Raw genomic sequence first — 72,089 nt, 5'->3', positions numbered from 1 at the left:
AAACTACACTGCATTAGACCTTCAAATTGGGTATGGGGTGTAGAGAGAGGGTGTGTTACACTCTAAGGTGTTCCCCAGGTTTCCTTGCCATTGCTTCGGTCTTCCGACTCTCGTTTAGTAGTTGTAGAAAAGTACACTGCATTAGGCCATACAAAATGGGTATGGGGTGGAGAGAGATGGTGTGTTACACTCCAAGGTGTTCCCCAGGTTGCCTTTCCTGAGCTTCTATCTTCAGGCTCTCATTAAATTGTGGTTAAATGGAACAACTGCATTTGGCGTACTAGTTGGTTTGGGGCCTACTATCGGTGTCTGCCACTCCTTGCTGTTCTCCTCCACTGAACAAAGCTGTGCCGCCTGTTTACTACGGTTGCCAATTTTGAACTGCATTTCGACTACTTACTGATTTGGCCCTACTCTCTGTGTCAGCCTCTCATTCCAGTTGTCCTCCACTGCAATGCCCCCTGGTTATTCCTGTGTTACCAATTTTGAACTGCATTTAGCCCACTTTCTTCTTTGGGCCTATATCTGTGTTTCCACTTCATCGTGCCCATTGCCCAGCCAGTGATAGATGAGTCTGCTGGTACATTGACCCATAACGCAACATTCCCCGTGCACGCTACACAACAACATTGTGACCCTGCTGAAAGTCAGGTTGCTCTTCCCGCATACCATACCACCTTACACGGGGACAAAGAGGAAGGTGCAGATGAAAGTGCAGGTTCCTTCATCAGGTGGGGGGAGGAATACTAGTTGGCGACGTCACTGGCACAGGGCCTCTCATAGTACGCAAAAGTGTTGCTGCCGGTGGGAGGCGCCCCCGCCGTGCAAACACACCGCTGTACTTTGAGGGGCCCTGTGCCAGTGCCAATGCCAACGAGTGGGCCCCCCCTGCTTGCTCAGGTTCACAGCACTTGCAAAGTTGAAATACTTACCTCTCCCTGCTCCACTGCCGTGACGTGGTCCAGATTTCCTGGGCCCACTAATTACTTGAACCAGCCCTACCCCCCACAACTTTAGCCAAATGACCCCCAATTTCAAATGCCTTCCAATTATTATAAGGTAAATTACGCTTGACAAGCTTCATTAAGAAGAATGGATGGTTTTGACATTAAAATGGCCACTCTAGGTGTTTTCCTGGCCCCCACTCACTGCCGACTATGCTGCCCCATTGACTTGCATTGGGTTTCGTGTTTCGGTCGATCCCGACTTTACGTCATAATCGGCCGATTTCACTCGACCCGACTTTGGACATAGTCGGGTTTCGCAAAACCCGGCTCGACTCTAAAAAGGTCAAGGTCGCTCAACTCTACTCAAGAATCCCTACCATCGCTGTTGAATAGATGGTTGGGGAGTTCTTTTCCCCTTTGTGGGAGGACCGTCCAACAGTATTGTTTACCTTCGTGAGTGAAAGACAAAAGATACTGACTGTCAGAGTGCAGTGGTATAGAGAAGAATGCATTTGCCAAATCAATAACGGTGAAACATTTTGATGTCGCTGGGATTTGTGACAGTAAGGTGTGTGGGTTAGGGACAATTAAGGTCATACTCTCTGTAACCTCATTAATAGCTCGTTAGTCATGAACTATTCTGTAAGTGTCAGGGGAACCATTGGGTCCTTTTTTTTTTTCTTAATGGGATACAAAGGGGGTGTTGCAGGGGTCTCTGCACTAGAATCCCTGCCTTAACATACTCTTTAATATTCCTGCTCAGGGCCATTGATTTGACTAGACTTAAGGGGTATTGCCTTAACCAAAGAGGAGTGATTACTTCTCTTGATTTATCATGACAGGGGGAATGGGCAGCCGACCCATATCAGATTTTCGCCTTGCCCAAACGGTGTCTGGTACCTGACTCTTTTCCCTGTCCTCAGACATTCTGTTGTCAGGTGTTACTTTCACTACTCTTGCCATATACACCATTTCTGCAATATTACACAAGTGTTTATATAAGTCACACATTAATGTCCAAATATTTATACCCGTATTTGATTGGGTAGAGTACCCCTTAAAAAAAAAAACTAAATTTGATTCACAAAATGTTACCAAAAGAAAATTATATATATGAATATATATATATATATATATATAATTACGAATGATACTGAGTCATAAAACGGGGGGCACAATGCCATAGGTCACAACAAAGCACAAGCTTATTCTAAGAAAGTAGCAACCCTATATAAATCCATAACTAACAGTTCCGAATACAAAAAGAAGGGATTTGAAAAATGCCAAATATCAATGCCAGTTGCTTGCGATAAGGTATAAGAACTGGAAAAGACAAATAAATAGTGACTATGGTTTGAGCCAATATAATGAATGGCTAAAAAACTATATATCATATGAAGACAACCTAGAAATACACAGTAACTATACCATCTTGTGTAAGGAAACTACTAAAACTGGCAAATGAATGGAATTAAGTGTAACTACAATAGGGCATGATTTACCTGTGGTATAATGTGCACGTGGAAGACCCTGGCGTCCCTCTGCCACAGGTGTTTATATGAAAAGGGGACTTGTGACTGTAATACCCTCAGGAGAGCACTGTATAGTGGTCTAGACAGCACTCAACTCTGCTCCCAGCCAATTCATAGGGGTATTGTCACTAACAATAAGTTTGTAAGCACCTCTTGGCTGTCTCGTGATTCTAGTCTTTTCTTGTTTAGTCATAGGGGCTTCAGTCGCTTGTCCCCCTACCCTCACATATTCCACAGTCTCGTCAGTAATCATGTCTGGCAGTATCAAGTCTTTGTGTACTAGTTCCAGCTGCCCCAGTGTCGGTCAAGAATTCTGTCTATTTCCCTCCCAGCATTGGTATGGTGGTCCTCAAGGCAGGACCAGGTCCGGAGGGGACAATAACAGGGCACAAATTTGTCACTGGGTTGTCAGTTTCCTAGTCTGAATTGGTCTGAGTGTCCATTTTCTCCACAATTCCAGCACTTCACTGTTTCTAAGTCCTTAGGTCCCTTACTACGTCTCTACGGTTTTCCTCGTTTTCCAGCATACATGACACGTCGTCTTATTGTCCTAGTTTCTTCAACTCCTGAGCAACCTTCAGGAGGTCTTTGGATCTACATTTCTCCATTTAGGTCTGGCTGTCTGTACGGCGTCTCGTAAGCCTTTTGTCATACCGTCAATGAATGTATTTACCAATATTTTAACATCGAGTGGGTTTACTGGACTGTACCCCATGTCTGCCCATTTCAGCTGTAACCGTCCAGAGTACATCTCTACTCTCTCTCCTTTAGTCACATCTGTAAAAGTCGTAATTTGCATCCTAGTACGTCACCTGCTTTGGTGCTCACCAACTCTCTAGGTCTGCTCAGGTGCACTTATACGTCCATCATATTGTCTTTGTCTGTAAAATGGGAAAGGTTTGTTCTCAGGGTCAGCCAATCATTTTAGCGTAGCTGGCTAGTCAGAGGGCTTCCAGGGATAATACTCCTGTATCTGTCTTACACTACCTGATATGGTTGGTTCTCTGGTGGTGGGGGTGACTAGATGACCGGTTGGCGGTGACATGACATGCTGGTCTACAGCTCCTTCCCAAAAGGATTACTGTCAGCTTACTCCCTAAAGTTAATGTCCCCACTACCCACAATCCTGTGTCAGCTTCTTATGTCACTACATGTGATCTTGTCTGGAGTGGATTCAGTGTAATTCACTTAGGTTGGGTTACATCACAAATCATACAAGTATTTCTCCAGTCTGGGTTTGTCTGACCGCAATGTTTACAATTCCATCTGTCTTGTCTTGGTCTCTGGTTATACAAAGGTATGACCGTAGCAGTAGTGTGTCGGTCATAGTCGGACTTTTGAGCATCAAAACATTCATAATACACCTTACTACCGTCCTGCTGCACTCTCTCAGATGCCATTTATTCACATGCTATTTTCCTCATTTGTCTGTGCCTTTTTGAACATCCAAACATCCATCCACTCACTGGCATTTTTGCCTGTTTCAATATTGGTCTCACATCTTTCATTGCTTCCTTTCCTTCTCTGTCTTTTACAATCTCTATAGCGGTTCTGGATCCCATTGGGGGCCCTGACTGCACACAGAATAAGTTGCCCATGGCTTCAACTTATCCGCTCAGACACTCACCTCTAAAAATGCCCTTTATTAGTGTGCCTTGCCTTAAACCAGGGTTGCAACACATGACAAGTCAGAGTGAGTGTCAAGGTTTAGCGAGCAGGTTACACCACCTACCACTCGGTAGACCTAAAGGATTCTAGCGAGCAGGTTACACCACCTACCACTCGGTAGATCAGCTGGCTAGCACAGCTCCATGGAACGGCAAGGTTACACCACCAATTTGCCGTAGGCTGACTATAGCAGGTTACACCACATACTACATCAGCCGTGCAGTTGGCTACCTCCTCTATTGATCCTCAATTTGCTATATCAATCACTCAACTTGAAGCAGGTGAATCTTTTACCAATCTTTCAATCACTTACAAGCTTCCTCTAAAACTAGGCACAATTCTTTCTCTTTCAAATTCCAACTTCAATTGTACAACATTCCCTTTTTCTTCAATACCTACAGTACTTATTGCTTTAAACACAAATCTCTCAGCGTGTACTAAATCAAAGACAGAGAAACTTTAGAATGCAGCTATGTGGCCCCCCTTCCTCTGGCCCACAGCACAAAAGGGAGAAATGTCAAGCAAGTCGTGCAGGGGCTCAGCTTACCCCTCCCATCAGCGCTGATAAGAGCTTGGTGAGTCTTACACACACAGAAACAGAATGCAGCAGTTTTCAGACTTAACCTCTACAAAACATTCATTCTCTCGGAATTAAAAACAGTTTCTCTATACAGGCAGATCACTGCACAACTTGAATAAGCTGATTCTGACCGCGTCCGGCCAAAACACATATAGAAACCTATCCAATGTCAAACCATACATAACACGGGTTTCACTGAATCTCAGATGTAAATTAAATGTACATTAAAAATATCCACAACTCATTCGTCCTGGACAATTAACAACAGTTAAATAAGTAATTATACTTATGTGATCACTCATACATACGTGCTCATTCAGGGATTGTTGTTTCTTTTCCTTTCACTTTCAGTTGATTTTTACAAGAAGAAAATCCCTTATCTCAATCACTCCACCTAATTCAGCTCAAACTGCGCTGAATAATGTCTTCTGTCACATACAGAGGACCACACCTAACGGAACCCCTAATCAATCAGGGATTTATGTTTATTCCTTATACTCATTTACTCACCTCTTAGCTCATTCAGAGTTCTCATAGACATACAAGGTTCACACAGCCTGCCTATTTTGCACTTTGGAATTAACACAACTCTATATAACAAAAACTGCAGCAGTGTCCACTGACACTCTGAAAGCACTTTAAGGCCAAACAACAAAAACCACAGCCTTATACAAAATACAGCTTCATATAATGTACTGCCAATCCAAAATGACCAAAATAACAACACTGCACAGAGTCTATCCCAGCTCTGTATTACACACTACACAAACACACAACCAATTAGGATACTGACAAATGATACAGATAACAATTATCATCTTATAACTCTATTATTCAACTCTCATACGGACATAAATAGACAAAACACAAAACTCACTGGTGATGTGGATTCTTTGAACCATGTTCGCAGCCTTTTACCCAGAGGTATGGAGAGATCCAGATGAGAGATTGCAAGTGCAAAACAGATTTGTAAGAATAATATTTCTCACCTTGCTGCAGCTGGTGTTTTGCATGCCAATCTCCCAGAAGCTCCCCCATACGGATTCCGAATAGGCTGGATACACGGCCCCACGTTGGGCGCCAAAACTGTCGTAGCTGTTTTTCATTCTGACCCAAATGTCAGCTGACAGATCACCAGTGAGGGCCAAATTGTGGAGTTACGCCCATCATTTTACAAGCGCGCTTGGAGACAAAAAGACACCTCACACATATCCTGTGAGCAAGTCACTTTTATCTGAAGTAATAGAGCAAGAAGCAATATTTTATACCATTTACACATAATGCATTTCAATGTAACTCATGTAGCCCCCACCATCACCCAGGGTCATACTTTATTTATTTATTTACCATAACCCAGAATATGCTGTACTGACTCTTGAGAACATACATGATAAGAAGTACAGTCTCCTTGAAGAGGAGACCGTCAGACTACTGAGTCAACAGATTCTAGTAATTCTAACACTTAAAGGCAAAAGGCACTTAAAGGCAAGGTAGCTAAAGGCAAACTATTAACCCTTCTATATCACAATCTAGACAGTAAAAACTCCTCTCTCTTTCTCCTCGAATTTCCACTTGCAGATTCAGAATTATATTAAGACTTTGGGCCTCCCCACCCTTCATACTGTTGATATTTGTTGAGAAGACCATGGACAGTGTCAGCTGCAACTTTCTCAAGGAGACACTGGCACATCTAGATTTGGGAAACACGATGCATCAGTGGATATTTTCTTTATACTCCTCCCATGCGGTTAACATACGAGTGACCAGCATTTTATTAGATTTGTTTAACAATTGTAACGGTACCCGCTAGAGATGTCCTCTCTCTCAGGATTTTCATTCTGACTATTGAACCCTTTCTCCGACATATAAGGGCCAATAAAGACATCAATGGTATTCCAGATATACTCTCAACTATCCAATTTTAAGATTAATCTTTTGAAGTTGCAAATGTTGAATGTTAATCTTCCACCTTCTCTAATGATTGACTTTTACTTTCAGATGGTCTTCTCAAACTCTAAATTATCAAGGAATACGCCTCTCAGCTGACCTTCACTCACGTTATTACTGTAACTTCCAGGAGTTTATTTATGCTCTTTATGCGTGGATTGCGACAGATGGTCTAAATCCAGCTTTACTTGATTCGTCAGCTGTCAGATCTTCAAAATGAATATTCTTCTGAGAATCTTATACCTTTTGCAATCCATTCCTATTAGAATCCCTTACAGCTTCTTAAAACCTTCAATCACTTCAATCCTGAACTCATTCATCTGGGATCAAAAGCTAGTTAGGCTCAAATGTTCAATTCTTTACAGACCAAAAGATAGTTGTACAGGTCATTCTGATATAAAGCTCTATAATCTGATGAATCACCTTGTGCGAATAGTTGACTGGTGCAGGAAAGGTCAGAATAAGGTGTAGGTTCAAATAGAGCAAAGCTTTAGCCCTCTCCCATTGCGTACTCTACCTTGGGTTGCCTCCTCAGCCCCCAACTATCTGAAAACTCACCTGACTATTGGTCCCTCTCTAAGCTTTGGCTGTAATGTGACTGTCTTTCAATCAGGAATCCCCAATATTCTGCCTCTTCTCCAGTATTTAGTCATCCTAAGTTAGAATCCAGTAACTCCGAACCTGTTTTTAAGCTATGGATTACTGCAGGAATAGATTGAGCCGAAAACTTTGCTAATGGCCCGCACTGGCCTTCTATCAAACATTTCGATGCCTTAACCGAACCAGCTCCTGTTGGCCGGTGATTTATTTGAAATTAAAACATTTCCTCGATAGGCTCCCACCTAAAACTCGCTTCTTGCAAGTCAAAATGGAATTTTAAAGATCTTGCCTTGGTTCTGGCCCACTTGGGCTTCCTTCACACGTCCACGTGACTCCTGTACAGGAATAAACAGTATTGATGAGATCTGTGGTCTGTGTCCATATGCCATCCGTATGTACATATGTGACATCCATGTGTCTATGTGTATCTGTTTGATGTCCGTGTCCATGTGTCTGTGTGTCACATCCATGTGGCATCCGTTTGCCGTCCTTGTGCCCCTTTGTCATGTACCATACCCTTGTGAAAAGCAGTACAGTTAGCTGTTCCCATGCAACGGGAATATATCTCTCATCATTGTTACCTGGTGTCCCTGTGATCAGTGTGACCAGGCGGCAATGATAGGAGTTATATTGAGCACCTGCTGTATACATTGTGTGTAAAATAAAATTAATTTAAAAAAATGATTTGGGCTTCTGCATAGTTTTGATAACCAGCAGAGCGAAAGCCCACAGTTACGGGCTAATGTTACTAATCTGGGAAAGGGGACAATGTCCAAAATATTGGAAGGCTATTAATAACAGCTCACAGCTGTTTGCTTAGCCTTTACTGGTTACCTTACATCAACACAACAGTAACACCTCTAGGTTCTAAACACATATAAAAGTTCAATTAAATTATATATATATGGTGGGCCATTTATATGGACACGCCTAAATAAAATGGGAATGGTTGGTGATATCAACTTCCTGTTTGTGGCACATTAGTATATGGGAGGGGAAAAGCTTTTCAAAATGGGTTGTGACCATGGCAGCCATTATCATGTTGGACATTTTGGATCCAACTTTATTTTTTCCAATGGGAAGAGGGTCATGTGACACATCAAATTTATTGAGAATTTCACAAGAATAACAATGGTGTGCTTGGTTTTAACATAACTTTATTCTCTCATTAGTTATTCACAAGTTGATGACCACTTATAAAAAGTGTTCAAAGTGCTGCCCATTGTGTTGGATTGTCAATGCAACCCTCTTCTCCCACTCTTGACACACTGATAGCAACAATGCAGTTGAAATGCAAGCACAGGCTGCCAGTATCAGTTGTTTCAGATGCTGCATATCTTGTATCTTCACAGCATAGACAATTGCCTTCAGATGAACTCAAAGATAAAAGTCTAAGGGGGTCAGATCAGGAGACCTTGGTGGCCATTCAACTGGCCCACGATGACCAATCCACTTTCCAGGAAACAGTTCATGTAGGAATCCTCAGACCTGACACCCATAATGTGGTGGTGCACCATCTTGCTGGAAAAACTCAGGGAACGTGTCATCTTCAGTGCATAAAGAGGGCAACGCATTATCATGATGGTTATCATGGGCCCCTTTTCTTTCTCACATTGTCTCTTTAGCACTAGTGCACTTTGAGTGCTGCATTGAGTGTTATTGTTAAGTTCTGACACCTATGCACTCTACCTGTCCCCACTAGGAGGTGTTTCCCCCCCATGAATTTTGATCATATATAAGTATATAATTTCCTGGATGATATTATTCATTATTTATTTTTTTGGCTGTTTTATATACACTTCACTTGTTAATTGATTTTTATGGATTTTTAATTCATATTATTCCCCCTATATTCTCTGGGGCTATCTTTGAATATTTCTGTACTCACATTTAGCTTTATTAATTCCAATTTTTTTGATTATTCCCCTTTTCTTGGGTCTGCCACTTGCAATATTGGTTTTATATAGTGAAGAGTGAGCACTAAAATGCTCCGGTGCTTGTTGCTCGGGTTGAACAATTTGTAATACTCGGGTACTTGGACAGAACAACGAGCCCAATGTAAGTCTATGGGAGACAGGAACATTTTTACTGCATTCCCCCTCGGCTGTCCTTTTAAGGTCTAAAAATGTCTGAAAATGATAGAAATACTGCTCAAATGATACAGAAACATCATGGCAAATGTCCCTGGAAGAATTTCTGACTCCTAGGTCACAGCTGTAAACAATCTTGTCAGAGTTTCGCGCCATTTACACAGGTGCTCCAAAAAACATACAAAACCGAAACCCAAATGGATTTTGCTGGGAAATGTTAAGGAACATCCTTTCCAGGGTAATGACTTGTATATAAGGCAACATAATTAGCCCCCTCAAAAAATGTTCCTCCACCACTTGGGCTATGTTCACACACAGAGTTTTTGATGCGTTTTTTAACTTTAGCATTTCTTTCAACCAATACAAATGCATTCATTGGGTAATGTCATTGTAACATTTAACAACCCTAGCTGGCTATGTGTTGTGTGACACATAAGCAGAAACATCTTGTTTCATTTATGAAGGAGGGACTCTTAAAGTCACAAAGCCTATATTAGAGGGGCATGAGGCAGCTTTAATCTTCTTAAAGGGCCATTAAACAGTGGGTCTCCTATACTGTTATTGCCTATGCAGTGAGTGGCTTGGCTGCGAATTAAGATGCACCCCAATCCCCTTTCACGAGACATACAGGACGGCCTCCTGAAAAAATGCTGCATTGAATGCAAGGCCTAGCCCGACTTCCGGGGCCAAGGTTGTCCCAGTCCAGCGGCAAGCCCAAGAGCGCTCAGATGCCTAAACCCCGGCCCAAGCACTTTCCTGTGTTGGAAAAGGACGAGGACTTGGACACTTTTCTGAGGGCCTTAGAAAAGGCCTGCAGACAGTACCGGCTGCCTGAGAACCTATGGGCCCGATATTTGACCTGAGGGCTCAAAGGTAAAGCTCTGGAGGCATTTGCTTCTCTCCCGCCTGAACAAGATGGAAACTATGAGGCCATCAAGCAGGCCCTGATAAAGTAGTACCAGTTAACTCCTGAGGTTTACCATAAAAATTTCTGGAACCTCCAACGTGGTCCACACTACAGTTATAGCGATGTGGTGCATTGACTCAGGACTCACTTTAACCAGTGGATCCAAGGACTGTCAGTGACCACCTTTGAGCAGCTGGGAGACCTGATGATCAAAGACCAATTTCTATATCTGTGCCCAGCTGAGCTGCAACAGTTCATGATGGACCAAGAGCCCTAATGTTAGGGGTCGAGTTCCTGCCTCTGCACAGGGGGAATCTCGGGCCATCTCCGCTGCGGTCTCCCATTCTTCTCCTGCCGCAGTGGAGCCTGCTCAGCGGAGACGGCGATCCCAGCGTCTCGCTCAGTCTGACTCTGTGCTAATAGTTACTGCTGCATTTCCTGCTTCTGCCATTGAAGTCAGTACTGGGCAGTGGCGAGCAGACGCTTCTGGGACTAAGTCCTGCTTTTCACGTTCTGAGCATGCCCAGTGTAAGATCTCTCAGTGGAGATCGAGGGTCACATGATCAGATACTGCAGCTAAAGTCATTGGTCCTTCTTGGAAGGTCTTTTAAGTGCTAGGTCTAAGTCCTGCTTTGCACACACTGAGCATGCCCAGGGCAAGATCTCTCAGTTGAGATTTAGGGTCACATGCTCAGGTATGGCAGTCTCTCATTGGTCCTTCTTGGAAGGTCTTTTACTTGCTGCAGCTATATTAGGCTTGCATGGCCGCACGGCCATGCGCTAGTATCAAATGTATTTTGGCTTATGCCAGTGGATACTATACCACTCAGTTCTTATGTGGTGTGAAGCTGACCACATTCACCTCAGGGAAACTTGAGGGAAAGCCCACCTGGATCCTTGCCAGTCACTGCAAAAAGATCTTTTCACCAGCAGAATGACTGTTGTCCTAATCACCTTGCTGGCAGTGGTAGGATGTTTGCACCTTACAGAGACCCTGAATAAACAAACTTATTCAACATCTTGCTTTTCTTATAAAAGACGCGGAAGGACAAAAACTGCTGAACTGTTGGATCTGTGCACACAGCCCAGAATCTGCAAGGACTATGCTGTACTTAGCCTTACCCCAGGACCCAAGGAAGGTATTAACACCACACTGCATGCACAGTGAGACTTGGACTCAGATTTTCGTGGTTCCTTAAGGCTCTTAATGAGACTAATACAATATAGAGACTCCTTTTTTTCCAGCCAATTGGCTTAGCGGCCTAGCGGGATGGATTATTTTCGGTGTTTTACAGACTTGTATGCAAATTTTGTTGCTTTACTTATTCTTTTATGTAGCCGTAAAAGCGCTAATATATATATTACCTAAGCTATGGAATAATGTAGGTGTAGAAAAAAATCTAAGGCTGAACCTTCTGTAGTGTATCATAGGCCCCGTATGGCCACTGCTGATGGGGAAGTTGAGTGTCCACACTGAGGGTGGATGGGCGAAGCAGGTAGGAAGTCCCCTTGTGGGTACTAGACCCATGAGACAGTAGCTCCTTTGTGGACATCAGCTGACCCCGTAGCAGAGGTTATACCATTTACAAAAGGGGGAAATTGATATAGAAGGGTTAATAGTTTGCCTTTAGCTACCTTGCCTTTAACCCCTTTACCCCCAAGGGTGGTTTGCACGTTAATGACCGGGCCAATTTTTACAATTCTGACCACTGTCCCTTTATGAGGTTATAACTCTGGAACGCTTCAATGGATCCTGGTGATTCTGACATTGTTTTCTCGTGACATATTGTACTTCATGACAATGGTAAAAATTATTTGATAGTACCTGCGTTTATTTGTGAAAAAAACGGAAATTTGGCGAAAATTATGAAAATTTCGCAATTTTCCAACTTTGAATTTTTATGCAATTAAATCACAGAGATATGTCACACAAAATACTTAATAAGTAACATTTCCCACATGTCTACTTTACATCAGCACAATTTTGGAACCAAAATTTTTTTTTGTAAGGGAGTTATAAGGGTTAAAAGTTGACCAGCAATTTCTCATTTCTACAACACCATTTTATTTTAGGGACCACATCTCATTTGAAGTCATTTTGAGGGGTCTATATGATAGAAAATACCCAAGTGTGACACCATTCTAAAAACTACACCCCTCAAGGTGCTCAAAACCATATTCAAGAAGTTTATTAACCCTTCTGGTGCTTCACAGGAATTTTTTGAATGTTTAAATAAAAATGAACATTTAACTTTTTTTCACAAAAAATGTAATTCAGCTCCAATTTGTTTTATTTTACCAAGGGTAACAGGAGAAAATGGACCCCAAACATTGTTGTACAATTTGTCCTGAGTATGCCAATACCCCACATGTGGGGGTAAACCACTGTTTGGGCGCATGGCAGAGCTCGGAAGCGAAGGAGTGCCATTTGACTTTTCAATGCAAAATTGACTGGAATTGAGATGGGACGCCATGTTTCGTTTGGAGAGCCCCTGATGTGGCTAAACATTGAAACCCCCCACAAGTGACACCATTTTGGAAAGTAGACCCCCTAAGGAACTTATCTAGAGGTGTGGTGAGCACTTTGACCCAACAAGTGCTTCACAGAAGTTTATAATGTAGAACCGTAAAAATAAAAAATCATATTTTTTCACAAAAATTATGTTTTCGCCCCCAATTTTTTATTTTACCAAGGGTAAGAGAAGAAATTGGACCCCAAAAGTTGTTGTACAATTTGTCCTGAGTACGCTGATAGCCCATATGTGGGGGTAAACCACTGTTTGGGCGGATGGGAGAGCTCGGAAGGGAAGGAGCGCCGTTTGACTTTTCAATGCAAAATTGACAGGAATTGAGATGGGACGTCATGTTGCGTTTGAAGAGCCACTGATGTGCCTAAACATTGAAACCCCCCACAAGTGACACCATTTTGGAAAGTAGACCCCCTAAGGAACTTATCTAGAGGTGTGGTGAGCACTTTGACCCACCAAGTGCTTCACAGAAGTTTATAATGCAGAGCCGTAAAAATAAAACAAAATTTTTTTCCCACAAAAATTATTTTTTTAGCCCCCAGTTTTGTATTTTCCTGAGGGTAACAGGAGAAATTGGACCCCAAAATTTGTTGCCCAATTTGTCCTGAGTGCGATGATACACCATATGTGGGGGGAACCACTGTTTGGGCACATGGGAGGGCTCAGAAGGGAAGGAGTGCCATTTGAATGCAGACTTAGATGGAATGGTCTGCAGGCGTCACATTACGTTTGCAGAGCCCCTAATGTACCTAAACAGTAGAAACCCCCCACAAGTGACACCATTTTGGAAAGTAGACCCCCTTAGGAACTTATCTAGATGTGTGCTGAGCGCTTTGACCCACCAAGGGCTTCACAGAAGTTTATAATGGAGAGCCGTAAAAATAAAACAAAAATTTTTTCCCACAAAAATTATTTTTTAGCCCCCAGTTTTGTATTTTCCCGAGGGTAAAAGGAGAAATTCGACCCCACAATTTGTTGTCCAATTTGTCCTGAGTGCGCTGATACCCCATATGTGGGGGGGAACCACTGTTTGGGCGCATGGGAGGGCTCGGAAGGGAAGGAGCTCCATTTGGAATGAGGACTTAGATGGAATGGTCTGCAGGTGTCACATTGCATTTGCAGAGCCCCTAATGTACCTAAACAGTAGAAACCTCCCACAAGTGACACCATTTTGGAAACTAGACCCCCTAAGGAACTCATCTAGATGTGTTGTGATAGCTTTGAACCCCCAAGTGTTTCACTACAGTTTGTAACGCAGAGCCGTGAAAATTAAAAAAAAAAATCTTTCCCCCCAAAATTATTTTTTAGCCCCCAGTTTTGTATTTTCCCGAGGGTAAGAGGAGAAATTCGACCCCAAAAGTTGTTGTCCAATTTGTCCTGAGTACGCTGATACCCCGTATGTTGGGGGAAACCAACGTTTGAGCGCATGGCAGAGCTCGGAAGGGAAGGAGCGCCATTTGGAATGCAGACTTAGATGGAATGGTCTGCAGACGTCACATTGCGTTTGCAGAACCCCTAATGTACCTAAACAGTAGAAACCCCCCACAAGTGACCCCATATTGGAAACTAGACCCCCCAGGGAACTAATCTAGATGTGTTGTGAGAACTTTGAACCCCCAAGTGTTTCACTACAGTTTATAACGCAGAGCCGTGAAAATAAAAAATCTTTTTTTTTCCCACAAAAAATATGTTTTAGCCCCGAGTTTTGTATTTTCCCAAGGGTAGCAGGAGAAATTGGACCCCAAAAGTTGTTGTCCTATTTGTCCTGAGTACGCTGATACCCCATATGTTGGGGTAAACCCCTGTTTGGGCACACGGGAGAGCTCGGAAGGGAAGAAGCACTGTTTTACTTTTTCAACGCAGAATTGGCTGGAATTGAGATCGGACGCCATGTCGCGTTTGGAGAGCCCCTGATGTGCCTAAACAGTGGAAACCCCCCAATTATAACTGAAACCCTAATCCAAACACATCCCTAACCCTAATCCCAACAGTAACCCTAACCACACCTCTAACCCTCACACACCCCTAACCCTAATCCCAACCCTATTCCCAACCGTAAATGTAATCTAAACCCTAACTGTAACTTTAGCCCCAACCCAAACTGTAGCCCTAGCCCTAACCCTAGCCCTAACCCTAATCCTAACCCTAGCCCTAACCCTAACCCTAGCCCTAACCCTAGCCCTAACCCTAACCCTAACCCTAGCCCTAACCCTAGCCCTAACCCTAGCCCTAGCCCTAGCCCTAACCCTAGCCCTAACCCTAGCCCTAACTCTAACCCTAGCCCTAATGGGAAAATGGAAATAAATACATTTTTTTAATTTTTCCCTAACTAAGGGGGTGATGAAGGGGGGTTTGATTTACTTTTATAGCGGGTTTTTTAGCGGATTTTTATGATTGGCAGCCGTCACACACTGAAAGACGCTTTTTATTGCAAAAAATATTTTTTGCGTTACCACATTTTCAGAGCTATAATTTTTCTATATTCTGGTCCACAGAGTCATGTGAGGTCTTGGTTTTTGCGGGACGAGTTGATGTTTTTATTGGTAACATTTTTGGGCACGTGACATTTTTTGATCGCTTTTTATTCCGATTTTTGTGAGGCAGAATGACCAAAAACCAGCTATTCATGAATTTCTTTTGGGGGAGGCGTTTATACCGTTCCGCGTTTGGTAAAATTGATGAAGCAGTTTTATTCTTCGGGTCAGTACGATTACAGCGACACCTCATTTATATCATTTTTTTATGTTTTGGCGCTTTCATACGATAAAAACTATTTTATAGAAAAAATAATTATTTTTGCATCGCTTTATTCTCAGGACTATAACTTTTTTATTTTTTTGCTGATGATGCTGTATGGCGGCTCGTTTTTTGCGGGACAAGATGACGTTTTCAGCGGTACCATGGTTAGTTATATCTGTCTTTTTGATCGCGTATTATTCCACTTTTTGTTCGGCGGTATGATAATAAAGCGTTGTTTTTTGCCTCGTTTTTTTTTTTTTTTTCTTACGGTGTTTACTGAAGGGGTTAACTAGTGGGCCAGTTTTATAGGTCGGGCCGTTACGGACGCGGCGATACTAAATATGTGTACTTTTATTGTTTTTTTTTTATTATTTAGATAAAGAAATGTATTTATGGGAATAATATTTTTATTTTTTTTTCATTATTTTGGAATATTTTTTTTTATTTTTTTTTACACATTTGAAATTTTTTTTTTTTACTTTTTTACTTTGTCCCAGGGGGGGACATCACAGATCAGTGATCTGACAGTTTGCACAGCACTCTGTCAGATCACTGATCTGATAGGAGTGCAGGCTGCTTCACAGTGCCTGCTCTGAGCAGGTTCTGTGAAGCCACCTCCCTCCCTGCAGGACCCGGATCCGCGGCCATCTTGGATCCGGGGCTGGAGGGAGCAGGGAGGGAGGTGAGACCCTCGCAGCAACGCGATCACATCGCGTTGCTGCGGGGGGCTCAGGGAAGCCCGCAGGGAGCCCCCTCCCTGCGCGGTGCTTCCCTGTACCGCCGGCACATCGCGATCATCTTTGATCGCGGTGTGCCGGGGGTTAATGTGCCGGGGGCGGTCCGTGACTGCTCCTGGCACATAGTGCCGGATGTCAGCTGCGATAAACAGCTGACACCCGGCCGCGATCGGCGGCGCTCCCCCCGTGAGCGCTGCCGATCGCATATGACGTACTATTGCGTCCTTGGGAAGTAAAGCCCACCCCACATGGACGCAATAGTACGTCTAATGGCAGAAAGGGGTTAAGTGCCTTTTGCCTTTAAGTGTTAGAATTACTAGAATCTGTTGACTCAGTAGTCTGACGGTCTCCTCTTCAAGGAGACTGTACTTCTTATCATGTATGTTCTCAAGAGTCAGTACAGCATATTCTGGGTTATGGTAAATAAAGTATGACCCTGGGTGATGGTGGGGGCTACATGAGTTACATTGAAATGCATTATGTGTAAATGGTATAAAATATTGCTTCTTGCTCTATTACTTCAGATAAAAGTGACTTGCTCACAGGATATGTGTGAGGTGTCTTTTTGTCTCCAAGCGCGCTTGTAAAATGACGGGCGTAACTCCACAATTTGGCCCTCACTGGTGATCTGTCAGCTGACATTTGGGTCAGAATGAAAAACAGCTACGACAATTGTAAAGAGAATCATAGTAATCTTAAAGGGCAGTGGTAATTTCTGTAGACACATGAATACGAGAAGTAGAGGGAGAAGTAACAATCTCAGACACATAAGTTTAGATCTTTGAAGTCGCAGCCCTCTCACTAATGATTCATTACGTTTATTGCCCTGCTCACAGTAATGTCACCTACATCTGGCAATACATCCCTTTGCTTTTTTTATTGAAAAGAGCAAGTAGTGCTTTGCAAACTTTAAACACAGAATTTTTCAAGACATCTGAACAGCTATGTTTGTGGCGAGTTTCAAGGTCTCTTAATTGTGATAAAACAGATGAAGTCTCCATCTCTCACTCTCTTCATCCTTGCCCCATGTTTCATAAAGACACCTCTGATCACACACTAAGGTGCCTTCCTTGAATCTCCCAAGATACCACTGGGTCATCTAATAGGGAGGTATTGCTTTTCCGCTGCCATTGGTGGGAGATCGAGGAGGAAGAGAGGCGGAAAGTATGATAAGGGTGTGATCTGAGAAAGATATAGAGTCCATGCCTGCATGCTGTAAGCAGGAGAGATCTTTGTGTTTAATAAAAAAAATAGTCAGGTCGAGAGTAAGAATTATGAGCCATGGAGTAAAAAGAAAAATCTTTATCTCTCGGGAACAGCAAACACCAGGAATTAAGCAACTGGTGGTCATGTAATATCTGTCTGAATTTACGCAGGGCAGCAGAGAATAGGGATGATGAACCAGACAGACAATGTGTCAAGGGAATCATCAATGTCATGTTGAAATCACCTCCCAGAACCTGAGTACCACTGGAGAATTCGTATACACATTCCAGAAAAACAGCTAGAGTACACCACATTTGACAGGTATAGTGAGGCAAAGGTAAACAGTTGGGAAGCAATCAGGTCCTTAACTAACAGCATTCTACATGCTCCATAAACCCCCAAAGCAATGAACAGGAGATCAAGATTCTGGTGGCATGTAATTTTGTACCTGGAGAGTAACTGTGACATACTGAAGGAAACAAATGAATCGCGAGGTTAAAGGGTTTATCTTAGCAGAGATGAGTCACTGTAAGAAGGCCACTTGTACATGTGCTTTCCTCAAGAGACTCATCAAAATAGATCTCTTCCCAGGACTATGCAGATCACTTTAATCAAACATAGTTTCAAATCTGTCTGAGTTAATTGAGACATGCTTAAGACCTATGGAGTGGGCAATGGGGAGAGAGAGAAAATATAGGAAAAGCACTAAAGAATTAAGAGGGGAAAGACACGGGGGAAAGGTATGGAGTGGAGGGAAGACAATGAAACACAGTGAAAGGGAGCAAAAGAATAAGAAATTAAAAATGAGGAGTTATTGTATAAGAAATGAAGGTTTAGGACAGAGCAAAAGGAGATAGGGGAAAATCAAGCTGTATAAAAACACTTTGCCTAAACATATGTTCCAAAGGAAAAACTGCCTAGCAAACCAACAGGGAGATGAGGGGAGCACAGAAAACCATGGGGTGGGGCTGCGCATACTACAAGCACATATTTCACAGCAATATTAAGTTCCAACCAAATGTCCCCCTTATTAATGGATAGAAGGGGGAGGTACTATCTTTAGTTACATAGGAGAGAAAGCCAGGTGAAAAGCAATAGCGTAAAATTCTCTATAAACATTCAATGTGAATATTTTTCCGCCCAATGATGACAAAAGTAAGAAAATAATATGTTTGCAAGCTTTCAGAGCACAGTGGCTCCTTCTTAAGGCAGATTACAAATAGATTAATAAGAAAAAAGCACAACATTTAATGAATACTACAGAAGGATATTTGTTCAGGCGGTGGTATGTGTGATGCCTCTTAAAGATAAGCCAAGGAAATCAAATTAGGCATTTTCTTAAGGCCCCGTCACACATAGCGAGATCGCTAGCGAGATCGCTGCTGAGTCACAAGTTTTGTGACGCAACAGCGATCTCAGTAGCGATCTCGCTATGTGTGACACGTAGCAGCGATCAGGCCCCTGCTGTGAGATCGCTGGTCGTGTCGGAATGGCCTGGGCCATTTTTTGATCGTTGAGGTCCCGCTGACATCGCTGAATCGGCGTGTGTGACGCCGATTCAGCGATGTCTTCGCTGGTAACCAGGGTAAACATCGGGTTACTAAGCGCAGGGCCGCGCTTAGTAACCCGATGTTTACCCTGGTTACCATCGTTAAAGTAAAAAAAACAAACGCTACATACTTACCTACCGCTGTCTGTCCCCGGCGCTGGGCTTCTCTGCTCTGGCTGTGAGCGCCGGGCAGCCGGAAAGCAGAGCGGTGACGTCTCCGCTCTGCTTTCCGGCCGCTGTGCTCACAGCCAGAGCAGAGAAGCCCAGCGCCGGGGACAGACAGCGGTAGGTAAGTATGTAGCGTTTGTTTTTTTTACTTTAACGATGGTAACCAGGGTAAACATCGGTTTACTAAGCGTGGCCCTGCGCTTAGTAACCCGATGTTTACCCTGGTTACCCGGGGACCTCGGGATCGTTGGTCGCTGGAGAGCTGTCTGTGTGACAGCTCTCCAGCGACCAAACAGCGACGCTGCAGCGATCCGGATCGTTGTCGGTATCGCTGCAGCGTCGCTAAGTGTGACGGTACCTTTACAAATGGAGAGGCAGTGGGAATGATGTTCTTAGTTATCTGGAGTCCATCTGGTGGAGGTGTGAATTGTATCCATGTAGTGACTCATAAATCCAGGTGTTATATTGAGTCCTCGTCACAAAGATTTGAACATCTTCATTAGTTTGAATTCCCAAATTTTTCTTTCCCTGTTATCCTTAAAATGGCCTTTTTGTATTAAGACTTTTAAATCTGTCATACTGTGTCCAGGTTCAGAGAAATGTTTTTCCATAGGTGTGGTCAAAATTGTAAAAATTGACCTGGTCATTAACGTCATTAATGTGCAAACCACCCTCGGGGTAAAGGGATTAACCCCTTCATGACCCAGCCTATTTTGACCTTAAAGACCTTGCCATTTTTTGCAATTCTGACCAGTGTCCCTTTATGAGGTAATAACTCAGGAACGCTTCAACGGATCCTAGCGGTTCCGAGATTGTTTTTTCGTGACATATTGGGCTTCATGTTAGTGGTAAATTGAGGTCGATAATTTTTGCGTTTATGTGTGAAAAAATTGGAAATTTGGTGAAAATTTTGAAAATTTCGCAATTTTCAAATTTTGAATTTTTATTCTGTTAAACCAGAGAGATATGTGACACAAAATAGTTAATAAATAACATTTCCCACATGTCTACTTTACATCAGCACAATTTTGGAAACAAAATTTTTTTTTGCTAGGAAGTTATAAGGGTTAAAATTTGACCAGCGATTTCTAATTTTTACAACGAAATTTACAAAACCATTTTTTTTAGGGACCACCTCACATTTGAAGTCAGTTTGAAGGGTCTATATGGCTGAAAATACCCAAAAGTGACACCATTCTAAAAACTGCACCCCTCAAGGTGCTCAAAACCACATTCAAGAAGTTTATTAACCCTTCAGGTGCTTCACAGCAGCAGAAGCAACATGGAAGGAAAAAATGAACATTTAACTTTTTAGTCACAAAAATGATCTTTCAGCAACATTTTTTTTATTTTCCCAATGGTAAAAAGAGAAACTGAACCACGAAAGTTGTTGTCCAATTTGTCCTGAGTACGCTGATACCTCACATGTGGGGGTAAACCACTGTTTGGACGCACGGCAGGGCTTGGAAGGGAAAGAGCGCCATTTGACTTTTTTAATGAAAAATTGGCTGCACTCTTTAGCGGACACCATGTCACATTTGGAGAGCCCCCATGTGCCTAAAAATTGGAGCTCCCCCACAAGTGACCCCATTTTGGAAACTAGACGCCCCAAGGAACTTATCTAGATGCATGGTGAGCACTTTGAACCCCCAGGTGCTTCACAAATTGATCCGTAAAAATGAAAAAGTACTTTTTTTTCACAAAAAAATTCTTTTAGCCTCAATTTTTTCATTTTCACATGGGCAACAGGATAAAATGGATCCTAAAATTTGTTGGGCAATTTCTCCTGAGTACACCGATACCTCATATGTGGGGGTAAACCACTGTTTGGACACATGCTAAGGCTCGGAAGGGAAGGAGCGCCATTTGACTTTTTGAATGAAAAATTATCTCCATCGTTAGCGGACACCATGTCACGTTTGGAGAGCCGCCGTGTGCCTAAACATTGGAGCTCCCCCACATATGACCCCATTTTGGAAACTAGACCACCCAAGGAACTTATCTAGATGCATATTGAGCACTTTGAACCCCCAGGTGCTTCACAAATTGATCCATAGAAAAAGGAAAAAGTACTTTTTTTCACAAAAATGTTATTTTAGCCTCAATTTTTTTCATTTTCACATGGGCATCAGAGTAAAATGGATGCTAAAATTTGTTGGGCAATATCTCCTGAGTACACCGGTACCTCACATGTAGGCGTAAACCACTGTTTAGGCGCACGGCAAGGCTCGGAAGGGAAGGAGCGCCATTTGACTTTTTGAATGAAAAAATAGCTCCAATCTTTAGCGACACCATGTCACGTTTGGAGAGCCACCATGTGCCTAAACATTGGAACTCCCCCACATATGACCCCATTTTGGAAACTAGACTACCCAAGGAACTTATCTAGATGCATATTGAGCACTTTGAACCCCCAGGTGCTTCACAAATTGATCCATAAAAATGAAAAAGTACTTTTTTTTCACAAAATCTTTATTTTAGCCTCAATTTTTTTCATTTTCACATGGGCATCAGGGTAAAATGGATGCTAAAATTTGTTGGGCAATATCTCCTGAGTACACCGATACCTCACATGTAGGCGTAAACCACTGTTTAGGCGCACGGCAAGGCTCGGAAGGGAAGGAGCGCCATTTGACTTTTTGAATGAAAAAATAGCTCCAATCTTTAGTGGACACCATGTCACGTTTGGAGAGCCGCCGTGTGCCTAAACATTGGAGCTCCCCCACATATGACCCCATTTTGGAAACTAGACCACCCAAGGAACTTATATAGATGCATATTGAGCACTTTGAACCCCCAGGTGCTTCACAAATTGATCCATAAAAATGAAAAGGTACTTTTTTTTCACAAAATTTTTATTTTAGCCTCAATTTTTTTCATTTTCACATGGGCATCAGGGTAAAATGGATGCTAAAATTTGTTGGGCAATATCTCCTGAGTACACTGATACTTCACATGTAGGCGTAAACCACTGTTTGGGTGCACGGCAAGGCTCGGAAGGGAAGGAGTGCCATTTGACTTTTTGAATGAAAAAATAACTCCAATCTTTAGCGGACACCATGTCACGTTTGGAGAGCCGCCGTGTGCCTAAACATTGGAGCTCCCCCACATATGACCCCATTTTGAAAACTAGATCACCCAAGGAACTTATCTAGATGCATATTGAGCACTTTGAACCCCCAGGTGCTTCACAAATTGATCCATAAAAATGAAAAGGTACTTTTTTTTCACAAAATTTTTATTTTAGCCTCAATTTTTTTCATTTTCACATAGGCATCAGGGTAAAATGGATGCTAAAATTTGTTGGGCAATATCTCCTGAGTACACCGATACCTCACATGTGGGGGTAAACCACTGTTTGGGCGCACGGCAAAGCTCGGAAAGGAAGGTGCGCCATTTCACTTTTTGAATGAAAAATTAGCTCCAATCGTTAGCGGACACTATGTTGTGTATGGAAGGTATGTAGTGTATGTCAGGTTGGTGTGTGTGTGGTGTAGTATTCACCACACACACACACACACACACACCTGACGTACACTATACCACACCACACCAAACTGACGTACACTACGCCATACACACCCTGACACTACGTCAGGTTGGGTTGTGTAGTGTATGTTAGGTTGGTGTGTGGTGTAGTGTACGTCAGGTAGGTGTAGTGTACACCACACACACACACCAACCTGACGTACACTATACCACACCACACACCAACCTGATGTACACTACGCAACACACGCCAATCTGACACACTACGTCAGGTTGGTGTGTGTGGTGTAGTGTATGTCAGGTTGGGGTGTGGTGTAGTGTACGTCAGGTAGGTGTGTGTGGTGTAGTGTACACCACACACACACACCAACCTGACGTACACTATACCACACCACACACCAACCTGATGTACACTACGCCACACACACCAATCTGACACACTACGTCAGGTTGGTGTGTGTGTGGTGTAGTGTATGTCAGGTTGGGGTGTGGTGTAGTGTACGTCAGATAGGTGTGTGTGGTGTAGTGTACACCACACACACACACACACCAACCTGACGTACACTATACCACACCACACACCAACCTGATGTACACTACGCCACACACACCAATCTGACACACTACGTCAGGTTGGTGTGTGTGGTGTAGTGTATGTCAGGTTGGGGTGTGGTGTAGTGTACGTCAGGTAGGTGTGTGTGGTGTAGTGTACACCACACACACACACCAACCTGACGTACACTATACCACACCACACACCAACCTGATGTACACTACGCCACACACACCAATCTGACACACTACGTCAGGTTGGTGTGTGTGGTGTAGTGTATGTCAGGTTGGGGTGTGGTGTAGTGTACGTCAGGTAGGTGTGTGTGGTGTAGTGTACACCACACACACACACACACACACACACACACACCAACCTGACGTACACTATACCACACCACACACCAACCTGATGTACACTACGCCACACACACCAATCTGACACACTACGTCAGGTTGGTGTGTGTGGTGTAGTGTATGTCAGGTTGGGGTGTGGTGTAGTGTACGTCAGGTAGGTGTGTGTGGTGTAGTGTACACCACACACACACACCAACCTGATGTACACTATACCACACCACACACCAACCTGATGTACACTACGCCACACACACCAATCTGACACACTACGTCAGGTTGGTGTGTGTGTGGTGTAGTGTATGTCAGGTTGGGGTGTGGTGTAGTGTACGTCAGGTAGGTGTGTGTGGTGTAGTGTACACCACACACACACACACACCAACCTGACGTACACTATACCACACCACACACCAACCTGATGTACACTACGCCACACACACCAATCTGACACACTACGTCAGGTTGGTGTGTGTGGTGTAGTGTATGTCAGGTTGGGGTGTGGTGTAGTGTACGTCAGGTAGGTGTGTGTGGTGTAGTGTACACCACACACACACACCAACCTGACGTACACTATACCACACCACACACCAACCTGATGTACACTACGCCACACACACCAATCTGACACACTACGTCAGGTTGGTGTGTGTGGTGTAGTGTATGTCAGGTTGGGGTGTGGTGTAGTGTACGTCAGGTTGGTGTGTGTGTGTGGTGTTGTGTATATCAGCCTGGTGTGGGTGAGTTCTGTACTGGAATATCATGATGTGGCTAGTCCACGGACGTGTGATGAATTCTGAAGCATTCATTCAAACACAGTCCAGGTTTGTCGGGACACGTTTCACATTGGAAACGAGTTTCCCTTCTTATCCCCCTTTTATAGCACACCCGGCACCTTTTTTTTGCTCTCCCCTCACAGGGAAAATGTTGCACCGGTACCATACGGGAACCTTGAGTTCCAGGGGTGCTGGGGCCCGCTCCTTCCACGCCTCCAATCAGGGCCTTTATCACCGCCTCCTGGAACTGAAGGAAGGTGTTGTTGGTCTGGCCTGCACATCGTGATAGCACGTATGCGTTATACAGTGCCATTTGTACGATGTGCACAGCCAGTTTTTTATACCACACCTTCGTTTTCCGCATGGCACTATAGGGCTGGAGGACTTGATCAGAAAGATCAACTCCCCCCATGTGTTTGTTGTACCTCAGCGCACAGTCCGGTTTGTGGACCTGTGCTGGGGTACCTCGAACAGTGCTGGCCGTGGTGCCGGGACCATGGATTGTTGTCAAGAAAAAGACGTCCCTTTTGTCTTTGAACTTGACCGCAAGCATGTTGCCACTACATTGGGCCCAGCTCTCACCCTTTGGGAGAACCTGCTCAATTAGTGACAAAGGGAGACCCCTCTTGTTTCTGCGCACAGTACCGCAAGCGACGGTAGCTCTGGCAGAGAGGGATTGAAAGAGTGGGATGCTTGTATAAAAGTTATCAACGTACAGATGGTAACCTTTATCAAGCAGTGGGTGGACCAAATCCCACACTATTTTCCCACTCACCCCCAGAGCAGGTGGACAATCTGGGGGCTGGATACTGCTGTCCTTTCCTTGATAAACTCTAAAGCTGAGAGTGTACCCTGAGGTACTCTCACAGATCTTGTAGAGTTTTATCCCGTACCTCGCCCTTTTGCTTGGCAGGTACTGACGGAACTGAAGCCTCCCTTTGAAGTGGATGAGGGATTCATCCACACAAATTTCCCTTTGGGGAATGTACACTTCAGCAAACTTGTTGCTGAAGTGTTCGATGACCGGCCGAATTTTGAACAGTCTATCAAAATTCGGGTCATCGCGAGGAAGGATGTCCGTATTGTCCCTAAAGTGGAGAAATTTATGAATCGCCTCAAAACGTTTGCGATTCATAACCATGCCAAATATTGGAGTTTGATATAAAATATCAGTACTCCAGTATTGGCGAATTTCTGGTTTCTTCACAATTCCCATGTGAAGGACCAGTCCCCAATATTTCATCATTTCTCCAGAGTCAACGGGATTCCAAGTAGAAAATGATGAACTTGGGTTTTGGGCAAAAAATTGCAGGGCGTACAAATTTGTTTGCTCCACCATGAGACTGACGATTGACTCAGAGAAAAAGACTTTGAAAAAGTCTATCTCCCGGAGGTTGGCAGTCTCAAATTGCATTCCTGATTGGGGAATGAAATCAGGAATCCGTGGAGCAAAGTTTTCAGGGACGGGGGTCCAGACGGGGGCACTAGTGCTAGGTTGGGCGTCACTAGCACTAGGTTGGGGGTCACTTACACTTGGCTCCGACTCTCCTCCCCTGGGCTCCGGCTCCCCTCCCCTGGGCTCCGGACGATTTCTCGACCTGCGACATCTTGGGGGTGGCGAGTCGGTGTCACTAGGGGAGGAAGAGTGGGAGGAATACAGAAAAGTGGGGTCCTCTCCCTCACTATCAGCTTCGGAGGCAAGAAAGGAATATGCCTCCTCAGCTGAGTACAGCCTTTGTGACTGGGATGACTGGGATGAGCGGGACATTGTGTGTGTGGTGCGTGTGCGTGTGTAAAAAAAAATCTAAACTTTATTATAGTGTTGCGTGTGCGTGTGTATGTGCGAGTGTTTGGTGCAACTCTTCTGCAGGAGGAGGCTATCAGGTGCGGGGAGCTGTCAGACGCGCGTGGGGGCTCTCAGGCGCGTGGGGGCTATCAGGCGTGGGGGGCTGTCAGGCGCGGGGGGCTGTCAGGCGCGGGGGGCTGTCAGGCGCGGGGGGACAGGAGGGGGCTGAGGAGATGCAGCATCAGATGGAGATGAAGCTGGCAGCAGCAGGTGATCAGGGGGGCAGGGGGTGATCAGGGGGGCAGGGGGTGATCAGGGGGTGTAGGGGGTGATCAGGGGGGCAGGGGGTGATTAGCAGTGATCACTAAAGAGGGTGATCACCAGGGGAGGAGGGGATGACAGACGCAGGGGGCGGTAGGAGAGAAGAAAACACAGCAGCAGGTGATAAAGGGTGGCAGAGGGGTGATCAGGTGGACGGGGGGGGTATTGGCAGGGGGTGATCAGGGGGGGCAGGGAGTGATCAGGGGGGGCAGGGGGTGATTAGCGGTGATCACTGAAGAGGGTGATCACCAGGGGAGGAGGGGCTGACAGACGCAAACGCGGTAGGAGAGAAGAAAACACAGCAGCAGCAGCGGGTGATGAAGGGGGGCAGAGGGGTGATCAGGTGGACAGGGGGGGCAGGGGGTGATCAGGGGGGGTAGGGGGTGAGCAGGGGGGGGCAGGGGGTGATTAGCGGTGATCACTGAAGAGGGTGATCACCAGGGGAGGAGGGGCTGACAGACGCAAACGCGGTAGGAGAGAAGAAAACACAGCAGCAGCAGCGGGTGATGAAGGGGGGCAGAGGGGTGATCAGGTGGACAGGGGGGGGCAGGGGGTGATCAGGGGGGGTAGGGGGTGAGCAGGGGGGGCAGGGGGTGATTAGTGGTGATTACTGAAGAGGGTGATCACCAGGGGAGGAGGGGCTGACAGACGCAGGGAGCAGTAGGAGAGAAAACACAGCAGCAGCAGCAGGTGATAAAGGGGGGCAGGGGGTGATCAGGTGGACAGGGGGGGGCAGGGGGTGATCGGGGGGGTAGGGGGTGATCAGGGGGGGGCAGGGGGTGATTAGCAGTGATCACTAAAGAGGGTGATCACCAGGGGAGGAGGGGCTAACAGATGCAGGGGGCGATAGGAGAAAAGAAAATAGAGCAGGAGCTGGTGATAAAGGGGGGCTGGGGGATGATCGGGGGGGGGCAGGGGGGAGGGAGCGGAGGTTGGGGGGAGTGGAGGACAGGAGAGGGGAGGTACCTGTCCTCAGCAGCAGCGGTGGTACTGGCGGTAGCAGTGGGGGAGGCGGCGGTAGCAGTGGGGGATACGGCGGCGGCGCTCTCAAGCGGTATGCAGCAGCGGCGGCGGCGATCGCGGTGTCTGGGGGGCAGGTGAGCAGTCGGGCACCTCGCTCCTCAGCTTCCATGGATGGGATGAAGCTGAGGAGCGAGGCAGACACTGTTTTTCTCCGCCCCTCCAGCTCTGATTGGAGTGCTAGCGTCACATGGACGCTAGCTCCAATCAGAGCTGGAGGGGGTTAAAAAAAGGTCACCAGGAGCGATCGTAGACCCGGGGGGGCAAAGCCACCCCCCCTGGGGTGAAGTACAGGTCCCCCTGCACCTGCGGGTACGGTGACATTTGAATGACCCCGGTCACCGGACCCGCAGGGAAGCATTCCCGCCATGACGCCACATAGGCGTCATGGGTCGGATTGGCACCGACTTTCATGACGCCTACGTGGCGTCATGGGTCGGGAAGGGGTTAATCACGTGATTTCATAGACCTAATGAAAAACAGAAGAATTACAGAGTGGGTCAAAATACTTGTTGAAAAGTGCAGAGGTCTCATTGACAGTACCAGGAATCCGTTTGATTGCAGTGATTGCCTCAAAAAGTTGTATTAATATGCAGCAGGGTAGAAAGGAAACTATATTAAATAAAATTTAACTTTTAATATTAGTATTAAAAATGTAAAAGACAAGAACAGCTAACATACAAAACATAAACCGCACGCCACAAAAGTAGCAGAAAAACACCCACCGTTCAAAACATTTATCAACTGCTGGGTGTATCATAGATAAGCTACTAGGGTGAATTAACAGGTACCGGTCAATAAAAACCAATGAGGCCGAGCACCAATCACAATACAGCACTGTCCCTGGGTAATATCAGTAACCTCTAAAATAGAGAGTCCAACTGTACCATATCAACATAATATACATAATATACCATATGGTTACCCTCACATAAGAAAAGACATATGCTAGAAAAAGAAAATAAATGGAACGGTCTCACCCAGGTAGATCATACTTCATGTTCCTCCTGGTTTCTCTGGCAGTTCCAAAAGGGATACTTCAGATGGATCCCAAAATGTGGGGAAACGGATGAACCTTAATGCCGTAATATTATAAACCCACCATTAGGATCCATGAGTACCCAAGATTACCCCCATGGCCTCCCGACGCGTTTCATTGTTCATAATCATCAGGGGAGGAATGAATGAATTAAAGTATTGCCAGCTTGGGGAATGAAGGGGTTTTCCGGGCACAGAATAAACCTCCTCCTTGTTTAAAGATCATCCAGCCGTCGGGAGGCCATGGGGGTAATCTTGGGTACTCATGGATCCTAATGGTGGGTTTATAATATTACGGCATTAAGGTTCATCCGTTTCCCCACATTTTGGGATCCATCTGAAGTATCCCTTTTGGAACTGCCAGAGAAACCAGGAGGAACATGAAGTATGATCTACCTGGGTGAGACCGTTCCATTTATTTTCTTTTTCTAGCATATGTCTTTTCTTATGTGAGGGTAACCATATGGTATATTATGTATATTATGTTGATATGGTACAGTTGGACTCTCTATTTTAGAGGTTACTGATATTACCCAGGGACAGTGCTGTATTGTGATTGGTGCTCGGCCTCATTGGTTTTTATTGACCGGTACCTGTTAATTCACCCTAGTAGCTTATCTATGATACACCCAGCAGTTGATATATGTTTTGAACGGTGGGTGTTTTTCTGCTACTTTTGTGGCGTGCGGTTTATGTTTTGTATGTTAGCTGTTCTTGTCTTTTACATTTTTAATACTAATATTAAAAGTTAAATTTTATTTAATATAGTTTCCTTTCTACCCTGCTGCATATTAATATTTCTTTTGGGATTGGTAGTATTTTTTGTGGCTCAAAAAGTTGTGCAACAAAATATTACATTAAGGGTACCATCATTTCTGTCCAGGCCTACTTCATGAGTTTTTTTTATTATTATTATTTGGAACCATCGTTGAAAAGCAATGTCTGACTTTTATTTGTTCGTTTTCATAGATCTTTTATTTATTACTACTTTTATCAGATTCAAGTTATTTCTGTGACCGTTGTGGGTTTTTCTGTCATTAAACGAGGGGTACCAACAATTTTGACCACGTGCCTAGCTGTGTAGAAAGACAAAATGAGCAATTGTAAGTACTCAATGCTAAATAGTATGACGACAGCAACATATTAAGAAAATAAAAATTTTGATGGGAGTGCTTCTGTAAGTATAAAATCTATAACTATTTGGCATGTTGGACACATAATTGGTAGATAACTGCAGTAATAATTTAGATTTTTATTCCCATAAAAGTACTTTGTTACGCTGGAAAAGAAAGAAATTGTATCTTGTCCAGTCCAGCTTTTTCTAAGTAGTAGTGATTACACGGTAACAACTCACTTTCTTAGAGGAGGTGTAAGTCATTTTCTTGAAGCAGTGCCACTTTTGTCTGTAAGCTGCATATGGTAATGCAGCTAAGCCTCATTTTAAGTAAAATTTGGGGAGTTGAGTAACTGGAAAAGACATCTTCACAGCACTGTCACCTCTTCATTGATATCCATTAAGCTGGATGAGTAGCCTTGGATAAGTAATTTTATTAAACTAAAGACCTTAAAGAGTTTATATGTTTCAATACGAGTCCAGCAGAAATAAATACAAAAAAATAGTGCCATTAGTGGCTGGATGGAGTCAAAAATAAGAGGGGTAAAGAGGGGTATGGGAAATGATTGACACATGTCAGTTGATGTGCATGCAATTTATAAACCTAGTAAGATACAGCAAAAATAACAATGCATAAGAAAATGATCTGTTCAAAATTAAATTAACTGTTTTACAGTAAATTAAATGTTCAAATAAAATATTATTAAATGATTCTTTCTTTATAAGTACGGTATGTAAGGATGAAACTGACCCAAAATAGATATAAGGGCGGATTGTGGTCACAGAAATGTTATAATCAAACCATTAGGGCATACCAAGTTGATGAGGCATGTCCCGGCTAGATTATATACAGGAGTATAAAATTGTAGATAGAATAAAGCTGTCTTGAGTGCTAACATGAATGAGTACATGGTACCACTTCTAATCATGATGCACCCTAAGCAAGACAATCTCTGAAAGAGTGTGAAGAGAGTCATAGGGTACAAGAGCACTCAAAAAATAGAACTAAAACGATCATAGAGGTGTTGAAGTGTAAATTCTATATCTGAAAAGGGGTGGGTCTCAAATAGATGTACTGGGACAATATAAGAACCAAAGGATGGGTAAATATATAAAAATACTAGAAGAAATGTCATGCTTTGCACTGATCTACATTTAGTTTAATTGTTTGCTGTTTATGTGTGTGGAAGCATCATTACACGTATCAGTAGAGATGGACGAACCAGAACGGTAAAGTTCGGGGTCCGTATCGAACACCTAGTGTCCGTGCATGGATGCCAAATACAGACTTTTTCCGGAAGTCTGTGTTATCATTCAGATTCGGCAGCCCGAACATAGATCTTTGAAAGTCTGTGGAGCCAATCAACAAACTTTCATGTGGGAACTTCCGACTCAGTCCCAGCCATGTCAAGAATTGGCATGGCTGTGATTAGATGGCACATTGTGTGAAAAAAAAAGCTTACGGTCTTGGGAAGTGCTTCCTGACTGTGGCTTTCAGCCACCATACCCCAGCTCAGACGTATCTCTTACCACCTTCAGTTCATTTAAAGTGTCATCCCCTATGAATATTGACTACTCATCTTCCACTTCAACAACACAGCATTTACAGCATTTATCTGATGAAGGTCCGTGTAGACCGAATTGTTATCCACTAGCTGTTGATCCATGGACTATAAATAACTACACCTTGCTTTGCAACATTTCCTTTTGAGTGCCGAGTTTCATTACTACTAGTGGTACAGATTAGAACTCTACTCAGGCACCTCATCTATCCCCTCTGGAGTGCCGTTTATGATTTCTTTACATTTTTCTACAAGGCTTCCTCATTTCAAAGGTAAAGTGCCCAAATTTCTGTAATTGTACAAATATTTCTGTACATATATACTGTACAATATATAACTATATCTACAGTATATATATATATATATAATATAAAGCTGGGAGCGTCACTGCGCCGGCGCAGTCTGGGCCTCACAGAGTGAAGCTCCCGGGAGATCGCGGTATGCGTTCACACTGAACGCACACCGCGATCTCCAACAGAGAAGCAGGGACCGCCAGGAGGGTGAGTATCGGCCATATTCACCTGTCCTCCGTTCCACCGCTGAGCGCCGCCATCTTCCCGGTCTTCGGCCTGTGACCTTCAGTTCAGAGGGCGCGATGACACGCTTAAAGCACGCCGGCGCTGCCCTCTGACTGAACAGTCACAGCCAGGAGACCGGGAAGATGGCGGCGCCCAGCGGTGGAACGGAGGACAGGTGAATATAGTAAGTGCCCAGGGGCCTGAGCTGGCGGCGATACCGGCACCTGACCCCCACAGCGCGCCGGTGTCCCCGCCTGCTCAGGCCCCCGATGGGTGCAGCACATGACAGGATGGGGACGCAGGATGGGTGCAGCACATGACAGGATGGGGACGCAGGATGGGGACGCAGGATGGGTGCAGCACATACCAGGATGGGGACGCAGGATGAGGACACAGGATGGGTGCAGCACATACCAGGATGGGGACGCAGGATGGGTGCAGCACATGACAGGATGGGGGCGCAGGATGGGTGCAGCACATGACAGGATGGGGATGCAGGATGGGTGCAGCACATGACAGGATGGGGACGCAGGATGGGTGCAGCACATGACAGGATGGGGATGCAGGATGGGGACACAGGATGGGTGCAGCACATACCAGGATGGGGATGCAGGATGGGTGCAGCACATGACAGGATGGGGGCACAGGATGGGTGCAGCACATGACAGGATGGGGACGCAGGATGGGTGCAGCACATGACAGGATGGGGACGCAGGATGGGGACGCAGGATGGGTGCAGCACATACCAGGATGGGGACGCAGGATGGGTGCAGCACATGACAGGATGGGGGCGCAGGATGGGTGCAGCACATGACAGGATGGGGACGCAGGATGGAGCAGCACATACCAGGATGGAGACCATATACCAATATAAATGCTCGCCACCCGGGCGTAGAACGGGTTCAATAGCTAGTATATATATATATATATATATACAGTATATATATACACACACAGTGTATATACAGTATATATACAATATATATATACACATACACACACCGTATATTGTTGTTAACATTGAATAAATTAATAAATACTAAACATATAAATGCAAAAGTTTGACTAATATCTGTCACATTTTCGCCCCTGAGTGATTAATTGGTGTAAATATATCTACTAGTTTATCCATGTTTTCGCAATAAAAAAAAATGTTGTTGCTAGGGACGAAGTTTAAATAATATAGTATGCCACCTTAAGCAGAAATGCAGCATTGCTTCCAATGCCGACCACAGGGTGGCGCTCACAGCAATCTGCCATCAACAACCATAGAGGTCTCAAGGAGACCTCAGGTTGTTATGGCAATGCACCGCTGACCCCGATCATGTGACGGGGTCAGCGGTGCGAGCGCTTCCTGCTCCGCGGCCGGCGGTGCTTGTTAAATGCCGCTGTCAGAGTTTGACAGCGGCATTTAACTAGTTAATGGGCGCGGGCGGATCGCGATTCCACTCGCACCCATTGCAGCCACATATCAGCTGTTTATAACAGCTGACATGTCATGACTTTGAGGTGGGCTCACTTCCGGAGCCCACCCCAAAGCGGGAGAGTCTGCCAGTTGACGTACTATCCCGTCAGCTGGCAGAAAGGGGTTAATATTTTGTGATGACCCACAAAGGTCTCCACTGTTCTGCAGCACCCTATATCTCCTCCCTCATCTCTGTCTATCTCCCTGCCCCTGTTCTCCATTCTGCAACTCAGCTAAAACTAATATCTTCCATAATCTGAACATCCCACCTCCATCTCCAAGATTTCTCTTGTGCTCTCGTGCTTCTCCAATTTTCTGGAATGTACTACCTTAGATCAGGGGTCCCCAACTCCAGTCCTCAAGGCCCACCAACAGGTCATGTTTTCAGGATTTCCTTTGCATTGCACAGGTGATGCAATTATTACCTGGGCAAGACTAAGGAAATCCTGAAAACATGACATTTTGGTGGGCCTTGAGGACTGGAGTTGGGGACCCCTGCCTTAGATGATCCGATTAATACCTTGCCCGACATTTTAAAAACACATCTCTTCAGACAGGCCTGTCACCTGACTTCACTAATCTAACTCTTCCCTGTTCCCTCTTTCTAAATTATCCTCAGAATCTGGTTCCTCCTGTTCATCTGTCTCCTCATCTTCATGCACCAAATAGTAAACAATAACTATACTGTTACAGATACTGAATGATGACTGGATCATGCAGCTTATTTGAAATCCCCTATCTATATATATAGTTGTCTAAGGGTCTGTTTGTCTGTAACCGAAATCCTGAATCGCTGATTGGTCACGCCCGACCGGCCTCGACCAATCAGCGCTCATAAATAAACTACATACATATACTAGAATGAGAATAACATGAAGGACAGTCTGTGAGGGAGAGAATAACATGGAGGACAGTCTGTGAGGGAGAGAATAACATGGAGGACAGTCTGTGAGGGAGAGAATAACATGAAGGACAGTCTGTGAGGGAGAGAATAACATGGAGGACAGTGTGTGAGGGAGAGACTAACATGGAGGACAGTCTGTGAGGGAGAGAATAACATGAAGGACAGTCTGTGAGGGAGCGAATAACATGGAGGACAGTCTGTGAGAGAGAGAATAACATGGAGGACAGTCTGTGAGGGAGAAAATAACATGGAGGACAGTCTGTGAGGGAGAGAATAACATGGAGGACAGTCTGTGAGGGAGAGAATAGCATGGAGGACAGTCTGTGAGGGAGAGAATAACATGGAGAACAGTCTGTGAGGGAGAGAATAACAGGGAGGACAGTCTTTAAAGGAGAGAATAACATGGAGGGCAGTCTATGAGGGAGAGCATAACATGGAGGACAGTCAGTGAGGGAGAGAACAACATGGAGGACAGTGTGTAAGGGAGAGAATAAAAATTTTCCCCGTTTTTAAGTTTATCATATGGTAAAATAAATGGTGTCTTTGAAAACTATAAGTCATCCTGTAGAAAACAAGCTGTTATACAGCGATAGATGACTAATAAAGTTTTAACTCTTAAAATAAAGACAGGAAAAAAACAATGGCAGTGTGTCCAATGGGTTAAAACATAAATGTAAGCACCAATGTTTATATGAATACTAGATGGTGGCCCGATTCTAACGCATCGGGTATCTACTATATAATCTTCTAATTCTGTCTGTTTGTAACGGAAATCCCGCGAAACTGATTGGTCTCGCCAGCTGCCCGTGACCAATCAGCGACAGGCGCAGTCCGGCCGCGAATTGGCACGGAATTTGAACCATCATCAATGCAGCGGGGTTCAAATCTCGAGCCAATATCGCTGATTAGTCGTGCCCGGCCGGCCGTGACCAATCAGCGACTGGCGCAGTCCGGCTGCGAATTGGGTGGGATTTGAACCATGCTTCGCTGATTAGTTGTGGCCGGCCCGACGCGACCAATCAGTGATATTGGCTCGAGATTTAAACCCCGCTGCGTGGATTGGTCGCGATCGGCCGGCCGCTACCAATCAGTGATATTGGCACAGGATTTAAACACCGCTTCACTGATAATGTATACATTTTACCTGGAAAATCCTGTGTATTCATTGCATTATTCTTACATTTTCATAAATAAACTACATAAATATTTGAGAATACCCGATGCGTTAGACATGGGCCACCATCTAGTTTATTATAATGATGGATGGGCCATACATGACAAGCACTTTTTACCTATTATGTCCCCCTGTTTCCTTATATAGCTCTGGCAAAAATTAAGAGACCACCACATCAAAACCCTGTCATGGGCAGCCCAATCTCCAGACCTGAACCTCGTTGAAAACCTCTGAAATGTAATCAAGAGGATGATGGATAGTCACAAGCCATCAAACAAAGAACTGCTTACATTTTTGCGCCAGAAGCAGTGTGAAAGACTGGTGGAAAGCATGTCAAGACACATGAAAGCTGTGATTAACAATCATGGTTATTCCACAAAATATTGATTTCTGAACTCTTCCTGAGTTAAAACATTAGTATTGTTGCTTCTAAATGATTATGAACTTGTTTTCTTTGCATTATTTGAGGTCTGAAAGCACTGTTTTGTTTTTTTATTTTGACCATTTTTCTTTGTCAGAAAAAATATACAAAATTTATTGGTTGGAAATTTGGAGACATGCTGTCAGAAGTTTATAGAATAAAAGAACAATTTATGTTTTACTCAAAAATATACCTATAGAGAGAAAAATCAGACAATCTGAACATTTTGCAGTGGTCTCTTAATTTTTGCCAGAGCTGTAGATTGTAAGCTTGCGAGTTGGGCCCTCACTCCTCTTGAGACTGTTTTACTATATGTTACTTTGTATTGTCTTTGTTGTTCATACATGTCCTCGCTTAATTGTAAAGTGCTGCAAAAAAGGTTGGTGCTGTATAAATAAGGTTATTAATGTTATTATGAACTTAGTATCAAATTACAGTTTTCTGCATGTAGATCTTTTTCGACATTATGGTATAGTTAAAATGTGTGTGTTAAGCAAAAAACTACTACATCAGTAACTATGCATCTCACAGTAAGGCTTGTTTTCGCTTCTGTTAAGCAATTAAGTCTTTAAGTTAATATTTACTTTCAAAATATTTACATATTTAGCATGAAAATCTTTCTACATTCTAAGTCTAGAGAAGTCTGTCTCTAGGATGATATTGTTACTAGTTTTCCAAATTAGCACTCATATGGTTATGGGATTTTGCTTCAGAGATGTTTTATGTAATTGTTACTATAATTGTTTCCCTCATGGGTAAAGTGCATCCTAGACAGTAAGACAGACAGTTAAAAGTAAAAATAAAATGAAAAAAAAAAAACATAATAGACCTCTCATAATCGCATAATTATACTTTATCTCCATAAGGAAAGAAAATCCTTTGAAAGAAACCGTTCTATCAAGTTATAATCCATTTAGAGCACACACCAGGGTGGTTTTCCTTCAATTTTGTCACATCTCTGGTTTTTTTTCATTTTCTCGAATAAAAATAGAAATACCTTCCATTTTCTAATGGATAGCATAGTTCAGTAATGTTTTTTTTTCCTTCCTGCCTTTACTTTCAAAGACAGGGAAAAAAGGAACCCGTTGCTGAACTATATTCTTCACAGGGCATTATTAGAATTGGTTACTTGATATTACTACTTGTATTGATATTTTAAACTGAGAATAAAGCGCAAGTAAAGATTATAATGACAACTAAAATGGTGAACATACATGTAAATATACAGTATTACACAGGGGGCTCCCCATATTTCCCTCCAGCAATCCGATCACATGCTGCAGAACAGCCAATATAAAGGGCTATCACAGACAGGATAGTGGATGACCGAAGAATGTCAGTTTATACCAGGATGTCCGCTAACACTGAATTGTGATGTTCACTAAGGACTCTCAGACGAAGATTAACGGGAACAAATAGTTTACCAAGTGGACAGGCAGCAGGGGCATCCCCCTGAGTGTCAACGACTTCTCTTTCCAGATCGGAGCATATAGATGCCATCACCACCCCTTTTTGAAGAATAGGTATCGGTTCACACTTATTTCCTCCACCAGGAAAACAATCAGATAAGGCATCAGCCTTAATCTTTTTGCTACGGGTCAATCCGTAGAAGCGCAGGCACAGCGCGAAATGGCCGTCGTCCCCCTCTGCTCACACAAGCTTCGGCTCCCTCTCCCCCGGCCATGAAATTTATCTGGAGTTGGTGTTAATAAAGGAATCTTTTGGAAGACTGGTGAGTGGCTTCATTTTCTCCTTTTAAGAATTTGTAACCTGAAGTATGGTTTACAGGCCTCCCGGAACACAGCAAACTTGTCACACCCCCTGAGAACCTGTCAGGCAAAGCTGTCTTGGGTTTCACTATGGTTAGCTGGGAGATGAGAGTCTCACACCAGATGTATTAGGGTGCAGTAAAACCAACAAGTATAAATCTGCCACCTCCAGACTGAGCTGTCGCAGTTGCCCTGTCAGAGCAGCGATTGGATCCATAATGGATCAGAAAAAATGGCTACGGTCAGAGCTAATGTCACAACACAGCTGTCGGGTGACCCAGGACCAGGGGCTCCTTCCCTGTCCCTAACACTAGGGGGCACCCTAGCTCACCCTATTTCCCATGATACTTCTGAAGGTGAAGATGTCAGGGCATCCACCTTTGCCTATTCTCTTGAGTCAGCCCTCCACCTGCTCTCTTCCCCCATCCAGGGAAGAGGGGCGCTACTGTGCACCATAGTACACCAACCAGACAAACAAGGCAACTGAAACAAGGTTTAACAGAAAACTCCAGACATACAAAATATTCACTCACATATAAAGAGGAATGCATCGGGGCATGGAGGAAGGGGAAACAAAAACAAAATAGAGAAGGATAGGGAATCACCACACATACAAACCAAGCAACACTCCTTCTCATATGAACACAATAGGCTCCCTCTGGAAGCCATGCAGTAAATGCTAGCTCTGACGAGGATTTGCAACAGAGCCCAGATTATAGAGGGGAAAGGAGAGGCTAACTGAGCTCAGCTGCGAACACAGAGATTTCCAACGTGGCCGATTAACCCCTGCTCAGCCAGAAGGAATAAGCATCATTAAAATGAAGGAGAAGTGCTTCTTCTCAATGCCAGTGTAGAAACAATCAGACGCTGCGGTCTTATGGCTCCAAACTGTTGCGGTAACCACATGACAAGACCTAATGCAAATGTGGTCTACTCCTTCAATGTCCTTGTACCATATTGAAAATGCAAGTGGTAGTCCCTAATTCCAACCAACTATTGTGAGAAGCTTGTGGAGGGATATCCCAAACGTTTGACCCAAGTTATTCAGTTTAAGGACAATGGTACCAAATACTAATGAAATGTATGTAAACTTTTGACTTTGCAGTAAGTAATAAAAAAGCCTTAAAACATTCTCTCTCATTATTCTAAAACTAAATCATCCAAAAACTTAAACATAAGTGGCCACCTACTAAAGTGTGTGCATTCTTTGAAATAATTAGTTGAGCTCTTCATTATACTCTAATTAGTCTAATATTAGACATGTACAGTTTCCACCTGGGTTCAACAGCCAGTTGCACGTGCTTGCATGTGGATGTGATTCTTCTTTCATTTTCTGGTCAGTCCCATCTGATTTTGTAAAGGCACATGATTTTTTTTCTCTTCAACTTTTAATGAAAGGTCTCTTTATTTTTGGAATACCTGTTTAATTGTTGACTCTAGGTGCAGTACTGTTGTGAATTCCGCTCTTGGGCTCCCTCCGGTGGTTGTAAGTGGCACTTTTGTGAGTTCTGCTCTTGGGCTCCCTCCGGTGGTTTTAAGTGGTATGGCTGCTCCTTGGATTTAGCAGTCGGCTGCTGCTTCCACTGATTGTCTTTCTGCTCGGCTATTTTTGCCTGGCTCTTCCCTTCAGCCAGTGCCACTTGTCAATGGTTCCTGGTTGGATTCACATCTCTCTTGGATTTCCCTGTTATCCTGACCAGTTCAGCAAAGTTAAGTACTTGCTTGCTCTTTTCTGTCCACAGGTTGTGGACTTATCCGTTCTGTGCTTTCTATGTTTTGTCCAGCTTGTCAGTATGGATTAATTCAGTGAAGCTGGAAGCTCTGGGAAGCAGATTTACCCTCCACACCTTTAGTCAGGTGTGGAGATTTTTGTAAACTCTGTGTGGATTTTTTTGTAGTTTTTATACTGACCGCACAGTATTCCATCCTGTCCTATCTATCTAGCTAGACTGGCCTCCTGTGCTACATCCTGGTTTCATTCTGTGTATGTATTTTCCCTCTCCACTCACAGTCATTACTTGTGGGGGGCTATCTATCCTTTGGGGATTTTCTCTGAGGCAAGATAGTTTTCCTGTTTCTATCTTTAGGGGTAGTTAGTTCTCAGGCTGTGACGAGGTGCCTAGGGAGTGTCAGGAGCATCCCACGGCTACTTCTAGTGTTGTGTTGAGCTTAGGGACTGCGGTCAGTACAGGTACCACTTCCTTCAGAGCTCGTCCCATGTTGCTCCTAAACCACCAGTTCATAGCACAGTACACCCCAAGGCCATACTATCGCTATTGCCATTCTGAGACAGTGACAGGTGTTATATATGAGGGTCGCTATGTGTGCCCCAGGATGAGCATAGAAACGTATTAAGACCTCTGGAGTGCATTGCAGTCACATATATAGCTGTGATTGCAGTGCAAAATAAAAGTAAGTTTGGTCTTGGGCAAGCTATTTGCCCAAAGCAGATTTAAGAAAACCCGGCATGGGCTTTTATTTTTGGAGCAAAGTACAGGATGGTAGTGGGGCATGTTGCTCCCTCCGGGCCAGGTCTTACAAGTGGCCCATGGCCACAGATTCCATTTAAATACCCTGCAGGAAAGGGTTGGGTATGTCAGTCTTGGTTTGCAAACTTGCAGAGCAGGTGGCTTTGCAAAGCTCAGCCTGTATGAAGGAACATGCAGCCCAGCAAAGCAAAAAGGCCTGGCACCCCTCAGCATAGCACGGTGGTGCAGTTGCCCACAGCAAGGAGTCTCGGATACGGACTGTCTTTGTTCCCAGTTGCGATCCGGTGCTGTTTACTCTGTAAGTTCTGGACAATAAAACACGTTTATTTTGAACTTTCCTGGGTTACTGCATGTCTGTCACACTGCACCAACCCCGCTGCACTACACCATATATTTGTTATCAGTCTTGAACCTATGTGTAGCAACATCGCAACCTAGCATTTTCGGCTTCATTAGCTTCGTTTTTTGGGAGTTGACCATCATTATTTAAAAAAAATACATAAACCGAAAAAGAAAAAATTGTAAGCTTTGCAACTGTTTGACTATTTGCAAGGAATAATCATAGGCATCACAAAAATACTGCTGACTGTTGCAGGAAATTACTTTATGTTTGTGTACTTACATAGCAACCTTTTTACTTTAAGCTTATATTCTGATAGGTGGTAAAATTTTAAACCAAAAATTGGTTACGTTCATTAACAAAGTTTAGAAAACAGTTAACAGTTATACTTTTGTGGAAAATAAATTCTACACCCAAACATAGCATGGGTAAAGGATATGGGAGCGTGATTAAAAAAAACCCTAATATCATGGATAAGAATGTGTTTGCTACTTGTAGTAGCTCTAGCACCACCAGTAGTGCTGGCAGCAACTGTCCCGGCATTGGTAGTACCAACAGCATGTCGCATTTTGCCTCCTTTTCAATCACTGGCAAGCGCATTAGCGACGAGGAAGCAGATGGAGTATATGTCCCATCACTCAACTCAATCAAATCAGGATTTTGTTACCTCTGACCATCAACTGGAGTCACTATTCTGTTCAGTCCACCTTCTCTGCCACAATAAAGGTTCATGTTGTACAGAATGAAATTTCCAATCTCACGGTGCCCAGGGGGCTAGGAAACATACTATACCAGAAAAACGTCTTCCAGTTGATATTTTGGAAAACATGAACCGTCAACCTTTGTTCTCAGAAGGTATGGTACTGAAGGAGATGAACAACACTATTCTTTGCTGCAGGCTCTGTGAGCAGAGGTGGTAGGAACACTGTAAGTAGCACTCTGAGCCAGGGCAAATCTCAAGATGGGAATCAGAGGGGAACAAGACGCACTAGCCATTTCACACAAATGATTTTGTGTTGGACAAAACCTGAGCATCCAACAAGGGTCAAAAAATTTGTGGTAATCAGAGGAGGAAGTTGCTGCCATCAGCAATATACAGCACATGTCCCGGGCATTAGAAACATCTTCTAGAGCCAAGACAGCTTTTCCTTTGGTCAGATATATTGTAGCTAATGCCACACATGCTACTGGTGGAGGAGGCTCTACAGCACCTGAGACGTCTGGTAGCCATGATGGTGAGTCACACGTGCAAGCTTCTTGTGTATGGGAGCTCTTTTGCATTTTGCCACCAGACCATTCTTTGGCACTCTGCTGGCTCTACAGGAAGACAACAAGGTGTCTCATAGACTAGGAACTATGGGCCTTCATCAGCACATTAAATGACATCACCAGTTCCTTTGGCATAGTCAAGTTGGCCACCAATCAGAGCAAGCCTCAAATTGTCCAACTCCCCTTATTGTCACACTCATCTTTCTGTCAGCCAAGCTGCACCCTAAGGTAGCACTTGTTCGGTGTAATCCTCACCACCATTATCATTGTGTTCCTCCTCTTCTGCATATGGTATTCCAAGTACATCTCCTCCTTCTTCACCATTTGTGTGGTTCAGAGCAGGAGCTGACACGCCTCCTTTCATGCCTGCAGAAGCATTGCACAGTATCAGATCAGTGATCTGTCACAATACAGTGATGTGCCATCCTGAGAAAATGTAAAAAAGTTTAAAAAAAAGAGTTATTAAAAAGTGTTAAAAATAGTATTAAAAAAAATACCCAATTAAAGATCTAGAAAAGAAAAAAGAAAAACTGACCCGAAGAATAAAGCTGCCTTATCAATTTCTACCACATTGTATAAAAAAAATCCTGATTTGCTGTTTTTTGTTCATTCTACCTCCCAAAAGTCATACTAGAAAGCAATCAAAAAATGTGATGTGCTCAAAAAAAGTACCAATAAAAGCATCAACTCATCCTTCAAAAGCAAGCCATCACATGACTCTGCCGGTTGAAATATGGAGAAATTATAGCTGTCGAAATATGTGGATGCAAAATCTAGTTTTTGCAATAAAAAGCATCTTTTAGTGTGTGACAGCAACCAAACATAAAATCCTAATATAAATCTGGTGTCACGGAGTTACCGCGACAGAGCAGAACCAGAAGACTGGAGCGTCTGATGGCACCTGCTTCGCTGCTGAGAAGAAGCACTTCTGCTGTGTATTAAATGTGTTTGTTTTCTTTCAGCAGGACAGGAGTTAATTGTCCATGTGGTAATCCCTGCATTCAGCTGTGCTTGGTTAGCCACTCCTCTTTCCTATAAAAGCTAGGCCTTCTGGCCAGATCCTTGTCTGAGTTAGCACTTGCTATATAGACCTGGAGAGTGTGGAGCTGGTGTTTGGAGAGCTGGAGGAGTTTGTTGTGCGACTGTTGCTTGGTTTGTTCGCTTGGAAATTCCTCATCCTTACCTGCCTTATTTTCTTTCCCCTTCCTTCACACCATGGTGAATACCTCTGTTATTTGCGAGAGTTTATTTTGTGTGTGAGTGGAGTTTTCTTTTACCCTTGTTTTGGTTCCCTTGTTTGTCGGGTTGCTGTTCACGGTAGCGCCTCTCTTCCCCGGGTGGGGGAAAAGTACAGATGCAGGGCTTCAGCTAGGAGACAGGGCATCCTCGCCATCTGAGGTATCCCAGGGAACAGGGCGAGTTAGGGTGCCCCCTAGTGTTAGGGCCAGAAAAGATGCCCCTGGTCCCAGTTTACTCGCCAGTCCTATCGTGACATCTGGTATCCCTGTAATAGTATAGACCCAAAGAATAAATTTGTCTAATCATTTATACTGCACGAGGAATGGCATAAAAAATAAAGAAAGCTAATTCTTCACATGCTGTCGATTTGTTCTTTCTACCTCACAAGCATCCCAGCAAGGCTTGGGGAACATTAATCCTATGCTCTGCGCTGATTGCTTACACCGGGGTTTCCATGTAAATCTCTGAAATACTTGATTCAGACAGAACCCTTGGAGGAATATATACTATAATGAGGCTGATTGACGAACTGTGGACACCGTAGGACCTGTGATCTGGCAGTGTCCGTCTATTTAGGTATGCATAAAAGCACACTCAACCACAGTTTTGTGCACTTCTGAAGAGAAGGACAATGCTGAACACAGACCAGATGGAGTCCAGAGTAACTCTGCTGTCTCATTATAGCGAATGGATCCTTTAGGGGTTTCATCTTTCACATCACAAGGATATTTAGATGGAAACCCCAAAGTAAGTGCTCAATGTAAAGAGCCAGATAAATGTGGTCCTAAACATTATGTAAACATTATGTAAAATGTTCCTAATAAAAGATTCAACTCAATCCACAAAAAAGCATGTCCCCATTCAAGCCTGTCATCTGGTAAAGGAAATTTAGTGGTTTCCACGTTACTAGTAGCGCAAAGGCTCTGGAAAAACAAAATGACTCCTCACCCCTCAAAAGAAATTCAGGAAATTCTGAGCTCCCAAATCCAAGTGCCCTCCTCCCTTCTGAGCGCCAGTGTGCCTAAACCACATTTAGCACCCACATATTTGGCATTTCTGTAGTAATGAGAGCCCACCTAATAGTTATCAAAATGAATCAGGCATGGATCAGTGGAGACTTTCTTGCACCAATGGCTGATGCCAATTATTAAATCAGCCATCCCATCTGTCTGCCTGAATGTCTATTGATTGTTGCCTACAGGGTTATGATGCTGCCAGCATTTTCTTGCATGCCATGTCTTAACTGTTTATCATGCTTTTTCGGCCGCAGCATCGCTAAGTGGCCAGCCACATCCTAGCTGCCCACTGTGTTTCATAGTGCTTGTCTGTACTGCTGCTTTTTGAGCTGCTATTGCTGACCCTAAACTGCCAAGAATCTCCTTGTATGGTTAGCAATGGATGTAAAACTTGAATTTTATTATCTCCAAATGAGAAACATACAAAGTGCCCACTAAAATCACCTAAGTGAAAAAAATAACGAACATGACACTACAAGACACAAAAAAGGAGAGGGGAGGGATAAAAATACTGATGACAATGGAATAGTATGCTCCTGTGGGAGCCTATATCAAAAAAGAGTGTCAGAACGTGATTCTGAACATATAGTTCAAACCCGGTCTCGTACCGGAAAGGCTTAAAAAATAAGCGACACAAGGATCACCACTCTAGGTTATATGTCAATCAAGTAGTCACCGACAGCAAAATAGGTAGGAATAGGCGCAAGTGCTATACAGTCACGTCCCAGCGTATAATAAAGGTATCGCTGAGATCTTTGCCAAAAAATGAACTGCAATACAGGATGAATAAGCTCAAAGGGTATACAAGAAGTGTTAATATGACCTATAACACAACGTACTTATTGGGTACAAATGAAATTGCAACCCATTACATCCTTTGCTCATCCAGCTGTGTATAAGAAAACGACTTATCATCCTACCGCATAGTAATGTTGAGAGTAGTAACAGAAGTAACATAAAGAACACTATTGTACATCAGTATATAAATAGCAGCAAATGAGAAAAAATGTATATAGAAGGCTCCAAGTGACAAATAGCATGCCTAGGTTCCTGTATGATAGCGGGCTAAATGCCCATCTCTTGCACACATAAACCACAGGAAACCTTTTTCAATAATGCCTATAGCCACATCCTTTCACCTGCAATGAAAGACAACACAACCCCTATACTTCCTTAGATAGTGCAAATAGGGTTGAACATCTTCTGCGTTTGCTTTCAATATCAAGCGGTGATAAGGTTAGATCTCACCCAGTTCCCGAAACGGCTGTACCATATCCCTGCAAGGTTTCACACGCCTTCAGAAATGGGGAGCGGGTGGTGAGCCTCTATAGCAACTCTATAGCCACCGCTTGATATTGAAAGCAAACACAGAAGATGTTCAACCCTATTTGCACTATCTAAGGAAGTATAGGGGTTGTGTTGTCTTTCATTGCAGGTGAAAGGATGTGGCTATAGGCATTATTGTATAAGGTTTCCTGTGGTTTATGTGTGCAAGAGATGGGCATTTAGCCCGCTATCATACAGGAACCTAGGCATGCTATTTGTCACTTGGAGCCTTCTATATACATTTTTTCTCATTTGCTGCTATTTATATACTGATGTACAATAGTGTTCTTTATGTCACTTCTGTTACTACTCTCAACATTACTATGCGGTAGGATGATAAGTGCATTTTCTTATACATAGCTGGATGAGCAAAGGATGTAATGGGTTGCAATTTCATTTATACCCAATAAGTACGTTGTGTTATAGGTCATATTAACACTTCTTGTATACCCTTTGAGCTTATTCATCCTGTATTGCAGTTCTTTTTTGGCAAAGATCTCAGCGATACCTTTATTTTACGCTGGCACGTGACTGTATAGCACTTGCGCCTATTCCTACCTATTTTGCTGTCGGTGACTACTTGATTGACATATAACCTAGAGTGGTGATTCTTGTGTCGCTTATTTTTTAAGCCTTTCCGGTACGAGACCAGGTTTGAACTATATGTTCAGAATCACGTTCTGACACTCTATTTTGATATAGGCTCCCACAGGAGCATACTATTCCATTGTCATCAGTATTTTTATCCCTCCCCTTTTTTGTGCCTTGTAGTGTCATGTTCGTTATTTTTTTCACTTAGGTGATTTTAGTGGGCACTTTGTATGTTTCTCATTTGGAGATAATAAAAGTTAAGTTTTACGTCCATTGCTAACCATACATATTTATCCTTGTGGATTATATCCTGCTTTGTTATATCAAGAATCTCCTTGCCTGATCAATATTATCTCTTTATTGATCTGGTCATTACCTGCTAAACAGTGCCACTGTTTTGTCTCCAGAACTAAGGGGATAACTTTTGGACAGCATTATAAAAAGCTTTTGTAGTGGTCAGTTGTGGACCACAAAAAATTAAAAAAAATGTCACTTCTGGTCAAGAAGCCATTACTTCCTCACATTCAAAATAATACAGCACACCTGTTTTGTCTCCATATCGAAGGGGTGATTTTAGACGGTTAGTAAAAAAAAGCTACCACTTCTTCATTTAGCAAAGTGCAAAGATTTTTTGGGCACCTAAACAGAGTTACTTGTTGAACCCAAAATGCTATGATTTCATTCATTTGAACAACCTATCTATAAACCTTAAGGGTAAGTTCACACAGGGCGTTTTTGATGCTTTTTTATGCTAATTTTCAGCTGCTTTTTACAGTACCAGCAAAGCCTATGAGATTTCAGAAATCTCTGCACACACATTGGTATTTTGTATGATCAGTATTTTGTGCTTTGCTGCGTTTTGGACATAGAGCATGTCACTTCTTTCAGCGTTCTTGCTGCGTTTTTTCACCCATTGACTTGAATGGGTGTTGAAAAAAACGCAGCAAAAACGCAGGTATTATTTGCTGCATTTTTGCTGCTGAAAATCCAAGGACATTAGCATGGACAAAAAGAAAAAAAAATGCACCAAAAAAAAGTACCAAAAACACACCTAAACCTGCGTTTTTGCCGCAGCTTCTTTCCTGCCAAGAAGATCAGGTTTTGCTGCAAAAAAAAAAGCTACAAAAACGCCCTGTGTGAACTTACCCTAAGGCTGCAGTCACACTATCAGTATTTGGTCAGTATTTTACATCAGTATTTGTAAGCCAAAACCAGGAGTGGAACAAATAGAGGAAAAGTATAATAGAAACATATGCACCACTTCTGTATATATCACTCACTCCTGGTTCTATCTTACAAATACTGAGGTAAAATACTGACCAAATACTGCTAGTGTGATGGCAGCCTAACTCTGACAGAGTTATCTACAGCATTCTGTAATGCTGTAGATAAGCCCCCGATGTATCCTGAAAGATGAGAAAAAGAGGTTAGATTATACTCACCCAGGGGCGGTCCCGCTGCGGTGGGCGTCGCAGTCAAATCCGGGGCCTCCCATATTCTTACGATGATGTCCTCTTCTTGTCTTCACGCTGCGGCTCTGGCGTACTTTGTCTGCCCTGTTGAGGGTAGAGCAAAGTACTGCAGTGGGCAGGCGCTGGGAAAGGTCAGAGAGGCCCAGCGCCTGCGCACTGCAGTACTTTGCTCTGCCCTCAACAGGGCAGACAAAGTACGCCTGCACCGGAGCCGCAGCGTGAAGACGAGAAGAGGACATCATCGTAAGAAGATGGGAGGCGCTGGACCGGACCGCAACGCCCACCGCAGAGGGACCGCCCCTGGGTGAGTATAATCTAACCTCTTTTTCTCATCTTTCAGGTTACATTGGGGACTATAACTCCGGTGTCTCTGTAGGATATATTCAGTTTTGATTTTTGTAGAATACATTTGGATGTAAAAGTGCCCCATTTCTATAAATTAGTCTATTTAGCAGTAATGCGGTTCAAAATTAAAATAGAGTAGTCATTTTTCATGCTGTTGCCTCTGTTTGTTTGTTGTACATCTGTTTGTAATTAGTCTAAACATTATGTCATTAAAAAACCCTTGTACTCTGCAGAGGGAAAATGACAGCACACTGTTTGGTCTGTCCTTTATCCTCAGCTGTGTAAAAAGGCATCATATGAATCTGATGTCTCTGACATGAGACAAAACCTTGAACTTCAGTAAAGAGCTCATCAAAAATTCACATTCCCAAGATTCCTTGAGAGAGCAAGTAGAGCCCTGTGAAATAGCTTTAGGTAGTGAAAGGTATCTGGACTGCATATATTTTGGAATGTACAAAATAAATAAACATAGAAGTTTAGGTTTTACAAGTGACTATGATTAGAGAGAATGTTCAATTCTACTAATCTAGATGTAAATTTTTAATGACATAATATTTAGGCAAATAGACAAATAACAAACAGAGAGATGGATGGATAGATACATAGGAGGATAGATAGATATGAAATAGACAGACAGACAGATAGATAGATAGATAGATAGATAGACAGACAGACAGACAGACAGATAGATAGATAGATAGATAGATAGATAGATAGATAGATAGATAGATAGATAAAAGAAAGCACAAGCAGCACTATGTATAAGTTTAGGCCATGTGAAAACACAGAAAAACATTAAAAACATATCATCTAGATTTTACTTCTCAAAAAAAATGTAAACTTATGTAAATGAATGAAAATGAAGGTGCTTAGTGCATAAATTGGCCAATTCATGTATGCCCATCAACCACGGCAAGGTGACCTCCCTCCGATCGGTCCCTGCTCTACTGTACATGCCTTCTCTTGGACTATCAACCTATCATGGAGGGAGTTGTAAGTGACACTCACCAATGCAATCTCCTGGGAAGACAGGACCCGGAGAGAGCCACAGGCTCCCAGGAACGAGAGGCAAGCGAGACTGGAGAGCGATTGCTTCAGTCCTGACAGAACCTGAAGCACCTGACTGCTGGGGGACATGGCCTAAGCTCCAGGGATCTAGGAGCTGAAGGAAGACTGCTAGAAAGGTAACTAAAGGATAGAGCTACCGAGGGGCACAGACAGGGACGTAAACCAGATCAGGCCGGGTCAGAGCACAGGATAGCTCGACGGTATCAATACAGAATTGATAGTAGGGGCCAAGCGGAGGTCAATACCAAACAGACAGAGAAAGTACAGAGATGGAATCCAACAAACAGTATCCAGAGAGCAGACCGAGTCAAAAACCAAGGAATCAGGCAAACCAGCAGGCGGCACAAAACACACTCAGGGGTTAACACACTCAGCCAAGGGCGAGAAAGTATCACTGACAAAGGAAATTCTCAGATAAAGGCTATAAAAAGTCCACCCAGGGTCAGAGTGAGGCTACTGGAATTATCCCTAGAAGAACCAACCCAGACAAACCATGACACAACCTACAATTTTGAACACTCATGTGTACTCCGGTGTTTAGCCTACAATTTACGGGCAAGTGGAGCTGATTACGGCCACCTGCAGGTGAATGGGAGGAGTGCAGAGTCAGGCTGGATGCAGCCAACATCCAATAGTTAAATATACAAAAAAATGACCAACACCTCCTAAGTGTGAACATGTGGAAGCTGCCAGACTGCATTATATAGAGGCTGCCATCACACTAGCAGTATTTGGTCAGTATTTTACATCAGTATTTGTAAGCCAAAACCAGGAGTGGAACAAATAGAGGAAAAGTATAATAGAAACATATGCACCACTTCTGTATTTATCACCCACTCCTGGTTTTGGCTTACAAATACTGATGTAAAATACTGACCAAATACTGCTAGTGTGACGGCAGCCAGAAAGATAGATAGATAGATAGATAGATAGATAGATAGATAGATAGATAGATAGATAGATAGATGGATAGAAGTCCAAAAAATGGATCAGTGAAAAAAGCAGAAGTTACTTTTATTAGCCCATCTCAGCTGAGATGGGCTAAAAAGTAGCTCCTGCTTTTTTCACTGAGAATGGTGTGCTGCCTCTATTTTTTTGGATTCTTATAATTGAGGTTTGGTCTATGCCTGGGGGGCTTTGCACCCGATTTTTTCCTTTTCTTTCTTTTGTAATTTTGTGCTGCTCTAATTTTTCTCTTGATAGATAGAAAGATAGATAGATAGATAGATAGATAGATAGATAGATATTACAATAAAAAAAGAAAAACTGCACAAAAAATATAGAAAAAAGTGGACTTTATTGCCCAATGGCGTGGTGACATTTCAGGTGTGGTATCCTTTCTCAAGATAGAATAATGAAATATATAGATTATATATATATATATATATATATATATATATATATATATATATACTAGCTATTGAACCCGTTCTACGCCCGGGTGGCGAGCATTTATATTGGTATATGGTCTCCATCCTGGTATGTGCTGCATCCATCCTGCGTCCCCATCCTGTCATGTGCTGCTCCATCCTGCGCCCCCATCCTGTCATGTGCTGCACCCATCCTGCGTCCCCATCCTGTCATGTGCTGCACCCATCCTGCGTCCCCATCCTGTCAATTGCTGCACCCATCCTGCGTCCTCATCCTGTCATGTGCTGCACCCATCCTGCGTCCCCATCCTCTCATGTGCTGCACCCATCCTGCGTCCCCATCCTGTCATGTGCTGCTCCCATCCTGCGCCCCCATCCTGTCATGTGTTGCTCCCATCCTGCGCCCCGCTCTGTCATGTGCTGCTTCCATCCTGCGCCCCCGTTCTGTCATGTGCTGCTGCCATTCTGCGCCCCCGTTCTGTCATGTGCTGCTCCCATCCTGCGCCCCCGTTCTGTCATGTGCTGCTCCCATCCTGCGCCCCCGTTCTGTCATGTGCTGCTCCCATCCTGCGCCCCCGTTCTGTCATGTGCTGCTCCCATCCTGCACCCCCGTTCTGTCATGTGCTGCCCTATTCTGTCATGTGCTGCTCCCATCCTGCGCCCCCGTTCTGTCATGTGCTGCTCCCATCCTGCGCCACCATTCTTTAATTTGCTGCTCCCATCCATATGCCCCATACGCTGCTCCATAAAGGTTTATGGCCCCCATAAAATGCTCCATAGTATATGCCCCTACACTGCTCCATATAGGTTGATGGCCCCCATAAGATGCTCCATAGTATATGCCCCCGTACACTGCTCCATAAAGGTTTATGGCCCCCATAAGATGCTCCATAGTATATGCCCCGTATGCTGTTCCATAAAGGTTTATGGCCCCCATAAGATGCTCCATGGTATATGCCCCCGTACACTGCTCCATTATAATTTATGGCCCCCATAAGATGCTCCATAGTATATGCCCCGTACACTGCTCCATTATGGTTTATGGCCCCCATAAGATGCTCCATAGTGTATGCCCCATATGCTGTTCCATAAAGGTTTATGGCCCCCATAAGATGCTCCATGGTATATGCCCCCGTACACTGCTCCATTATGGTTTATGGCCCCATAAGATGCTCCATTGTATATACCCCCGTACACTGCTCCATTATGGTTTATGGCCCCCATAAGAAGCTCCATACTATATGCCCCCGTACACTGTTCCATTATGGTTTATGGCCTCATAAGATGCTCCATACTCTATGCCCCCGTACACTGCTCCATTATGGTTGATGGCCCCCTTAACATGCTCCATTCTATATGCCCCCGTACACTGCTCCATTATGGTTGATGGCCCCCTTAACATGCTCCATTCTATATGCCCCCGTACACTGCTCCATTATGGTTGATGGCCCCCTGAACATGCTCCATTCTATATGCCCACGTTCACTGCTCCATTATGGTTGATGGCCCCCTTAACATGCTCCATTCTATATGCCCCCGTTCACTGCTCCATTATGGTTGATGGCCCCCTTAACATGCTCCATTCTATATGCCCCCGTACACAGCTCCATCATGGTTGATGGCCCCCTTAACATGCTCCATTCTATATGCCCCCGTACACTGCTCCATTATGGTTGATGGCCCCCTTAACATGCTCCATTCTATATGTCCCCGTACACTGCTCCATTATGGTTGATGGCCCCCTGAACATGCTCCATTCTATATGCCCCCGTACACTGCTCCATTATGGTTGATGGCCCCCTTAACATGCTCCATTCTATATGCCCCCGTACACTGCTCCATTATGGTTGATGGCCCCCTTAACATGCTCCATAGTATATGCCCCGTACACTGCTCCATAAAGGTTGATGGCCCCCATAAGATGCTCCATAGTATATGCCCCCGTACACTGCTCCATAAAGGTTTATGGCCCCCATAAGATGCTCCATAGTATATGCCCCGTATGCTGTTCCAAGAAGGTTTATGGCCCCCATAAGATGCTCCATGGTATATGCCCCCGTACACTGCTCCATTATAATTTATGACCCCCATAAGATGCTCCATAGTATATGCCCCATACACTGCTCCATTATGGTTTATGGCCCCCTTAACATGCTCCATTCTATATGCCCCCGTACACTGCTCCCTTATGGTTGATGGCCCCCTTAACATGCTCCATAGTATATGCCCCGTACACTGCTCCATAAAGGTTGATGGCCCCCATAAGATGCTCCATAGTATATGCCCCCGTACACTGCTCCATAAAGGTTTATGGCCCCCATAAGATGCTCCATAGTAAATGCCCCGTACACTGCTCCATAAAGGTTGATGGCCCCCATAAGATGCTCCATAGTATATGCCCCCGTACACTGCTCCATAAAGGTTTATGGCCCCCATAAGATGCTCCATAGTATATGCCCCGTATGCTGTTCCAAGAAGGTTTATGGCCCCCATAAGATGCTCCATTGTATATACCCCCGTACACTGCTCCATTATGGTTTATGGCCCCCATAAGAAGCTCCATACTATATGCCCCCGTACACTGCTCCATTATGGTTTATGGCCTCATAAGATGCTCCATACTCTATGCCCCCGTACACTGCTCCATTATGGTTGATGGCCCCCTGAACATGCTCCATTCTATATGCCCCCGTACACTGCTCCATTATGGTTGATGGCCCCCTTAACATGCTCCATTCTATATGCCCCCGTACACTGCTCCATTATGGTTGATGGCCCCCTTAACATGCTCCATAGTATATGCCCCGTACACTGCTCCATAAAGGTTGATGGCCCCCATAAGATGCTCCATAGTATATGCCCCCGTACACTGCTCCATAAAGGTTTATGGCCCCCATAAGATGCTCCATAGTATATGCCCCGTATGCTGTTCCAAGAAGGTTTATGGCCCCCATAAGATGCTCCATGGTATATGTGTTATGTTTGCTAATGACAGGTGTTATGAAGGCAATCCAGAAACACAGTGTGCTTAGCGATCAGAGCGCACACAGTGATCTGACAAATACCCAAAAATACAAGAACGAGCTCTGAGACGTGGAAACTCTGTAGACTGCACACCTGATCCTATCCTAAACACAACTAAAAGCGGCTGTGGATTGCGCCTAACAACTACCTAGGCAACTCGGCACAGCCTAAGAAACTAGCTAGCCTGAAGATAGAAAAATAGGCCTGACTTGCCCCAGAGAAATTCCCCAAAGGAAAAGGCAGCCCCCCACATATAATGACTGTGAGTAAGATGAAAAGACAAAACGTAGGGATGAAATAGATTCAGCAAAGTGGGGCCCGATATTCTAGGACAGAGCGAGGACAGTAAAGCGAACTTTGCAGTCTACAAAAAACCCTAAAGCAAAACCACGCAAAGGGGGCAAAAAAAAACCACCGTGCCGAACTAACGGCACGGCGGTACACCCTTTGCGTCTCAGAGCTTCCAGCAAAACAAAAGACAAGCTGGACAGAAAAAAAGCAACAAAAAAGCAAAAAGCACTTAGCTATACAGAGCAGCAGGTCACAGGAACAATCAGGAGAAGCTCAGATCCAACACTGAAACATTGACAAGGAGCAAGGATAGCAGCATCAGGCGGAGTTAAGTAATGAAGCAGTTAACGAGCTCACCAGAACACCTGAGGGAGGAAGCTCAGAAGCTGCAGTACCACTTGTGACCACAGGAGTGAATTCAGCCACAGAATTCACAACAGTACCCCCCCCTTGAGGAGGGGTCACCGAACCCTCACCAGAGCCCCCAGGCCGACCAGGATGAGCCGCATGAAAGGCACGAACAAGATCGGAAGCATGAACATCAGAGGCAAAAACCCAGGAATTATCTTCCTGAGCATAACCCTTCCATTTAACCAGATACTGGAGTTTCCGTCTAGAAACACGAGAATCCAAAATCTTCTCCACAATATACTCCAATTCCCCCTCCACCAAAACCGGGGCAGGAGGCTCAACAGATGGAACCATAGGTGCCACGTATCTCCGCAACAACGACCTATGGAATACATTATGTATGGAAAAGGAGTCTGGGAGGGTCAAACGAAAAGACACAGGATTGAGAACCTCAGAAATCCTATACGGACCAATAAAATGAGGTTTAAATTTTGGAGAGGAAACCTTAATAGGAATATGACGAGAAGATAACCAAACCAGATCCCCAACACGAAGTCGGGGACCCACACGGCGTCTGCGATTAGCGAAAAGTTGAGCTTTCTCCTGGGACAAGATCAAATTGTCCACTACCTGTCTGCTGCAACCTATCCACCACAGAATCCACACCAGGACAGTCCGAAGACTCAACCTGTCCTGAAGAGAAACGAGGATGGAACCCAGAATTGCAAAAAAATGGAGAAACCAAGGTAGCCGAGCTGGCCCGATTATTAAGGGCGAACTCAGCCAACGGCAAAAAGGACACCCAATCATCCTGGTCTGCAGAAACAAAACATCTCAGATATGTTTCCAAGGTCTGATTGGTTCGTTCGGTCTGGCCATTAGTCTGAGGATGGAAAGCCGAGGAAAAGGATAGGTCAATGCCCATCCTACCACAAAAGGCTCGCCAAAACCTTGAAACAAACTGGGAACCTCTGTCAGAAACAATATTCTCAGGAATGCCATGCAACCGAACCACATGCTGAAAGAACAAAGGTACCAAATCAGAGGAGGAAGGCAATTTAGCCAAGGGCACCAGATGGACCATTTTAGAAAAGCGATCACAGACCACCCAAATGACTGACATCTTTTGAGAAACGGGAAGGTCAGAAATGAAATCCATCGAAATATGTGTCCAAGGCCTCTTTGGGACCGGCAAGGGCAAAAGCAACCCACTGGCACGAGAACAGCAGGGCTTAGCCCTAGCACAAATCCCACAGGACTGCACAAAAGTACGTACATCCCGTGACAGAGATGGCCACCAGAAGGATCTAGCCACTAACTCTCTGGTACCAAAGATTCCAGGATGACCAGCCAACACCGAACAATGAAGTTCAGAGATAAGTTTATTAGTCCACCTATCAGGGACGAACAGTTTCTCTGCTGGACAACGATCAGGTTTATTCGCCTGAAATTTTTGCAGCACCCGCCGCAAATCAGGGGAGATGGCAGACACAATGACTCCTTCCTTGAGGATACCCGCTGGCTCAGATAAACCCGGAGAGTCGGGCACAAAACTCCTAGACAGAGCATCCGCCTTCACATTTTTAGAGCCCGGAAGGTACGAAATCACAAAGTCGAAGCGGGCAAAAAATAACGACCAACGGGCCTGTCTAGGATTCAAGCGCTTGGCAGACTCGAGATAAGTCAAGTTCTTATGATCAGTCAATACCACCACGCGATGCTTAGCTCCTTCAAGGCAATGACGCCACTCCTCGAATGCCCACTTCATGGCCAGCAACTCTCGATTGCCCACATCATAATTACGCTCAGCGGGCGAAAACTTCCTGGAAAAGAAAGCACATGGTTTCATCACTGAGCAATCAGAACCTCTCTGTGACAAAACCGCCCCTGCTCCAATCTCAGAAGCATCAACCTCGACCTGGAATGGAAGAGAAACATCTGGCTGACACAACACAGGGGCAGAACAAAAACGACGCTTCAACTCCTGAAAAGCTTCCACAGCAGCAGAAGACCAATTAACCAAATCAGCACCCTTCTTCGTCAAATCGGTCAATGGTTTGGCAATGCTAGAAAAATTACAGATGAAGCGACGATAAAAATTAGCAAAGCCCAGGAACTTTTGCAGACTTTTCAGAGATGTCGGCTGAATCCAATCCTGGATGGCTTGGACCTTAACTGGATCCATCTCGATAGTAGAAGGGGTAAAGATGAACCCCAATGAAACTTTCTGCACACCGAAGAGACACTTTGATCCCTTCACAAACAAAGAGTTAGCACGCAGGACCTGAAAAACCATTCTGACCTGCTTCACATGAGACTCCCAATCATCTGAGAAGATCAAAATGTCATCCAAGTAAACAATCAGGAATTTATCCAGATACTCACGGAAGATGTCATGCATAAAAGACTGAAACACAGATGGAGCATTGGCAAGTCCGAACGGCATCACTAGATACTCAAAATGACCCTCGGGCGTATTGAATGCAGTTTTCCATTCATCTCCTTGCCTGATTCTCACCAGATTATACGCACCACGAAGATCTATCTTAGTGAACTAACTAGCCCCCTTAATCCGAGCAAACAAGTCAGATAACAATGGCAAGGGATACTGAAATTTAACAGTGATCTTATTAAGAAGGCGGTAATCAATACACGGTCTCAGCGAACCATCCTTCTTGGCTACAAAGAAGAACCCTGCTCCCAGTGGTGATGACGATGGGCGAATATGTCCCTTCTCCAGGGATTCCTTCACATAACTGCGCATAGCGGCGTGTTCGGGCACGGATAAATTAAATAATCGACCTTTAGGGAATTTACTACCAGGAATCAAATTGATAGCACAATCACAATCCCTATGCGGAGGTAGAGCATCGGACTTGGGCTCTTCAAATACATCCTGATAATCAGACAAGAACTCTGGGACCTCAGAAGGGGTGGATGACGAAATCGACAAAAATGGAACATCACCATGTACTCCCTGACAACCCCAGCTGGATACCGACATGGAATTCCAATCCAATACTGGATTATGGGTTTGTAGCCATGGCAACCCCAACACGACCACATCATGCAGATTATGCAACACCAGAAAGCGAATAACTTCCTGATGTGCAGGAGCCATGCACATGGTCAGCTGGGCCCAGTATTGAGGTTTATTCTTGGCCAAAGGTGTAGCATCAATTCCTCTCAATGGAATAGGACACCGCAAAGGCTCCAAGAAAAACCCACAACGTTTAGCATAATCCAAATCCATCAGATTCAGGGCAGCGCCCGAATCCACAAACGCCATGACAGAAAACGACGACAAAGAGCATATCAAGGTAATGGACAGAAGGAATTTGGACTGTACAGTACCAATGACGGCAGACCTAGCGGACCGCTTAGTGCGCTTAGGACAATCAGAAATAGCATGAGTGGAATCACCACAGTAGAAACACAGACCATTCAGACGTCTGTATTCCTGCCGTTCAACTCTAGTCATAGTCCTATCGCACTGCATAGGCTCAGGTTTAACCTCAAGCAGTACCGCCAAATGGTGCACAGATTTACGCTCGCGCAAGCGTCGACCGATCTGAATGGCCAAAGACAAAGACTCATTCAAACCAGCAGGCATAGGAAATCCCACCATGACATCCTTAGGAGCCTCATAGAGACCCTTTCTGAACAAAGCTGCCAGCGCAGATTCATTCCACTGAGTGAGTACTGACCATTTCCTAAATTTCTGACAATATACTTCTATATCATCCTGACCCTGGCACAAAGCCAGCAAATTTTTCTCAGCCTGATCCACTGAATTAGGCTCATCGTACAGCAATCCGAGCGCCAGGAAAAACGCATCGACACTACTCAATGCAGGGTCTCCTGGCGCAAGAGAAAATGCCCAGTCTTGAGGGTCGCCGCGCAAAAAAGAAATAATAATCAAAACCTGTTGAATAGGATTACCAGAAGAATGAGGTTTCAAGGCCAGAAATAGCTTACAATTATTTTTGAAACTTAGAAACTTAGTTCTATCTCCAAAAAACAAATCAGGAATAGGAATTCTTGGTTCTAACATAGATTTCTGATCAATAGTATCTTGAATTTTTTGTACATTTATAACGAGATTATCCATTGAAGAGCACAGACCCTGAATATCCATGTCCACACCTGTGTCCAGAATCACCCAAATGTCTAGGGGAAAAAACAAAAGTGAACACAGAGCAGAAAAAAAAAAAAATGATGTCAGAACTTTTTCTTTCCCTCTATTGAGAATCATTAGTTTGGCTCCTTGTACTGTTATGTTTGCTAATGACAGGTGTTATGAAGGCAATCCAGAAACACAGTGTGCTTAGCGATCAGAGCGCACACAGTGATCTGACAAATACCCAAAAATACAAGAACGAGCTCTGAGACGTGGAAACTCTGTAGACTGCACACCTGATCCTATCCTAAACACAACTAAAAGCGGCTGTGGATTGCGCCTAACAACTACCTAGGCAACTCGGCACAGCCTAAGAAACTAGCTAGCCTGAAGATAGAAAAATAGGCCTGACTTGCCCCAGAGAAATTCCCCAAAGGAAAAGGCAGCCCCCCACATATATTGACTGTGAGTAAGATGAAAAGACAAAACGTAGGGATGAAATAGATTCAGCAATGTGGGGCCCGATATTCTAGGACAGAGCGAGGACAGTAAAGCGAACTTTGCAGTCTACAAAAAACCCTAAAGCAAAACCACGCAAAGGGGGCAAAAAAAACCCACCGTGCCGAACTAACGGCACGGCGGTACACCCTTTGCGTCTCAGAGCTTCCAGCAAAACAAAAGACAAGCTGGACAGAAAAAAAGCAACAAAAAAGCAAAAAGCACTTAGCTATACAGAGCAGCAGGTCACAGGAACAATCAGGAGAAGCTCAGATCCAACACTGAAACATTGACAAGGAGCAAGGATAGCAGCATCAGGCGGAGTTAAGTAATGAAGCAGTTAACGAGCTCACCAGAACACCTGAGGGAGGAAGCTCAGAAGCTGCAGTACCACTTGTGACCACAGGAGTGAATTCAGCCACAGAATTCACAACAATATGCCCCCGTACACTGCTCCATTATAATTTATGGCCCCCATAAGATGCTCCATAGTATATGCCCCATACACTGCTCCATTATGGTTTATGGCCCCCATAATATGCTCCATAGTGTATGCCCCATATGCTGTTCCATAAAGGTTTATGGCCCCCATAAGATGCTCCATGGTATATGCCCCCGTACACTGCTCCATTATGGTTTATGGCCCCATAAGATGCTCCATTGTATATACCCCCGTACACTGCTCCATTATGGTTTATGGCCCCCATAAGAAGCTCCATACTATATGCCCCCGTACACTGCTCCATTATGGTTTATGGCCTCATAAGATGCTCCATACTCTATGCCCCCGTACACTGCTCCATTATGGTTGATGGCCCCCTTAACATGCTCCATTCTATATGCCCCCGTACACTGCTCCATTATGGTTGATGGCCCCCTTAACATGCTCCATTCTATATGCCCCCGTACACTGCTCCATTATGGTTGATGGCCCCCTGAACATGCTCCATTCTATATGCCCCCGTTCACTGCTCCATTATGGTTGATGGCCCCCTTAACATGCTCCATTCTATATGCCCCCGTTCACTGCTCCATTATGGTTGATGGCCCCCTTAACATGCTCCATTCTATATGCCCCCGTACATAGCTCCATTATGGTTGATGGCCCCCTTAACATGCTCCATTCTATATGCCCCCGTACACTGCTCCATTATGGTTGATGGCCCCCTTAACATGCTCCATTCTATATGTCCCCGTACACTGCTCCATTATGGTTGATGGCCCCCTGAACATGCTCCATTCTATATGCCCCCGTACACTGCTCCATTATGGTTGATGGCCCCCTTAACATGCTCCATTCTATATGCCCCCGTACACTGCTCCATTATGGTTGATGGCCCCCTTAACATGCTCCATAGTATATGCCCCATACACTGCTCCATAAAGGTTGATGGCCCCCATAAGATGCTCCATAGTATATGCCCCCGTACACTGCTCCATAAAGGTTTATGGCCCCCATAAGATGCTCCATAGTATATGCCCCATATGCTGTTCCAAGAAGGTTTATGGCCCCCATAAGATGCTCCATGGTATATGCCCCCGTACACTGCTCCATTATAATTTATGGCCCCCATAAGATGCTCCATAGTATATGCCCCATACACTGCTCCATTATGGTTTATGGCCCCCATAATATGCTCCATAGTGTATGCCCCATATGCTGTTCCATAAAGGTTTATGGCCCCCATAAGATGCTCCATGGTATATGCCCCCGTACACTGCTCCATTATGGTTTATGGCCCCATAAGATGCTCCATTGTATATACCCCCGTACACTGCTCCATTATGGTTTATGGCCCCCATAAGAAGCTCCATACTATATGCCCCCGTACACTGCTCCATTATGGTTTATGGCCTCATAAGATGCTCCATACTCTATGCCCCCGTACACTGCTCCATTATGGTTGATGGCCCCCTTAACATGCTCCATTCTATATGCCCCCGTACACTGCTCCATTATGGTTGATGGCCCACTTAACATGCTCCATTCTATATGCCCCCGTACACTGCTCCATTATGGTTGATGGCCCCCTGAACATGCTCCATTCTATATGCCCCCGTACACTGCTCCATTATGGTTGATGGCCCCCTTAACATGCTCCATTCTATATGCCCCCGTTCACTGCTCCATTATGGTTGATGGCCCCCTTAACATGCTCCATTCTATATGCCCCCGTACACAGCTCCATTATGGTTGATGGCCCCCTTAACATGCTCCATTCTATATGCCCCCGTACACTGCTCCATTATGGTTGATGGCCCCCTTAACATGCTCCATTCTATATGCCCCCGTACACTGCTCCATTATGGTTGATGGCCCCCTGAACATGCTCCATTCTATATGCCCCCGTACACTGCTCCATTATGTTTGATGGCCCCCTTAACATGCTCCATTCTATATGCCCCCGTACACTGCTCCATTATGGTTGATGGCCCCCTGAACATGCTCCATTCTATATGCCCCCGTACACTGCTCCATTATGGTTGATGGCCCCCTTAACATGCTCCATTCTATATGCCCCCGTATGCTGCTGCAATATATAAAAAAAAAAAAACATACTCACCTATCGTCGCTGGGCGCCGAGTGCTAGGGGGCCTGAGCAGGCGGGGACACTGGCGTGCTGTGGGGGTCAGGTGCCTGTATCGCCGCCAGCTCAGGCCCCCCAGCACTTACTATACTGACCAGTCTGTCCCGTTCCACCGCTGCGCGCCACCATCTTCCCGGTCCTCTGGCTGTGACTGGTCAGTCAGAGGACGGCGCCGGCGTGCATTAAGCGCGTCATCGCGCCCTCTGAACTGAAGGTCACAGGCCGAGGACCGGGAAGATGGCGGCGCGCAGCGGTGGAATGGAGGACATGTGAATATAGCCGATACTCACCCTCCTGGCGGTCCCTGCTTCTCTGTTGGAGATCGCAGTGTGCGTTCAGTGTTAACGCTCCCAGCGTTATATTGTAGATATATATATATATATATATATATATATATATACTAGATTGTGGCCCGATTCTAATGCATCGGGTATTCTAGAATATGCATGTCCCCGTAATATATGGACAATGATGATTCCAGAGACGCGGGATTTATACGTCGATGCTGTGCCCGTCGCTGATCAGAGAGGCGGGATTTCCAGGACAGACAGACAGACAGGCGGGATATCTACGTCCTTTATGACATCATCGTCGCTGTGCCCGTCGCTGATTGGTCGAGGCCTGGCAGCCTCGACCAATCAGAGACGCGTGATTTATACGTCGATGCTGTGCCCGTCGCTGATCAGAGAGGCGGGATTTCCAGGACAGACAGACAGACAGACAGAAAGACAGACAGACAGACAGACAGAAAGACAGACAGACGGAAAAACCCTTAGGCAATTATATATATAGATATATATATATATTTTCTGTCCTCACTAGCTGAGGCAGGCTCATACGTAGCTATACAGTCAGCTAAACCGCTATACCGGGGTCCAATAAGGAGACTGTGGTTGAGTCTGTGCTTTATTAAACGTAGTGGTATATTGTTGCGGTGAAACTGTGAACAATGATATACATAGAATCAGTGCATGGCATAGAAAAGATACATAATACACATGATGTACATTATGCATAACATTTAGAAAGCTAGTGACTAAACTAGGAGTACAACTGGTTAAACTAAGCTAATATAGAGCAGAAATATCTATAGGAAGCATAAAGACATACCGGCAATGCAATCGCAAGGGGGATGAAGTGAAGCGTCTTTCCTTGAAGGCAGACTGAGGAAAGTGAAAGGAAAAAATGGAGGGAAATGGAGGCTGAGCTACCATAATGCATTGCAAAGGAGGAGGAGAATCAGACATGGATAATACAAACACAGAAAATTGAACTGTGAACATGACTCTGACCGCTAGAGGGAGCCAAAACACCACAGATGAATAAAGGCATGAATATATCAATACTGTATACTGAGGAAACTGCAATTATGCAAGCAAATAATCGGGGGTAGCAAATTGGATGGCGAAGACAGAACACTCCCCGTCTGACATCAACGGATGTCACTACTCCTTTCTTCCGACCGAAGGCAACAATAGGACCAGTTCAGATATCGGTCTGGAAAATGTCGTAGGTTCATTCCCTTTGGTCATCCTTAGCTCAACTTTGCGGACGTTGCCGTCCTTGCTCGGGAACGTTGCGGTAACTAGGCCAAGTGGCCACTGGTTCCGACGAATTTGACAGTCTTTCACAAGAACAAGGTCACCTATGTTCAGATTAGGTTTAGTAGATTGCCACTTCGTACGTAGCTGCAGGGTAGACAAATATTGTTTGCGCCACCTGTCCCAGAAAGTATTTGCAAGACTTTGTACCTGTCTCCATTGGCGCTTGTAGAGGTCCTTAGCGTCGAATCCTCCTGGAGGGGCACTGGACAGTCCTGTTTTCTGGGTAAGTAAAGTAGCTGGAGTCAATAACAAAGGCTCCTCAGGGTCGTTAGGAACTGGAACCAGGGGTCTTGCGTTAATTATAGCTGCAGCTTCAGCCATGAAGGTGATGAGACTTTCGTGGGTGAGCCTCGCTGCTCCTTCTGTAAATAGTCTTCCTTGGTGCTTGACCAGATTGTGGTAATGTTGTACAATTAGGTAGGCAACATGACATTTTCCGGGAAGTATAAGAGGGAATTTCTCCACAAACTCCATCTCAGCTTCTTTGAGTCGGCCTCCTACCCTCAGCAGGCCGCTGTTGTCGATGAATGGGTCGAGTTTTCTCAATACGCTGCTCGCTGGTATTGGAGCTTTGTTAGTAAGACATTGGATTTCTGCAAAGTAGGTTCCTCTTTGAACAGTGAGGATGATGTGATTTCTAGAGAACTCTAAGTCGGAGGTAACGTAGGTATTTTTACAAAGATGCCAACCTTTACATTTTTCTGTGCCACAAGTTCTGGTAGCCATGAATGAGCGAGCTATATGTGTCAGGCAGGTAATGGCTCGAGTAAGTGACTTCCAATTTGAGAATCTGTCGAACCTGCAAGATCCAAGCTGGATAACAGAAGTCATTGTATGTAGTGTAGACACCTGAGGGCGGATTTCAGCATCTGAGTCCTCTCCTACAAGTTCGAAGGTGTCTGGAAAATATTCCTCAATGTACAATAGTTTTGGTCCAGAGAGCCGCGTTGTGCTTCCTAGTCGACTTGCGTCAACTGCTCTAGTTGCATGATCTGCGGGATTCTGGTCTGTGGGTATGTAATGCCACTGCTGTGGGTGAACTGATCTCCTGATTCGTAGCACTCTGTTATTGACATAAACGTAGAATCGCCTGGTTTCGTTGTGGATATATCCCAGGACTACTTTGCTGTCTGAGTAGAACTTGGCCTGTGTCAGGTCGATATCCATTTCGGATGCGATGAACTCCGCTAACTCAACGGCTAAGACTGCGGCACAAAGCTCTAACCTGGGTATAGTGTGCTCTGGTTGTGGTGCGAGTTTGGCCTTTCCCATGACGAAACCAATGTGGCACTGACATTTGGAGTCTACAGTTTTGAGGTAGGCAACAGCGGCAATTGCTTTGACAGAAGCATCTGCAAATACGTACAGTCTTTGGCTCTGTATCTCAGTAGATGGCACAGGGGTGTATGGTCTTGGCATATGCAAGTTGGAGAGTGCCGCTAATGAGTTCTTCCACTCTTCCCACTGGATCCTCTTATCAGGTGGCAGAGGTGCATCCCAGTCAGATGTTTCCCTAGTTAAGTCTCTAAGTAGGGCCTTGCCTTGTATAGTAACAGGAGCTGCGAAACCCAAGGGGTCGTACAGACTGTTGATGGTAGACAGGATGCCTCTACGTGTGAAAGGCCTTTCTTCCTGGCTGACCTGAAAGGTGAAAGTGTCTGATTGTAGATTCCAGAGAAGCCCGAGGCTGCGTTGCATTGGTGCGGGGTCTGACCCCAGGTCCAGGTCTCTGAGACCATTACATAGGTCCTAGGATGGGAACGCTTGCATGAGTTCTTGGCTGTTTGAGGCTATTTTATGAAGCCTAAGGTTTGAGCAGGCAAGCATGTCCTGGGCTCTCCTGAGAAGACTGATGGCAGTCTCATTTGAAGGCATGGCTTTTAGACAGTCGTCGACATAAAAGTCCTTTTCTATGAATTGTCTGACATCTGCTCCGTATTCTGCTTCTCCTTCCTGAGCCGACCTTTTGAGTCCGTAAATGGCGACTGCAGGTGAAGGACTGTTGCCAAAGATGTGCACTCTCATGCGATACTCTGTGACTTCTTTAGTAGGATCATTGTCTCTGTACCAGAAGAATCTTAGGAAGTTCCTGTCTCTCTCTCTCACAAGGAAACAATGGAACATTTGCTGGATGTCAGCGATGAAGGCAATGGAATCCTTACGGAAGCGCATAAGTACACCCAGTAGTTTGTTATTGAGGTCTGGTCCTGTCAGCAGAACGTCATTCAGGGAGACATCATTACATTTAGCACTGGAATCAAACACGACTCTGATCTGGCCTGGTTTCTTAGGGTGGTATACTCCGAACATGGGTAGGAACCAGCATTCTTCAGAGTCTTTGGGAGTGGGAGCTAGTTCTGCGTGACGGTTTTCAAAAATCTTTGACATGAAGGAGAAAAAGTGATCTTTCATCTCTGGTTTCTTTTGCAGATTACGAATGAGAGAGGAGAAACGTTGTAATGCCTGATTTCTGTTGTTCGGTAGACGTGGTCTGTGGGTTTTGAAGGGAAGAGGTGCGACCCAGCTGTTGGTCTCATCTTTAACGAGTCCCTTGTCAATTACCTCTAAGAACAACTTGTCCTCTACCAACATTGCCACTTGGTTGTCCTGCTTAGTTCTCTGGAAGACTGTGCACCCTAACTGATCCTCATAGCTTCCCGACACTATACTGCTGTCGTGAGTAAAGTCTATTAGATGGTTGGGCAGTTGGATGCTGTGTGGCAGTTCCCTGACATGGAACTCATTGTTACAAGGTTGAAACAGAGATGGACGTCCTTTCTCCAATGTATTTGTCAGCATGCTTGTCACAGACGATGGGGCGTGCATGTGTCCCAAGCATACGTTGCCAATTATGACCCATCCTAGGTCTAGCCTTTGGGCATAGGGAGCATTGTGGAGTCCATTGATATGACGTCTCACTTTATGAACCTAAACCAACAGCAGAATTATCTGGGCCTGATGGTCGAGTTCCGGTATAAGGTGTGCTATTCGTTTTAAGTGAGCATGATGGATTGCTACATCTGGTGTAGGGATTTCAGATCTGTTGTCCGTCTAAAGACTCGATCTGGTAGTCAGTAGCTTTCCTGCCTGCTGTTGTCACAGTACCTGCACACGTCTTTAAGGAGCAGGGAGTGCTTGGCCCTTTGATGTTGAATAGGTCAAAGAACGTTGATCTAGCCAAGGATCGATTACTTTGATCATCCAAGATAGCATACAGTCTTACAGCTTGGTCTCTATGGCCCTTCAGGTATACTCTGACGAGGCATATTTTTGAACAGGACCTACTGTCTATTGTCCCTTTGCAGACCTCGGTGCATTGTGAAGTGATCTCTGGCGTAGCTGTATCAGTGTTCCTTTCCTCCCCGCCATGCTCACTTTCAGCTGGCGTGTTTTGTGTACTCCATGGAGCTGGGCCAGGGTGTAGAGCCGTGTTATGGTCTGTGGTGCCACATTCTGTGCATTTTACACTGACCTTGCAATCCTTTGCGAGATGAGCTGTGGACAAGCAGCACTTGTAGCAGATACCGTTTTCTTTCAGGAAGCTTCTGCGATCTGGCATAGATTTTCCTCTGAAGGCTATGCATTTCAGGAGAGGATGAGGCTTCTGATGAAGTGGGCACTGCTTGTCAGGGTCCTGCACCTTTGTCTCTGATTGGGAGCAGCCAGCAGACCTGTAATTAGAACCTGAAGAAGAAACATAAGTCTTGTGTACTGCCACAGATGTTCTGCGTGGATTTGCAGATGGTGACGGTGTGGCATATGGTATTGCAAAGTCAAAGCTGGGATCGTTTCTAATTCTCGCTTGTTGGTGTATGAAGTCTACAAAAACGGAGAAGGGATGGAATGGAACGCTGTGTTTGTATTTGTACGTGGAACCATGTGTGAGCCACCTCTCCTGTAGATTGTAGGGCAACTTCTGGACTATAGGGTTAACACCTCTGGCTGTGTTGAGAAATGCAAGTCCCTGTAGGTCGTCCTCATATTTGGCAACTTGGACTTCCTTTAGCAAGTCGCTTAGCTCTCTAAATTTCTGGAGACCTTTGTTAGATATTTTAGGAAAGTCATCGATTCTTTTGAACAAGGCTCTTTCTATTACTTCTGCTGAGCCGTAACACTCATCCAGCCTTTTCCAGATCTCTTTGAGGCCAGTCTCAGGGCGGTTTATATTAATGTCTCTGATCCTTACTGCGTGTTTGACTGACTCTTCTCCCAGGTATTTGACTAACAGGTCTATCGCTTCCCTGTGTTGTAGCCCCAAGTCTCTAATGACATTTTGGAAGGAAGCTTTCCAAGCTCTGTAACCTTCAGCTCGGTCAGTGAATTTCATGAGTCCCTTGGCAACCAGTTCACGTCTTGTGAAGAACTTGGCAAATTCTGTCGTGAACCGGTTGTCAGCAGAGTATACTGGTGATGGGTCGCCCTGATAGTGATGTGAGGTGCGTTCGTACCTGTTAGTGTCCTCATGGTGGCGCCAGCCGGTGTCGTATTGCTTCGGCCTGATGTACGGTGCGTCAGCAGGGTGATCCATGTTGGTTACCTGATGAGGGGCAAGGTAGTCATTAGCAGAGTTGTTTTGCCTCACATTTTCGAGTTTGTTTCTGTCCTGAGCCTCGTGACGACTCTCGCTCACTTCGCTGGAGGTGTCGTATTCTGGTTTTGGTACTGGTTCAGGGTTATAGTTTGGATCAGGAAGGTCATTAACATACTGAGATGTGCGTTGTGGTGAGTCTTGCAGTGGAAACTCCAGACTCGACGTACTGCTTTGGCTATGCAGCTTGGGATTTTGCGCGGCTTCTAGCGATTCTGATTCGGCGAGGGCTGCGGCAGCTTCCCTTTTTGCTGCTAGGCTTTCTAAGGCGGCATCAACACGTGCCTTCTCTAACTGCGACCTTCTCTCTTGATCGGCTCTCTCATCATCTATGCGTGCTTTTTCTAACTGCAACCTTCTCTCTTGATCGGCTCTCTCATCATCTATGCGTGCTTTTTCTAACTGTGACCTTCTCTCTTGATCGGCTCTCTCATCATCTATGCGTGCTTTTTCTAATTTAAGTTGCATCTCTTGGTCAGCAAAGCTCGCTCGTATTTTGGCAGCTTCAGCATTTGCGCGGGCAATGGCGACAGCGCTGCTGATGGATGTTGTCTTTGAGGAGACAGAAGTAACAGATCTTGTCCTATGCGATTTGTGAGACATGGTGTCTTGGGAAAGTGCTTGGCTGTGCAGAGATTTCTGTAGCTGTATTTAGTCCCTGTGTAGCCGGTGACTTGAATCCCACTAGTTGGATGGCTGCCGTTTCACTGTTCTGTCCTCACTAGCTGAGGCAGGCTCATACGTAGCTATACAGTCAGCTAAACCGCTATACCGGGGTCCAATAAGGAGACTGTGGTTGAGTCTGTGCTTTATTAAACGTAGTGGTATATTGATGCGGTGAAACTGTGAACAATGATATACATAGAATCAGTGCATGGCATAGAACAGATACATAATACACATGATATACATTATGCATAACATTTAGAAAGCTAGTGACTAAACTAGGAGTACAACTGGTTAAACTAAGCTAATATAGAGCAGAAATATCTATAGGAAGCATAAAGACATACCGGCAATGCAATCGCAAGGGGGATGAAGTGAAGCGTCTTTCCTTGAAGGCAGACTGCGGAAAGTGAAAGGAAAAAATGGAGGGAAATGGAGGCTGAGCTACCATAATGCATTGCAAAGGAGGAGGAGAATCAGACATGGATAATACAAACACAGAAAATTGAACTGTGAACATGACTCTGACCGCTAGAGGGAGCCAAAACACCACAGATGAATAAAGGCATGAATATATCAATACTGTATACTGAGGAAACTGCAATTATGCAAGCAAATAATCGGGGGTAGCAAATTGGATGGCGGAGACAGAACAATATATATATATATATATATATATATATATATATAAAAATAGATAGATATTAGAGAGATAGATAGATAGATATTCAAAGATTGGAGGCAGCACACCATATATGAAAAAGGTTCTCACTAGTGAACCGAAACATCGCCATAATGGGCTATTAAACAGAAGCTCTTCTTTTTTCACTTTAAACAGTGTGCTGCCTGGGCCTGCCTCCAATCTTTGAATTTCTACTTAAGATTTTGTCTCTACCGAGGGGGGCTTTCCATCCAACTTGTAATTTTGAGTGCTGCTCTTATTTTTTTATTTTTCTAGATAGATAGTGATGAGTGAACGTGTTTGGATAAGGTGTTATCCGAGCATGCTCGAGTGGTAACCGAGTGTCTTCGGTGTGCTCAAAAAATATATTCGGGACCCTGCGGCTGCATGTCTCATGGCAGTTCAACAGGCACAACACATGAAGGGATTGCCTATTCGGTAATCCCTACATGTGTTGTACCTGTCGAACAGCAGTGAGACATGTAGTCGCAGGGTCCCAAATATATTTTTTAAGCACGCCGAAGATACTTGATTACCACTCGAGCATGCTCGGATAACACCTTATCCGAGCACATTCGCTAATCACTAATAGTGATCTACTTGTGCGTATATATTGTACTAGATGGTAGCCCGATTCTAACGCATCGGTAATTCTAGAATATGTATGTAGTTTATTTATGAAGATTTTTGAATAATACATTACATTGAATACACAGGATTCAGCCAACCGCGACCAATTAGCGAAGCGTGGTTCAAATCCCGCGCCAATTCGTGGCCGGACTGTGCCTGTCGCTGATTGTTCGCGGTCAGCCACGTAGTATATAACAGCCTACATAGTAACTAGCACAGCCACAAAGTATATTGCACAGCCACATAGTATATAGCACAGCCACGTAGTATATAGCACAGCCCATGGAGTATATAGCACAGCCCACGGAGTATATAGCACAGCCACGTAGTATGTAACACAGCCCACGGATTATATAGCACAGCCCATGGAGTGTATAACAGCCCACATAGCATATAACACAGCCACGTAGTTTATAACAGCCCACGTAGCATATAACACAGCTCACGTAGTATATAACAGCCCACGCACGCAGTATATAACACAGCCCACGTAGTGTATAACACAGCCCATGTAGTGTATAACACAGCCCATGTAGTATATAACAGCCCATGTAGTGTATAACACAGTCACGTAGTATATAGCACAGCCCACGTAGCATATAGCACAGCCACATAGTATATTGCACAGCCACATAGTATATTGCACAGCCCACATAGTATATTGCACAGCCCATGTAGTATATTGCACAGCCACGTAGTATATTGCACAACCCATGTAGTATATTGCACAGCCCATGTAGTATATTGCACAGCCCACATTGTATATAGCAATGTGGGCATCATATCCGTTAAAAAAGAATTAAAATAAAAAATAGTGATATACTCACCTTCCGTCAGCCCCTCGAATCCAGAACAGGCCTTTCTCGCTCCTCGCGACGTCCCGGTGACCGCCTCATGCATTGCGGTCTCGCGAGATGATGACGTAGCGGTCTCGCGAGACCGCTACGTCATCATCTCGTGAGATCTCAATGCATGGAGCGGTCACCGGGGCATCGCGAGGAGCGGGAAAGGTCTGTTCTGGATCCGAGGGGCCGGCGGAGGGTGAGTATATAAGTATTTTTTATTTTTTTTTATTATTTTGCACATTAGATCTTTTTACTATTGATGCTGCATAGGCAGCATCAATAGTAAAAAGTTGGTCACACAGGGTTAATAGCAGCGTTAACAGAGTGGGTTACACCGCGGCATAACGCGGTCCGTTAACACTGCCATTAACCCTGTGTGAGTGCTGACTGGAGGGGAGTATGGAGCGGGCACTAACTGCGGGGAGGAAGGAGCGGCCATTTTGCCGCCGGACTGTGCCCGTCGCTGATTGGTCGTGTCCGTTTTGCGACTTCTGTGACAGAAAGAAAGAAGGACAGACAGAAAGACGGAAATGACCCTTAGACAATTATATAGTAGATATATTGTGCTACAGCAATTTTTAAAAGGAGTCTATTACCCAGAAAATTATCTATTGTTTAAATCGTGTTTTTATAAGCATATTCTTGCAGTTTTTTCTTTATATTATATTTCTGTTTATATACAAAAAAGGCTTAAATATTATGATTTCCACACTATTTACTGAGCACTACCTACAGGCCAACACTTTGTAGGTGAGTCAAACACAGGATTGCAATAAAATATAGCCCCTGTGCAATAAAGCGGAAAGTAGATAACACAGGATCAAACACTACCAGCAGGTGATGAAGATAGCTCACCCCTTCTTCTTCTTTCTTCCTTAGCGCATCAGTTTAAGCCCGGGGTCACACTACAGCGTAATACGGATGAGTGCTAAGCGATAAAAAATCGCATAGGAAAGGCTCAGCCATTATTTGCTCATTTTGCAAGTGTGTGAGAAAATCTCACCATACAGATGACATACGGATACTTTTTTGAGAAAAAAAACGCATCCTGGCATTGCACACGGATGTAATACAGATCACCATGCGGAGAACATTTGTGCGATTCTCGGCAGGCAAAATCAGACAGATTTTTTATACATTGTGTGTGACCCCAGCCTAAGACAGATGGTGGCCCCCCATAATCATTTAACGGGTTACCCCACTTCCGCACTGGAAGGTGAAATGTGCTGCTAACATGGCATCTGCTGGCTGCTTGCCCGGTCTATCATGCATCATGCCCTTGTCCAAGTAATTAGAAAACTATTACGATAGCAGCTAATTCCTGGCAAGTGACCGATGAACAGTCATATTTTAGTAAATCAGTGGAATAGTAGTGGAAGTTTTGGAATTATGTTAACTGGTATTGCTAGTATATTTTAGTTTGCTTACACATACAAACAAATGTGACAAGAAATATGACTTCACTTTTGGTAAAATATTGCTGATTTATCAGATATTAAAGGGATTGACCTCTTTTAGAAAAATGTTGGCACAATTAGAATTAAAAAAAAAAAAAAAAAACTATGGTTTTCTTCCTCTCCCTGGGTCCCATGCTGTGCCTTTGTCTCTGCCCTATACTCTGTTGCTTGGCTGCAGTGGAGACATCACGTCGACAGTCTGAGAGCCAATCACTGAGCTCAGCAGCTCTTCCAATGTAGATGACATAAGCCGCTGAGCTCAGTGATTGGCTGCAGTGCTGTCAACATGACATCGCTGCTGCAGCCAAACAATACAGATTGGATCAGTGCAAGAGACACAGCAGTGGACACAAATGGGATAAATAAAGCACAGTTGTTGATTTTTAAAGCTAGCTTTGCCTGAGGACAAAGGTTTTTCTAAAAAGTGACAATCTTTTTAAGAGTTTCAAAGTAAAATGTTAATACCTCTCCATGTAAGGCTAGGTTCATACCACTGTATTTTCTCTTAATCTTGAAAGTCGGTCCGATTATGCTAATCACAAAAAAAATGGGACTATCCAGCAACCGCAAAAGTCATAAAACATCACATTTATTCGGGATCCAAGAAGTATCATTTCTCGGAGAGTGACATGTTAAACATGTCGAGATGAAAAGGAAAAATTTGAAAAACATGATAACGGTTGACGCGTTTCGAGCTACACTAGCTCTTAATCATGATTGGTTATGATTAAGAGCTAGTGTAGCTTGAAACGCGTCGACCGCTAT

The sequence above is a fragment of the Ranitomeya imitator genome, chromosome 1, assembly GCF_032444005.1.
Source record: "Ranitomeya imitator isolate aRanImi1 chromosome 1, aRanImi1.pri, whole genome shotgun sequence".
Classification (NCBI taxonomy): domain Eukaryota; kingdom Metazoa; phylum Chordata; class Amphibia; order Anura; family Dendrobatidae; genus Ranitomeya; species Ranitomeya imitator.
This window is presented reverse-complemented; position numbering follows the sequence as displayed.